Source organism: Episyrphus balteatus, chromosome 1, assembly GCF_945859705.1.
Source record: "Episyrphus balteatus chromosome 1, idEpiBalt1.1, whole genome shotgun sequence".
NCBI classification, from domain to species: Eukaryota; Metazoa; Arthropoda; class Insecta; order Diptera; family Syrphidae; genus Episyrphus; species Episyrphus balteatus.
Window position 1 is genome coordinate 96,841,549 of NC_079134.1, and position 72,089 is coordinate 96,913,637.

A 72,089-nucleotide genomic window follows, 5' to 3' on the forward strand; every position below is an offset into this window, starting at 1 on the left:
GCACAACAGTGTGTAGCCACCGCATGTGATTTTTCAATCGATTGAAAAATCACTGTGTAGCCAGGCACCAAGACAAATGCGAAAAAAAAAAACAAAATCTTTCTTGTGGGTAACTTCCACTGAATGTTAGTTCTGGGCTAGTGAAGATGTAAACAAACTTTTTTTGTATTATAAAATAGCATTTTTGTTGTAACTCGCATTGGAAATTTTCAAATATTTTCAAATATCTTGTAAATGAAAAACGTCACCTGAACGCATTGTCATAGTATACATTTATATTAAGTGCGTTCAATGTGAAAAAATCTGAATTTAGGTTCAGTTTTGGTGTGTTGAACTCTGCCATTCTCATTCGTGAGGTTTGTGTCCATGATTAACAAATGCTTTTTTTACGTTACGTCACGTTTGTTAAATTTTCTATTTTAGTTATTATTTAATAAACTATGATTCACCAAATTATGAAACTGATCAAATACGATTCACTAAATTGACACTGAATTATGGAGAAATTTTTTTTGAATTTCATGACCAAGTGCTGCTAACTTTACGCCTTACGTAAATTGTTAATAACTTTTAAACTATGATTCACCAAATTGTAAAATTGATTCACTAAATTTCACCTAATTCTCACCAAATTATTTGCATAAAAAATTTTGAAAATCCCCACTAAGTGCTGCTAAGTTGATGGCGGTCCGTTTTTGTTTGGTTATTTTTAGAACTACATTCGGAACTTTTCGATTCGAAATGCAAGACGCACAAATTTTAATGTTTAATAATTCAAAAAGCCCATTTTCAGGTTTATGCCTGCTATCAAAACTTTTGAAAAAAAAAAAAAATTGGCATGACCCCCCCCCCCAAGAAGCAAACCTGTATACGCCCCTGAAGTGAAGAAACTAAAAGCAGAAACCTAAGAATTAGAAGTAGGTACAGGAATGGGTGTTTGAAGAAACCAAACCAGTGCGGCATTTTTTTCATTTTTACAAAGTAGTGTTAGTTGCACAAACACATATGCATTGAACCAGGGACGCAGCAACATAAGTAAAGCTGATGTTTGACTTCATTCATAGTTGCACACTTATTAGGTTAACTTTCATGAAACATGTTTTTAGTTCAGAAAACACAAATAAGACCAAGAAATAACAAAATTTAACCTTTATAAAACAGAATTGCCGCAAATTTGTTGCAAATCAAGAGGGGAAATGCGGCTGTTCGGGTTACAATATTGTATAAGAATATGTTTCTGAAATTAATGGAAAACAATTAGATTGTTTAACTGGAGTTACATCTGCAAAATTAAAACCCATCTGTGCTATTCGGGAGTGCAGTAAGATGGTTGTTTTGCAAGGCACAACGTTTTATTTACGTAAAAGTTTATATTTTTTATGAAACACGTTATTTATGTTTTTTTTAAATAAAAAAACAAAATATTGGCATTTAAGCATTAGCAACATTGGCTTAAAAGTGTAAAAGTATAAAAGTGAAAATTTTCAAACGTATTTCTGGACGGAAAACTAAAAAAATGATGCAGAAAACTTACAGCCGTATTTATAAGATTTGCTTAAATCGGTTCTCAAAGGTTGTTTAGTTAAGCTTGCTTAAAAATTTAATTCGCCTTTAATCAACGTTGCTTAAATTTATATTTATAATCGAATTTCCACAGTTGATTAACTAGATGATAGTTGTTTCAAAAAATGAAGGGGAATTGACTAATCTAGTAGAAAAATCACGTGGTTTTTGACAACTTGAGGGTATGTATTTTTGTAAACAAAAATTCTTAACCTTGACTGCAAAAAAAAACATTAAGTCGTTCACGATGATTTAGCTTTCGTCGTTTTCCTCAATAAAATGCACAGAGCAAAGCCAGAGAGCATTGATTTTTTTATTTGTTTTAACCATGTTAATTTTTTTAACATTCTTAAATTCTTTAATTTTAATTTAAAATTAATTTACAAATAAAAAGATAAACAATATTCCAATATTCATTAATAATCAAGCTGTACCTTACGCCAATACGGCCAAATACCTTGGAATGACTTTGGATGCAAAGCTAAAGTGGAAAGAGCACATCAAAAAGAAAAGAGAAGAACTAAACTTGAAATATAGAAAAATGTACTGGTTACTTGGTAACAACTCTGATTTATCAACCCAAAACAAAATAATGCTGTATAATCAAGTACTAAAGCCTGTTTGGACCTATGGTATCCAATTATGAGGCTGTACAAAGAAAACAAATACCGAAATCATCCAAAAATTCCAAAACAAAGTCCTTCGTGGAAAAGTTAATGCACCCTGGTACATAAGAAATAGCGATCTACATCGTGACTTACAAATAGAAACGGTTACAGAAGTTGTTAAAAAATACGCTGTATCCCATAATCAGAGACTGCAATGTCATACCAATTCTGAAATGTTGTCCGCCTTGAATACAAGAAACCATGTTCGGAGATTAAGAAGAACCAAGCCTCTTGAGCTTATGGTCTAAAAAAACATGGGAAAGTATTAAAAGTTTAAACTTCCCCCAAAGTGATTTTACAAAGTTAAGAAAGAAAAATCTGATGTCGATCTCTCAAGATTGGTCCTGATAAAGAGGTGGTTTTAGTGGTTAAGAGTCCCACACTACTTGGTGTCGAATACTGCCAAGTGTCTTTTGAAGATTTCCTCCCGTCAAATAAAAAAAAAACAAAAAATTTAAAATTCAATCTCCTTTTCTTAGGGAATAATTTAATTTTAAATAGCGTCTTCACCCCACACCCTAGATTAATTAATACCATGATACTGAGCTCACGATCTTTGTAAAACTTCATATGTGTTCAAATCAATCTTAAAATGGCTCTTAGTAAGCTCTAAACGCGGTGAATGGCGTTTAAGTTAAGCAATCGCTAAGCAAAGTTGTTTAAATGTGTAATTTTTTTATAAATACACATTTTGTAATTAAAAGCTATTTAGATGTTGTCTAACTTTAAACAACCTTTAAGATTCTTTTATAAATATCGCTGTTAATTTTTTGGTCTAAAAAAAACAATTAATATTGTAATGTTTTATTCCGGGTTCACAATAAAACTTATTTAATTTCCACTTATATTTCCGTTCAAATAAGAACATGTAGGACAAGGTTTTTGTCCTTGATGTTTGTGGGTGTGACTACACACTATTGTGTAGTATCAGTTCTAAAATTATCTGTCACAAATCTAGAAATCGCAGCTTTGTTTATTTATTCTGAGGCGCTTATACTGTCCGAAGACCGCAGTAAACGTTGAACAGATTAGACATCCGAGGTTACATTAATTCCCAGCAAGCTGAAAAATGGTAGGATTGTTGGAAACACCATCATATATTAAATCTTAAAAGTCCTCATCGATCCGAGGCCTGGAAAAAAATTTACTGGGGGTCAAAGGTCTCGTCTAAGGGGAATATTTTTAAGAAAGTTGGCCACTTAGGTTTCTATAGATTTATTTTATACCACAGGTGTTTAAAATTTTTCATAAAATACTTTTTTTTACATTTTGTATCAAAAAACAGATTTTAAATTTTTTTTACGAAAATGTGCAATAGCTTGCAGTTTTTAAAGCGTTTATGTACTCATACAATTATTGTAGAAAATGATAAAAAAAAGAAATTAATAAAATTCGTTTATTCGTGGCTGTAGTGAACGAAAACATAAGATGATAAAATTTAAAATACACTGAACGAAAAAAAGCCAATATTTTATGACCTGGTTGCGATAGAACTTTTTTCTATCTGTTTTTAGAACAGTCATAAGTGTAGCTATTAGAGCTGTAGCAAATCGTATGTATTCGATACTAAAATGCGGGTATTTGCTTCAGTAACGAGTAACGAAACGTTACTTTCTAAACAGTATCGTTACTCGCATGTTTCGTTACTGGGTACTGAAGTAACGAAACCTACGAGATACGAAACATACGAGTAACGACCCCATTCCAATTTCAATACTAAATCATCCGATATATGAGATACGAAACGAAGTGATACACTCAATTTGGCGCATTTAGCATCTCGTATCGATATCGTTACCGTAGTCGGAATGCTAACTCCAGATAATTATCTGGAGATTACTTTTGTCTCGATAAAAAAAGTAGTTCCAAGGTATAGTTTAGTTATCGATAATAATTTATACAGAAATATCAAAAGACCCGTTTTAGTATTTTCTCTATGTGGCCGAAATACATATACCCATGCGCCATGCCGCAACCAATGTGTTTATGACCTTTTTGTTAATGGTCTTGAAATGTAGCTTAAGAATGTACAAAAGTGTTTTGGTTTTTGAAAAAATTTGTTAATTTTCAGTGCAAAATTTTCAACTGAAAAAAAAACCGAGAAAACGAGGTTTGAAAATCACTGTCAATAGAAAAAAAAAATTAAAAATTGTTCGACATGGTTGTATTGAAGTGTTAATATTCCGGGATCTGCGCGGTGTTCTTTTGAAATAAAGGTCTCTAAAGAATTGTGATAAGATTACTGAACGGATATAAACAAAAAATTACCAAAGTTTTGTCGAAAAAATCGAAAAAAATAAAAAAAAATTCCACGTATGATTAAAAAAAAATCGAAAAAAATCAGTATAGATACCTTCAAACTCTTATAACATGAGAACGCCGCATCTTAAATTAATGCTTATGGCTTTAAAATGTAGCTTAGATTATACAAATTGTTTTTGTTTTTTTTTTCAAACAAAATTTTTTTTCACTCTTATACCAACGTACGAAAGATAGGTAAAATACCAAACATACGAAACGTATCAAATACATGAAATATACGAGAAGTACGAAACGTACGAAGCATGAGAAAGTAACGAAAGTAACGAAACATACGAAACATGCGAAACATACGAAACATACGAAATATACGAAAAATACGAAGCATACGAAAGTAACGACTAACGATATTATTGATGCGGGTACTAGTATCAAAAGTAACGTATACATGCTATCAGCTATCAGCCGTTTTAGGGTTGTCCATTCTCTATTGCACACCCTGTATATATTCAGACATATTCTAAACAAAAATTCCCAGGGAAATGGTTTCGGGAGAAGGGCCCCAATCGGAAAAATGGTGAAAATTTCCATTTTTTTTTTGCTTTCCCATATTCTTAATCATTGAAGAACGAAATTCAAGTTTAAAAAATAATGACATTTCAGGAATTTTTCAGTTAGGAGTTTTTTCAGAATAGGCCTGATTATGAGGATTACAACTCAACTTCAACTTTTTGAATCGTTATACCTAAGAAACGGTGGGTCTAAGGAAAAAAAGTGTCATGACACTTTTTATATATAATAATCTGGTCTACAATTCTTGCATTGAAAATTGTTTGATAAGACTTACCGTTTTGCTGAAAATCGTGAAAAACCAGTTTTTGTGACCTTTGACCCCCCGTAAATTTTTTTTCCAGGCCTCGGATCGATGAGGAGACTTTTTAGATTTAATTTATGATGGTGTTTCCAACAATCCTACCAATTTTCAGCTTGCTGGGAATTAATGTAACCTCACCCCCTAATTTTAATCTAATTTGACCGGACTATTTTATTATTCGCTCAAACAAACACACTTTTAAATCACTTTATTTGCTACTAACAATTCGCAACACTTTATTTCACTTTGTACTGAGGGTCAATTCCCGATCTGTGAAGCTGTGAAGTGATAAATAAAATATCATTTCAGTTTTCACAGCAATTTATCATTTTATCACTTCACAATAAATAAAAAAGCGATTCCCAAACTCATTATGAGTCATGACTGCCTGTACTAAAAAGTACTAAATGAAAAATTCTGTCACTTTTGTTTCAGTTTTGACTTTTTAATTTTTGTTTTTTGTGAGTTTTTAATTATTTTTTAATTATCTGTCAATAAATTATTAAAAATAACAAGCGTTCTTGCAAAGAAAAGCTTTGTTTTGAAGCACAAAGGTCAAATAAAAGTTCTCAGAAACAAATAAAGAAAGTTGAGAAGGCGAGGCCATGAAGAAGGATACTAATCAAATCTTAGACTCCGGACGAACTTGGAGAAGAATTGTTATTCCTAAATTTTCCTTTTTATCAAAATTTAAATGGAAACAAATATTAAAAAATCTAAATAAAAAATTGGTTTACCAAAATAGTGCCTTTATTTCTTTCCTCATATCTTTTTCAACTTAAATCATCTCGCTAGTGTCAAGATCCTCTTGTTCCAAATATGAAGTTGTCAGTCAGCTAAGTATTTGACCATTGAAGAGCCTTTAGTCTGGATCAACTACTATGAATATGCTCCATAATTTGGCTCCGTTAATCAACCCAACTAATGCTATCATTACTGAACAAGGACTTAATGTGAAAAGTTCGTAAATTTCAACGCTTTGAGTTCTATTGAAAATGGTGAAGACTTAGTTATTGTAGATTCTTCAACTTTTCTCTGGCACTCAATTCAAAATTATCTCACGAGTGTCGAAACTTAAAACGCGTTTCTTTAGTTTCCAATTGTTGTACCTAAGCAAAGAGTCAGAACTTAACTTATAATAATTTAAAACTTTAAAAGCATTTAAGTCTGGGTCTTTGTCAGCGACATAGAGTACTTCGGTAACTAAAGACATTGTTCTCTCAAACTTTGCTTACAATACTGACTTATGAAATGAATTAGAAGTTGTTGGGGATGGTTCTTCAATTTCAATTCCTTGCATGTTATACATGGAACAAATAAGTAATTGGTATTTGGATGTATCATATATTCTTCTCATAATAAATAAAAAATTAAATTTCTAAAAAAAAATTAAAAAGCATCCAAATCATGGTGAAAGATTTTCTTGAAAGTTTTAAACATTGGTCATTTTCGTACAGATGCGCTTAAAGTACAATTGCGTCTCTACTTATTTGATGTGTATTATTTTCAATGCCTATATTCATTGAATAAAAACCTCTTCACAATAAAATTCGGTTGTGATAAATAATTTATCATGTGAAAAGATTTAGACATTTATTTTCATTTTTCACTAATCAAGAATCGAATTTATTGTGAAGCTGTGAGTTTATTTTTCATTTCAAAATATCACAAAACGGGAATCGACCCTCTGTACTCTTTCACTTTCAAGATTAAACTGTCTCCGGTCGGTGTCTACGCTGCCCTTTTATACCGGAATTTCGAGATTCGAGAATGTCTTCGAAGGTTCTCGTCTTTGCTTCTCGAAACTTTCTTTCCCGGAGGGGCGCTTCATACTTCCAGTCTAGTGGGATATTTTGGGATGTGTTCACTGGGATATTTTGGGATGTGTTCAGAGGGTAGTTTCTTAATTACTAAAGGTCCGTTCACATTTCTACCTTTGCAGTAGTAGGTAGTGTGTTCAGACTTTTATCTTAAAAGTAGTTCAGTAATTCATCGTTACATTGCCCCCCTCTTAGGATTGTTCGTCAGGAACAACTCCATTGCTTCTTTCACCATTATAACGATGTAAACGGTCACAATGAAATACCTTTAGTTTGCTTCTTACCCCTCTTTGTATACGGTAAACCACGTCGTTAATTCTGGTTATTACTGTGTAAGGGCCTTCCCAGTTTTGTTGTAGCTTCGGTGATAGCCCCTTTTGTCGGTGGGGATTGTAAAACCACACAAGTTCTCCTTCTTGAAACCCTGTTGCTGTCGCTCGTGCGTCATATCTTGTTTTCATCCTGTCACTAGACGCTTTTATATTTGTCCTTGTCCGTTGGTGAATGTCAGCCAGTGTTCCTTTCAGTTTATCTACGTACTCATCCATTTCATGTGGCTCGTTTGGAACACTTCCAAATTTTATCTCACTTGGCAGACGTATTGTTGAGCCAAATAGGACTTCCGATGGTGTATGTCCAGTAGAACTATGTGTTGCACTTCTATAAGCCATCAAGAATAATGGAATATGTCGGTCCCAGTCTCGTTGATTATCATTGACTACTTTTGACAGGTGTTCCTTAAGTGTCCTGTTAAATCGCTCAACCATCCCATCAGATTGTGGATGAAGCGGTGTTGTTCGCGTCTTCTTGATGCCAAGGAGTGAGCAAACCTCTTGAAAAATCTTAGATTCAAAGTTCCTTCCTTGGTCGGAATGAAGTTCCATGGGTACTCCGAACCTGCTCACCCAATGAAAGACAATCTTATCCACAACTGTTTTGGTTTCCTGGTTTGGAATGGCAAATGCCTCAGGCCATTTGCTGAAGTAGTCCATCACTACAAGGATGTATCGATTTCCGTTGTTAGTTTCGGGAAAAGGACCTGCTACGTCTATTGCAATTCTCTCAAAAGGTGCACCCACATTGTACTGCTGCATCTTGCTTTGGATTTTTCTAGCTGGTCCTTTGCTAGCGGCACAAGTATCACATTTTCGGCACCACTTTTCAACGTCTTCTCTCATACGTAACCAGTAGAATTGCTGTCGTAGCTTTTCCAGCGTCTTGTTGATGCCTAAATGGCCTCCAGAAGTTCCACCGTGCATCTCTCGGAGAACATCATTTACCTTTGACTGAGGTACGACTAGCTGCATTACATAGGATTTACCATCTGCGGATTCCCACTTACGCCTGAGTAGCCCTTCTTGCACATGAAGTGAGTCCCATTGTGCCCAATATGCTTTTAGAGTGGGGCTTCGGTCGGAGATGTCGGCCCATTCTGGTTTCTCTTGATGTTCCTTCCATGCAAGGATGGGTTCGATGTCCGAATCTTCCTGTTGGGCCATTCTGAGTTCTTCATTACTCCAGCCGCAAATGGGATCAGCTCTCGTTCTTCTAACAGCGACAACTTCCTTTTCTTCTAGTCGTGTGCAATGTTTGCAGTCTTGCTTGCACGGGCGTCGAGATAATGCGTCTGCATTTGAATGCAGTTTTCCTCTTCGATGTTGAATCTGACATTGATACGTCTGAAGTATCTCGATCCATCTTGCTACTTGACCCTCTGGATTTTTGAAGTTCAAAAGCCAATTTAGTGCACCATGATCTGTGCGAAGAAGGAACTTCTGTCCATAGATGTACTTATGGAAGTGCTTTGTTGCCAATACTAGAGCTAGAAGTTCCCTTCTGGTCACGCAATAGTTTCTTTCTTGTTTCGAGAGTACCTTGCTGAAATAGGCAACGACCTTTTCTTCTCCGTCATGAACTTGCGATAAAACAGCACCAACTCCAACATTACTTGCATCTGCGTCAATGATGAATTGTTTGCCTGGAGTCGGATAGGCCAGCACAGGAGCTTCACATAACCGCAGCTTCAGTTCCTGAAAGCTTTTCTCACACTCACCTGACCATTTAAAGGGTTTACCCTTCTCCGTAAGTTGGTGCAAGCTTTTGGCGATTCTTGCAAAATCCTTCACAAATCGTCGATAGTACGTTGCCAGACCGAGGAAACTCCGAAGTTGATGCTTGTCCTGAGGGGTTGGCCAGTTCTTCACAGTGTCAACTTTTTCAGGATCAGTCTTCACTCCTTGGGATGAGATGATATGCCCCAAATATTTAACCTCGGTCTTGAAAAGTGCACATTTCTTTGGATTCAACTTAAGATGTGCTTCTCTTAGCCTTTGGAATACAGCCTTTAGGTTTTCACAATGGTCATCAAATGTTTTCCCGTAAACGATGACATCATCCAAATAGACTAGGCAAGATTTCCAGGTTAATCCATTTAAAACGCACTCCATTAAGCGCTCAAAAGTAGCTGGGGCATTGCATAGCCCAAACGGCATGACATTAAACTGCCACAGACCATTTCCTGTGGAGAAAGCCGTCTTCTCCCGATCTTCTGGATGGATTTCCACCTGCCAGTAGCCACTCTTCAAATCCAAAGTCGAAAACCATTGTGCTCCTTCCATTGCATCTAGTGTATCACTGATTCTTGGCAGTGGGTAGCTGTCTTTCTTCGTCACATCATTCAGCCTGCGATAGTCGACACAAAATCGAGTGCTTCCATCCTTCTTTTTGACGAGAACTACCGGTGATGCCCAAGGGCTTTTGGAATTTTCGATTAGCCCGTCTTTCTTCATTGTTGTTATCATTTCTTCAACTTCACCTTGTTTGGCCAAGGGGAGACGTCTTGCTGGTTGACGAATCGGCCTAGCATCTCCTGTATCGATTCGATGCTGCACCAGTTGTGTTCGGCCGTATTGCCCGCTGGGTGAAGAGAAGATATCAGCATACTCATGAAGAAGCCTTCCCGCAACATTAAGCTGATGTTGACTCAGGTTGTCTGAATTGAGAATTTGTTTCTTTAGTTTCTCCGAGTTCATAGTCATCTGTGTATCCACCTCGTTGATCTTAGTTATTGCGGCCACAGATTCACATTGCCCAACAACTTCTCCTTTCTTAAGCTTGATTGGGTACGGTTTGATGTTAAGTATCCGTACAGGTACCATGTTGTTCTTTGGTGCCACAAGAGTCTTCCCGATGATGATGTTTTGGGAACTTTGCTCAACTTCTGGTTCAACCATGAGGTATCGATGGCTTCCAAAGTTCCCCTTTAACTTGGTCCACACAAAAACTTCTGAAGAAGGAGGCAGGCACATGTCTTCTTTGATGACAGTTCTAATTGTTGTCGAGTTTTCGTTGCCATAGACCATTGGAATCTCTACATTTCTGTATTTCAGGACTTGATTACCTATATCCAAAATGATTCCATGCTCCTTCATGAAGTCGATTCCAATGATGCACTCGTCACATATATCTGCCACCAAAAACACATGTGAAAACTCTAGTTCTGCCATACGGATCGTAAGACGAACTTCACCGTACACCCTTGCTGCTTCTCCTGTGGCTGTCTTCAGACGGTAGCTGTTGGTGTTATGTAGCCATGTCATCTTCACCAAGTCTCTTCGTACAATAGAGGCGGTGGCACCGGTGTCAATTGTAGCCACGTGTTGTTTGTTGTTTATGGTCGCCTCCACTGTCAGACTTTTGTTGTCTCGTTTAGTCTGTGAGACTTGAATTGTGGTTCTGGGGCCCGAATGGGAAACAAGATGAGCATGAGTGTTAGTTGTATCGCTTACCTCTTGTTGGGCAATATTCCTGTTTCCACAGTGTTCGCAAGCAGTTCTTCTTGGTGGCAATCTGCACTGCCGCTGGAGATGTCCTGTCTTGTTACAGTTCCAGCATCGAGCAGCTCCGTCTCGCTGGTTTCTTTGGAACGCGAGTTTTTGACAAGAGCATTCCTCCACTGCAACTTCTCTTACCCGATGAACGCCTTGAGAAGCCTGTTCTGCTGCTTCCATAGTCAGTGCAAACGCTAATGCTTCAGGAAGGGAACGTTTTCCAGCTGTTCGAATTGCTCGCTGAAGATTTATATCAGATACAGCACGTACAAAGGCTTCTGTCGCAAACTGATTGATAATGTCGTCTCCTGCTGTCGGATATGCCAGATGAGCCAACCTTTCAATATCTGCTTGAAGTTGTTGCAGAGTTTCTCCTCTTTTCTGGACTCTTGTATTGAGTTGGACGCGGAAGACTTCCTGCATATGGCCATCTCCAAAGCGTTTTTCAATGACCTGGACAAGAGCGTTAAAGTTACCATTCTTTTCTGGTGGTAACGTTTGTAACAACTCAGCAGCAGGACCTCTAAGAGCAAGAGTCAGCGCTATACATTTGTCTTCGTCATCCCAGCCATTTGTTGTGGCAGCTGCCTCAAACTGTTTCTTGTAGATCGACCAAGAACTTTGTCCATCAAAGGTTGGTGGATGCATTTCCTTCTTCTTTAAATACTCACCAGAACTTTCTCGCACCTTAATTTTTCGAACCTTGTCAAGTTCTTCGGTAAAACTTTGCATTTTCACTTCCATTCCTTTCAATTTGTCATCGAATTTTATTTCTACTTTTTCGAGTTTTTCTTCAACTTTCTCGAACTTTTCTTGAGATTGTTTTTCAACACCTTTGATGGAAGCATCAAGAGCAACGAACTTGTTCTCGATAGCATCAAGCTTACCTTCGATGAGGTTTTTCTGTTCATCTAGAAGGTTCTTCTGGGTTTCCAATTTTTCGAGAAGATTCTGTTGTTCACTCTTTTGCTCGGTACGTTGTGCCTCAATTTTTTCGAGAACACTACTCTGTTGTTTTTCTAATTGTTCTCTCTGTTCCTTGCGTTGTGTCTCAATTTGTTCAAGAAGATTTTTCTGTTCATCCTTCTGTTCATTACGTTGTGCTTCAATTTGTTCAAGAAGATTTTTCTCGAACTTAGCAAGGAGAACAGACATCACGGACGACATATCGGAAGCGGAACCAGTACTTACTTGTTCTTCTGGCATTTCAATTTCGAATTGAAATGTGTCCAAATTTTCGTTTATCTGGGTTAAGTGATCCTGCAGACGAATAATGAGGTCATTTTTCGATCCAGCAGTAGGAAGACCTCGCTTAGTTAATTCCGCCTTCAGCTCAGTCAAACTTAACTGATTTAATGTCTTACCCATTTTAACTTTTTAAAACGCGAGCACTTTTACTTATTTCAAAATGTTTTAAACTTTGTTTATTTTTAAAACACACGCGCACTTTTTACTTTATTCGCGAAATTATCTGATTCGCACAAATAAATAAGTTTTATTCCACTTTTCTGACACCAATGTAATGTTTTATTCCGAGTTCACAATAAAACTTATTTAATTTCCACTTATATTTCCGTTCAAATAAGAACACACTTTATTTCAACTCAATTTACTTTTATTATTCGCTCAAACAAACACACTTTTAAATCACTTTATTTACTACTAACAATTCGCAACACTTTATTTCACTTTGTACTGTACTCTTTCACTTTCAAGATTAAACTGTGTCCGGTCGGTGTCTACGCTGCCTTTTATACCGGAATCTCGAGACTCGAGAACGTCCTCGAAGGCTCTCGTCCCTGTCTCTCGAAACTTCCTTTCCAGGAAGGCTTCCAGTCTAGTGGGATATTTTGAGATGTGTTCAGTGTGGGATATTTTGAGATGTGTTCAGTGAGATATGTTCAGTGGGATATTTTTAGATGTGTTCAGTGAGATATTTTTCTTAATTACTAAAGGTCCGTTCACATTTCTACCTTTGCAGTAGTGGGTAGTGTGTTCAGACTTTTATCTTAAAAGTAGTTCAGTAATTCATCGTTACAATATTTTATTTTCTATAAAAATTCTTAATTTCGTTCATATACTTGTCGAGCTTTCTGGTTCCTGCCGAAAGTCTAGAAGAAGTACGTTTTGCTTTCATTTGTTGTGTTAGACATTAATCTATTATGTCTCACACTAACCATAACCCTCCACAATAATTTAATTCATAAATTCAAGGGCACCAAGAGTAATTCGCTTTGTAAACAAAACAAACGAATTACTCAAATTAATTGGGCCAATAATAATTGTAAACACCTGGCCAATGATTCAACTTCAATAATAAGTTGAAGCGACGGCAGGTCGACGATCCGGTGACAAAACATACTGGATCGTCACAATTAAAATAAACGAAAGAAAATTGCTGATGGGTCATATTGGTTATTGAGTGTTGATGGCTCAAATTGCGTCACCAAGAAATTGAGGGTGACGCAAAGTAAAGTAGAAGAAATTAAGTAGGTATAATTTTGAAATAGGTTAATAAACAATAAACAAAGAATTGCCCAAAATTGCATTGTATGCAATATTAAGTTTGTAACTGGGTAATTCTTTGTATGTCAATTTAATTAATAATAAAATAAAGTATTACCCAAGATTGCGATGTAAGCAATCTTAGTTTTGTAATTGGGTAATACTTTATATCGTAAACTTTAGTCTTATAAGTATTAGTGTGTAATGTTAAATTTAAGTAGTATAAATAATGTAGAATAAGTTAAGAAATAGTACAGTCAACCATATACACCAATAGAGGAACCTCTGGCCGACTACTAAAGGACTATAAACAAATATCGATACAAAAAATAAATGTAAGAACTAATTCAGACAAAGTAATTAATCTTTTTTATTATTCTTTTTCAGGAAGTGGGCCTTAGTTGCCTCGAACTTAACTGGCCACCAGTGTGCCAAAAAGCTGGACAGTAGGGAAGAATTAGGGAATTAGGGAAATTGTTGAATAAGGGAGAGGAACCCATTTGTCGGGTTCATATCCCCTGCCTTTACGGCAAACCTCTCAATTTTACCTTCGTTACGTATGAAAGATTACGTAACATGAAATGGCGCAGCCGGTAGGATGGTATGGCGTTTGGAGAATAAACAATTGCCTTAGAAACTGAAGCATCCTCCAGCTTCAGCATGCCATCCTACGAACCTACAAAAGAAAAATTTTAACTATAATTTCGTTTCCACTGACATGCTTTTATTTGAAGTCAAGTCACTTCAAACTTTTAATTTACTTCCTGATTTCAATATTTAAAAATAAAATAATAAAATAAAAATAAAAAAAAAAAAAAAAAAAATGAAATTTTATCCTGATAAAATTCAGAATCAAATAAAATCACTCTTTTTATAAGCAAACCAACATAAAAAATAAAAATGTCGTTAGGCTTTGAAAAACTTCTCAAGCTATCACACGGCGTTCCTGAATTTTCGGGAGGGAATGACCCAAGGATAGCACAAAAGTTACAAATTTTTTGGACATGCTTACGTCCTATTCAAAATCACATACCTAAAATAGATGAAAAACTATTCATAGAAATACTGACTACTCGATTACGAGAGGATGCTCTTGACCTTATATCAACTTCAAAGCCCTCTACATTTAAAGAGTTTGAAGAAATCCTAAACAGAGCATATTTACCAATTGAAGATTATAATGATCTGGTAAATAATTTAATCACCAGTCGCCAAAGTCCATTCGAGACTTTGAATACTTTTGTAAGTAGGCTTCGACATTCGTTAATACAATGTCGTGAGGCAGCGGACATTAAGTATGGTGATCAATCTGATGTTGTAAAAAACCAATTAGAAGATTTTGCTAAATCAGCCCTTGCTTCCGGGATCTCAAACAAACAATTAGGCCAATATCTGTTTACTTTAAGAAATCAATCTTTAGAAGAACTAATAAGAACCGCTTTTAGCATGGAAAAACACATGCAGAGAATGGAAACAATACCACTCTTACATACATCGTGCAACCACACTCAAGCGGCCGCGCCTAGTTGCAATGATCTAAATACTTTATTACAAGCGAAAGAAAATATAATATGTAGCTTCTGCAGCATAAAAGGTCACACAAACAGTGAATGCCTTGAACGACAAAACACTCCAATTTGTCAACTATGCAAAAATTACGGACATGAAGCAGAAACTTGCAGAAAAAGCTTCAACAACAGCAATCAGAACTACAACACGAGTAATCAACAAAATAACTATCACAATAATCAGAGAACTCAAGATCAAAATAGATCAAACCCTTTTAGAAATTTTTATCCAAACTCTCAAAACCGAATAGAAAATAACAATGAAAAACGAGTATTCCATATGGAAACCGTTTGTGATTTTTGTGGAAGAAAAAATCACACAATCAGTGAGTGTTCTTTTAGAAATAAGTGGGAGAATACCCAGTCGGGAAACTCCAACTAGTCGACCGAAAGTTTCCCCGTTCGACTTTAAATAGAATTAAGACAAATTTAGGGCAACCCCATTGGAAACACCAAGTTCCAAGGAAACCTGATCCTATACAGGACTCAGAATTATTAACAATAAATAAAAAGATAAATTTACCTTCAATAGAAATAGGAATAGGAGTCGGTAGAAACAAAACAACACGGTTATTGGTAGACACCGGCTCAGAGGTTAGTCTCCTTAAAAAAGCAGCATTAGGATATAAAACGTTCATAAACACTAAAAAGAAGTTAACCATTAACACACCTTGTGGTTCTGATCGAACATTAGGAGAATGTATAGGAAAAATTGAAATACCAACACTACCCAAATGTGAATTTCAAGTTATAGAAGATGACCTAGCCATCCCAGGTGATGGAATTCTAGGGTATAATTTTTTGGGAAAATACTGTAATGTAGATGGCCCAAACAAATTATTAACATTTTCACAAATACACGAAAGTATCACGGGAACACACGTTGGTGAAGTATTCAGTATCCCACTGCTAGAATCCGATGTAACTACAGAGAATGGGTTGCCCATTTCGCACAATGGAAGTTGTTTCACGAGAAATCACTCGCACGTGTATAACTCAAACGAAACACAGCAACAAACCCAAACAAGCCACAATCAAAAGGTGAGGGGAAAAGGTTCAAACACACTTAATTTGGAGAAAAAATTACTTGAAGAAAAATGTAGTTTGCGGCGCAACATTGCGACCGGCATAGACAAAGATTCTGAAAGTTTATTGACCAACAATTTAGGTTCCTTAAGCACAACCACTAGTTTGCAATCACGAAAGTCTCAATATCCGCCTCGCAAAGTGGAACAAAAAGACGATGGGCAAAAAGTTAGTGCAACTGGAGAAGAAGTAAAACTGCAGAAAGTATCATTGCGACGTGGCTCTGGTAAGCAGAAAAAACTATCTCTCAGAAAAAGGAATATCAGAACTAAAACACCTTCGTGTACCCCAAATAATGGTATTTCTTCAAAAATAGAAGAAGAAATTAGAAAAATGATGAATATAAATATTTCTGAAAATAAACATGTAAAAAATAATAAGAAAAGTCATAGAAACCAGAAGAAAATAGGTACTGCACACACAGACCACAATTTAGATAGAAAAATTAATACACTGCAAACAGCGGAAAAAGAAACAATAAATGGTTTTCACCAACAAACAAATAAAATTATAAAACAAGTAGAAGATGAAAATTTAGCTCAATTAATACAACCTCAAAGGTTAGGAAAAACAAATTTACAAGAAATATATAATTTAATAATAACATTATCATATACAATTTTACATACACTTATATTAATAAGCACACCTATCCAGACAAAGGTTATAACATTATTATATATCGTAGTAAATAGACTAATATTAGTAAACACATTTCTTCAGACTAGAATAGGTAAACAGAATTTACCACGTGAAAATGGCGACACATATAAAGAAAATATTAGTTTAACTTTGAAAAAGGAAATAAGAATTCCTCCACGATCAAAAAAGATAATAGAATTACCAATACAAAATGAAGAAGCAATGATTTGTTTAGGAAAAGAAATAGAAGATGGAGTATTTTTAGGAAATTGTTTAGTTAAACATAACAAAAATAGTATATTAGTTCCAATAATAAATACAAAACAACATAAAATTAAAATACATAATATTGATTTAGAGTTAGTTCCTTTAAAAAATTATAATATAATAAATCTTGATAGGAATTTTACAGATACAAACCACGTATCATGTTATTACACAAAAACGTCAACAATTAATGAACAAAAAAGAATAATAGAACTTAAACAGAGTTTAAATAAAGAAAAAACTTTAAATAATGAAGAAAAAAAGGCCATATTAGATCTTTGTGCACAGTACAATGACATATTCCATTTACCAGGAGACAGATTGACTCACACAAATACAATGACACATGAAATACCAATAAAACAAGATCAAGCCCCAATAAATACAAAAATGTATAGACTACCTGAAAAACAAAGAGGTATTATAAATGAACAACTTGCTGAAATGTTGGAAAACGATATAGTTCAACCAAGCAAAAGTCCTTGGAACTCACCACTTTTAGTAGTACCTAAAAAGGCGGGTCCAGACGGTGAAGCACGATGGAGAGTTGTTGTCGACTTTAGGAAACTTAACGATTGTACAATAGGGGACGCTTTCCCACTACCGCGAATAGAGGACATACTTGACCAACTAGGACATGCTAGATATTTCACTACACTGGATCTTGCAAGTGGTTATCACCAAGTACTTGTCCATCCAGAAGATAGGGAAAAAACTGCTTTCAGTACAGCGTATGGACACTATGAATTCAAACGAATGCCATTTGGACTCAAAGGAGCTCCGGCAACTTTTCAACGACTCATGAACTATATACTAACTGGACTACAAGGTTTAGAATGTTTTGTATACCTGGACGACATAGTCGTTTATGGCAAAAATATAGAAGATCACAATACAAAATTGAGACTAATTTTTGACAGGTTGCGGGAACACAATTTAAAACTTAATGTAGAAAAATGTCAATTCCTCCGTCGAGAAGTTGTATATTTGGGACATAAGTGTTCCGCAGAAGGGGCACAACCCGACCCCAGCAAAACAAGTTGTGTACAAAATTTCCCGGTACCCCGAACCGTTAGACAAACACAATCTTTCCTTGGTTTAGCCAACTACTACAGAAAATTCATTCCAGGTTTTTCAAAAATAGCACGACCACTTTCTAACTTAACGCGAAAAGATGTAAAATTTAAGTGGACAGACAAATGTCAGGAAGCCTTCCAAAAACTTAAAGACTTATTAGTATCACCCCCTCTCCTAATTTATCCCGATTTTGAAAAAGATTTTATTCTAACTACTGATGCTAGCGATGAAGCCATTGGAGCAATACTCTCACAAGGAGAAGTAGGGAAAGATAAGCCTATTGCATATGCTAGCCGAAGTTTAGACAAGACAGAACGAAAGTATTCAACTATAGAAAAGGAAATGCTTGCTATAGTTTGGGCAACGAAAAATTTTAGATGTTACCTGTTAGGTAGAAAATTCGTTGTGTATACAGACCATCAACCACTGACCGGTATTTTTAGGGTAAGGGACCCCACATCTAGACTTATTAGATTACACCACAAATTATTAGAATATAGTGAATGTACTTTAAAATATAAAGCAGGAAAAACTAACATTAATGCTGACGCACTCAGTAGAATACCAGCAAATACGTCTGACAATAAAGACACAATGGACGAGAAAACTTGTTTGGCAGTCACTAGAGCTCAGAAAGCTTTACAAAAGACAGATGCAGAAGATAAAAACAAGGACGGAACTGACTTCGATACTAACATAGACGACGATGCCAATTCTCAAAATGAGAAACAAATTATTCAATCAATCGAACCTAACAAAAATAAAGATATCAAAAATACCAGAGAAAAAATAGACAATCACGAAGAAAAAATGACAATACTTAGAGATTATCACGATTCCCCATTTGGCGGACATCAAGGCGTTATTAATACACATAATAGAATCCGAAAAAAGTACGTTTGGCCAAATATGTTCAAAGACATTTCAAGATACATTAAACGATGTCCAAAATGCCAGAAAATGAAAGTGAGCCCAGTGGCAAAAATGCCAATGGTAATAACTGATACTTGTCAAGTACCATTCGATAAGGTTTATTTAGACATAGTAGGACCCCTACAAGATTCACATTTAGGAAATAAGTATATATTAACTTTTCAAGACAACCTAACTAAATTCGTAGATTTTTATGCAATACCCAATCAAGAGGCAGAAACAATTGCCCATATATTTTATGAACAAATTATAACTAGATATAGGATACCAAAAAGATTAGTAACAGATCAAGGAACTAATTTTTTAAGTAAATTATTTAAACAAGTATGTAAACTTTTAAAGATAGAAAAACTACAAACAACAGCTTACCACCCTCAATCAAATGGTGCACTTGAAAGAGCTCATAGACCTCTTGTAGAATATTTAAGAACAATTTGTGATGAAAATCCAAGATCTTGGGACCAGTACCTAAGAACAGCAGCTTTTGTGTATAATAATAGTGTTCACGAAGGAACGAAATTTACTCCTATGGACTGTCTCTTTGGATTTACCGCTGACATACCATCTAATCTAAAGCGAGACCCAGAACCAGTTTATGACAATGAAAATTATTACTTCATTTTAAGACATAAACTCCAAAAAACATACGCAATTGCACGAAGAAACCTGATCAATAGTAAAAAGAACTCAAAAATTTATTATGACCAGGGTATAAAAATTAAAACATACCATATTGGAGACAAGGTATTAATAAAAAATGAAAACAGACAACACAAACTGTCTGAAATATGGAAAGGTCCATACACAATAGTAGAAATACCCAGCCCTACAAATAGTGTAATTCTTATTAAAAGGAAACGAGTGAATATACACAATAATCGTCTTAAACATTACTATGATTCCGAAGACGAAAAACTTAATTAAAAAAAAAAAAAAAAAAACAAAATATAAAATTAAATTAAATGAAAATATTAAAAGTTAAAAAAAAAAAAAAAAAAAAAAAAATATCAAAAGAAAAAACAATAATAATAAAAAAAAAAAAAAAAAAAAAAGAAAATACATACTTTAAAAAAAAATAATAATAAAAAAATATATATATATAAAAGATGGGAGAAAGATAGCCCCAAAAACAGAATTAAAAAAAAAAAAAAAATAAATAATAAAAAGAAAAAAAGATGGGAGAGAAAGAGCCCCAAACACAATTACAATATAAAAAAAAATTTAAATAAATAAATAAAAGATGGGAGATAGATAGCCCCAAATTCACACTAACACACATACACAAAAAACACCAACACTACACACAAATACACTAAAATTAAACAAACAAAATAGGCACCCCACACAGGACTAAAAACTGATGGAAGACAGAACTAACCCACCGGACCAATACTAGTGGAAGATAGGCTAAATCGAAACCATAGTAATGCAAGGACCAAGATGCTACTTGTTTTTTTGTTCTTGCTCAGAAATAAGAGTAAGTGGTGCAATGCTTACATCTAAATCTTGAGGTAGAACAGAAGAACTGATTTCGCTCAACAAAGAATTGGATGCAATTTCATATGCACTTTGGTTTCTGCACTCCTTCTGACAGACGTTTAAGTATGTCGGGTTAAAAGGGCGCTGTCGTCGTATAAGACAAGGAGACAAAGGACCAAATTTGAAAATTCCTTATACAGATGGGACTTCCTTTCCCCCAAAAAATATATAAAAAATGATAATGTAAGGTGACCATAAGCTGTTTTGTAATGTCATAATACGACTGCTCTAGGTTGGTGTTTAGTTTTTTGAAACAAATCTTTTTCGCTATTCGCGAACTAAATTGAACTAAGTTCACCAAGATGAACTAGTTCATTGAACTAGTTCGTTCGCGAACTACACAAGCCTACTGTGTAGCCAGGTACAAAGGAGAATACAATTTTAAATTTTATCTCAAACGTGATTGCCACATTAGTCAAATTTAACTAAAATATTTAAGCAGAAATACATACTGTTATGTTTTATTATGGGTTCACAATAAAACTTATTTCGTTTATTTAATTTCCACGTATCTTTCCGTTCAAATTAAAACACACTTTATTATAACTCAATTTACTTTTATTATTCGCTCAAACAAACGCACTTTTAAATCCCTTTATTTACTACTAACAATTTCCAACACTTTATTTCACTTTGTACTGTACTCTTTCACTTTCAAAATCAAACTCTATCCGGTCGGTGTCTACGCTGCCTTTTTATACCGGAATTTCGAGATTCGAGAATGTCTTCAAAGGTTCTCGTCTTGGCTTCTCAAAACATCCTTTCCAGGAGGGGGCGCTTCATACTTCCAGTCTAGTGGAATATTTTGGGATGTGTAGTTTCTTAATTATTAAAGGTGAGTTCACATTTCTACCTTTGGTGTAGTAGGTAGTGTGTTCAGACACTTATCTTAAAAGAAGTTTAGTAATTCATCGTTACAATACACTTAAATACAATCATCTTATGCATGTATTGACGAAATGTTTCGAGACCATGTTTGAAATTTAATGTTTCATTATTTTCTAAGAAGTTAAAAATGCTTCTCACTTATTAAAGAGAGATGATTCAAACAAATATTCTACAGAATTAACGTTTTGGTAATTTAGCTGTCAAAAAACTGAATCTGAATTCAGTGGTAAAATTGATTTTTAGCACTGGTTCTAGGTCCATATAGGTTGAAATAGATAAATCCATCCTTGAACCAAAGTTATCCACTGCTAATCCTCCGAAATCAGCGAATTAAATTCTTTATCCGAGGCTGAACCACGTTTGTACAACTGGCCCTAAATGTTTCTGGACATCATTATTCTGATGGGGGAATTTTATAACTCTGTGTTTTATGAAACTTAAATATTTTTGCGATTACTATTTATCATAAGACTTTTTATATTTGGTTTGGTAAAAAAAAATGTCTACTATGTATTTATTTCCAAATTTTTTAATTTATTTTAAAACAAAATAAGTTCTTGGAAATCTTTTCTGTTTAACTACATAAAAATAATAATTTTTACTTATGGGCAACCGTGGTTGTACGTTTTAAGTTTTTTTCAATTTTTAATAAACAATTACCATTTCTACTCATGCATCTTTTTATGTCTCTCTAAATAGTGACATTCCCCCCAAATTGAAAATTTAAATAATAAATAATTCCAATATTTAAATAATATTCCAATATTTCGGTGACTCCTTCGTTATCTGATTATTCTCGAACCAGACGGCGCTTCAGTCGATTGAATTCATGATAGTACCATTGTATATACATTCCTATAGTACTCTCATGAAGCAGAATTTTTTGATTTGCGTCGCCACCGCTGGGATCGCTAGTTTATTTTATATTTGAACCTTATGCAGAAAATTGAAATGCAGATCTACCAAAAGATGTCGCTAAAGTATTTTCTTCGATTGATAGTACTATAGAAATATTTATACAATTACCCCGTTTGTGCCTGGCTACACAGTGATTTTTCAATCGATTGAAAAATCACATGCGGTGGCTACACACTGTTGTGCCCAATCACGTTTCACTTTTACATTTTCTAGGAACAAACGTCAAAAAGAGGAACAATTTAGCAATGGAACTGTACTACCCTCAGAAAATTCAATTCCCTTCGTGAGCATCTTCCCCCTTCACTCCTCATCCCTCTTGCCTACAAACTCTCTGCTTAGGCGATTGAAAAATCACCGTGTAGCCAGGCACTTTGTTTGGTCGATTTAAAGATCGAATTGAATCTGAATTGAAATTTCGATCCAGATATATGACTATGACAGATCGAGGAATCGAATTGAAATAGAATCGAAACACACAATTTTTCTTTTAAATATATTTACAGTAAAATAGTAAAATGTAACCAAAAACAAAGTGCAAGTAAAACTAGATATCATAATACATACATACAGTGAATTTGCAAATAGGAAGACAATCCCACACAATTTCCAACATAAATTATATTCGTGGTTGTGTCTTTGTGAGTGCAGTGCAGGGTTTTGGTCGGCGCGTGAAACGAGGAATATAAGCGATAAGAGAGGAATAAAAGTACCTGAAGTAAGTTGGAGGTGGTCTTTGAAGGTCCAGCATCGCGGCATAGTGGAAGGAATACCTAGAGAGCCGACTCGTACCCCCCTTGCCTAAAACACCCGCAAATTTAATTTCAGATAATTGGTATACATCTCTCTTATTTTTCTCTTGTTTTCCTATCTGTGAATACGTGTGAAAGGTTTAACATTGTATATATATTCTTATAGTACTCTCATGAAGTAGAATTTTCTATTTTGCGTCGCCACCGCTGGGATCGCTAGTTTATTTTATGTTTGGACCTTATGCAGAAAATTGAAGTGCAGATCTACCAAAAGATGTCGCTAAAGTATTTTCATGGATTGATAGTACTATAGAAATATATATACAATGGGCATAGCCGTATTTAGGGGGGGGGGGGGGTTTGCCCCCCCGAAATTTTTTTCAGAAAATAAAAAGATACCTATATTATAAACATATACAAGTCTAATATGTGCAGCACTAATTATTTGTTTTTGTATTTTAGTGATTTGATTACCTATATGAAAATCTCCCTTAAAATCACTATCAATTTTGCATCGTTCAAGAAGCTGTCGATGAAGTTTGTAAAAAGGAAAACAAAAATTGTTTGTTCCATTACAAAGAGTTTTTATCTCTTTGACCATTTCCTTAAGCACTATGTTAACACCTTAAAATGCTCTTTTAAGAACCCTTTAAATACCACAAGTATTTATGCAGGGTTTTTTGTGCCGAGACTAAACTATGCTTTTTCAAAAGGTTTCGGTGGCCGAACTCGAATCCAAAGACGGACTTATTCGATCACATCTCGTTTTTGAAAAATTACCCTTAAATCTATTTAAATCTTTCAGACATCTTTTCTACTGTCCGAGATATCTTCAGTTGCTTATTACCCACTTTTGTTCTATGTTAACCTTAAATCCAGTATGTAAGCGAAAATAAATGTATCGATTTATTCAGAGACTGTAGTACCTACCAACGCTACCTCGAAAACTGGTAAAAGAGCGGGATTTTCGATTTTCTAACGGGAATATCTTAAAAACGCGATGTGATAGAATTTTTCTGAGTTCGGATTCAAGCTCAGCACATAAAAAACCTTTAGAAAAATATATCTTGGTTTCTGTAACAAAAACCATGTTGGCCATACTCAAAATAAAAAAAATGCGATTATACTTTTGCAATGGAAGAAAACTTGTTTTTATTTATAAAAATTATAAGAGAAAGTAACGGGACATTTTGTTCTTCTCAATATTCTTGTTTTTTGATCCCCTTTAATAAAAAAATAGTAGGGTGTCGCTGCAATACTCGGTTTTATATAAATAGCATTTTTATATGGTGCGATTATACTTTAGCAAAGCACTGTATTTACAACATTTCGTTATTCTTTTGTTTCAAATTATAAAATTAAACAATTTCAGTTTATTGTTAAATTTCAAAGTGATGTATAACACTGGTCAACAAAATTAAACTTCTTTTTTGTTACAGAAACCAGGGTATACTCTTCTATAGGTTTTTTGTGTGCTGAGCTCGAAACCGAAGTCAGAAAAATTCGATCACATCACGTTTTTGAGATATTCCCGTTAGAAAATCGAAAATGCCGCTTTTTCACAGTTTTCAGGGTTATTTTTTAGCGTTTACTAATTTTTTTTTAAATTGAATTTGTTACAGTTTCTAAAAGAATTAAGCTTTGTCGCTGTTACAAATTTAATTTAAAAAAAAAATAATTAAACGCTAAAAAATAACTTTGAAAACTGGTAAAAATCGGCATTTTCGATTTTCTAACGGGAATATCTCCAACACGTGATGTGATAGAATTTTTCCGACTTCGGATTCGAGCTCAGCCTATAGAAAAGTATACCCTGGTTTCTGTAACAAAAACCTTGTTGACCAGTGTAATTAGCTCATGTCAAACAACTTGGATTATTTAAAATTTTGGTTTTTAAGTACTGCTAATTTCATTTAGAACTCAATAGATAGAATGTACCTGTCAATTTTCTACTACAAAATTTCAGTGCAAGAAAAAGTCCATTTTTCAATGTTTTATATATTAAATTGTACGAAATAATTTTTTTTATAAAGCCTTAGAATGGTTAAAATTTGTTTCTTAAAAAAAATTTTCTTGTTCGCTAACGCTCGCAATTTATACCAACCAACTTATCACTCTTTGTACCTACAAAACTAGAGATGCCGCTGAATATTCGGCCATTTTTAAATTCGTTTACTGTAAGCAGGGCTTTTTTAAACTATTAACTACGAATTCCTCTCCTAAAAAATACTTAAAAAGGATATTGGCAAATGTTTCGCTTCAGTTCAAATGACTATTTGATTTAGCGGGATTTAGAATCGACTGCAGTTACATATAGTTGATACAAAGTATTGTGATTTCTAAAAAAAAATTTTGTTTGGTCTGAGCTAACCCCCCCCCCCGAAATGAAATCCTAGCTACGGCTATGACAATGGGTATAATGCGTTTAATACCTTTTTTTCACCAGTAGATACTTTGAATTTAAACATGATTTTGGTTTGTGTATGAACTTGAATAGCTCAAATAGCTCACTCCAGACACCCACCTCTCAATAAATATGTACAGAAATAAAAAAAGGTTCATGTTTTGAATTTATTATATTATTTTTTTATGAATTAATTCGTCTAATATGGGCACTTAAATTGTTTTTAATTGTTTTGAGCAAAACTCCACAGTTGAATGTGTTGGTGCCATTTAAAATGCACGGGAAAACTACCACATATAAGCACTGTGGAGTTTTTCCTCTCATTGCAGCTTGTAGGGTGGAAGAGAAAAACCAACCGAAGTCGCGTCTCTAGGTATTCCTTTCTCTATGCTTCAAAGAAAGATTTTTTTTAAGCGACATCTAGTGGTCACTTGGCTTAACATTTTATTTGCATGTATTAGTATTTTCAAAAAGTGGAAAATTTTCAAAAAGTGGAAGTTCAAACCATTTTAATTTTTAATTTTGTTTTTTTCTGAGATGGAAGATAGAATTTTGAATTGAGTTGGAAAAAGAGAGTAGATTTTTTTCACTTTTTCAATTTCATTGTAGTTATGGCTAAAATATCGAGATTTATTTTAAATCTACTTTGCTAAATCTCAGATTTGGGTTCAGCTGTCCTAAATCTAAGATTTTCACTTACTTTCAATCCGAGATTTAAAACTCGAGATGTATACTAAATCTCATTAGCTAAATCTCGGATTTAGGGTAGGTGGAAACGTAGTATTAAGGCTTAACTACATTCGCCACTTTTTGAAAAAAATTCAAAAACTGAAGGCTTAAGGCTTAACTACATTCAACTTCAAAAAGTACAAAAGTGGAAAAATGTTTTGTCCTGTACCAACACACTGCGAAATTCTATCTTTTATCTCAGAAAAACAAAAGTAAAAGCTAAAAAGGTTTTAACTTTCACTTTTTGAAAATTTTTCACTTTTTGAAAACACCAACACATTCAAAGACGGAGTTAAAAAAAATGATAGCTAGATGTCGCTTATAAAGAAAAATTTTGATGAACACGCCTTTTTTTTGACATTTGTTTTTTTTTTGTTTTATGGGTAGCAAAAAATATGGAAGCCGAATATATCAGCTCCAAAGCGCAAGTTTTTTGTTAATTATTTGTTTTATGGTATTTTAAACCTTTATATTTACAGATTATATAGTAAAAAATGGGTCACTGCAATGATAAAACAACTTCTTGTTATTAATGCCGAAAGCCAAGCCACTTCACCAGCCAGTTGCTCCGCGGGTAAGCTCTTCAAATCAGAATTTCCCTTCATGCATTTTAATTAGGTACAACTTTTAGTTTCCGCAGAGTATGAATTGTGAAACCCAACCCTGAACCAGAATATCCCGGTGCTTCCATTGGAATCCCGAAAATATCAATGCCAAAAGAAGCTGCATCTATTCCAGTCGGTGATTGACAAATTAATGTTACATGTTAATGCTTATGGAACGCGAAAAGAAAACCAATAAAAAGTGTTCGTGTGTGAAAATATTTTATTTATTACTATTTTGTATTTGTTTAGCTTTTGTGAAATGTTGGTTTTAGAATTGTTTATTTTTGTTTCTTTCTTTGTGTTTATTTTACATGATCTGTCCTTTTAATTTAATTAACATTACACGGATAATTCCTTATTTTTTAATTCTTTTGCTTGAAGAATTTGTTCCGTGTGTTGTTATTGTTTGTTTATTTTTTTTTTTACTGACAAATGTCACTTAAATTCATGAGTGTTACCAACTCCAAAAAAAAATGAATGAACTCTTTTTCGCGAGAAGATGTCGCTACGGTATTTGTGTAAAAGCTTTTCACTTTTTGTTGAGCTTTTCATTTTTTCACTTTTTGAAATTTTTTCAAAAAGTGGCCAATGTAGTTAAGCCTTTAACTACATTCACCACTTTTTGAAAAAGTACAAAAGTGAAAATATTTTTTTTCTCGCTAGCGGGATTTTTTTGTAAAAAAGAGTTTACAAATTGATTTTTGGACGGAAAAATAAGCATTCTGCATCATTTATTTTAATTTTCTAGCCCGAAAAACCATACAAAAATGCGTTTGAAAATTTTCACTTTTGTACTTTTTCACTTTTTGAGCCAATGTAGTTAAGGCTTCAAGGCAGTTAAAACATTCAACTTCAAAAAGTACAAAAGTGAAAAAATGTTTTGTCTTGTACCAACACACTGCGAAATTCTATCTTTTATCTCAGAAAAACAAAAGTAAAAGCTAAAAAGGTTTTAACTTTCACTTTTTGAAAATTTTTCATTTTTTGAAAACACTAACACATGCAAAAAAAAAGTTTATCAAAATGATAACTAGATGTCGCTAATAAAGAAAATTTATTTTCAATGAACACGCCTTTTTTTGACATTGTTTTTTTTTTTTTTTGATTGCAAAAAAAAATAATGAAGCCAAAAATATCAGCACCAAAGCGTAAGTTTTTTGTTAGTTATTTGTTTAATGGTAAATTAAACCCTTATTTTTACAGATTATATGAGAAAACAAGTCTTACAATAATGATGAAACCATTTCTTATTAATAATTGTCGAAACCGACTACAACTAAACACAATGTGACATCAAGCCACTTTACCTAGCGAGTTGCTCGGGTCTAAGCTCTTCAAATGAGTATTTCCCTCCATGCAATTTAATAAGGATCCTGCAGGAATACAAACACAAGATCAGAACGTTTTTATAAATATTTTTTTTTTTTTAATTTAATGAAAAGAAGAACAATAAAGTGTTTGTATGTGATTTTTTTTTATTATTTTGTATGTACTATTTGTTTTGGTAATTTTTTGGTTTAGTATTGGTTTTAGAGTTTGTTTATTTTTGTTTCTTTCTTTTATTTGTTTTTTTTAGCACTGCACGGAGAATTTTTTATTCTTTAATTCATTTAATTGTTCCTTTGCTCCAAGAATTTGTTTTGTCTCTTGTACGACTTTTTGTTATTTTTTTTTTTACTGACAAATGTCACTTAAACTCACAGGTGTTACCAACTGCAAAAAAATTAATTAACTCTTTTTCGCGAGAAGGTGTCGCTACTGTATGTAAAAGCTTTTCACTTTTTGTAGAGCTTTTCACTTTTTCACTTTTTGAAATTTTTTCAAAAAGTGGCCAATGTTGTTAAGCCTTTAGACCAAAAAATAAGCTATATGCATCATTTGTTTTAATTTTTCAGACCGAAAAACTATACAAAAATGCGTTTGAAAATTTTCACTTTTAGTTAAAGGCTTTAACCTCGCTATTCTGGCGAACCTCATAAGTGACTAAAACCTCACAAGGTGATCATAACTCGATTTTGTGAGGATTTAATTCTCATAAACCACTTTCTAGCAAAAATCCAACTTGTGAGTTGTGACCTCCTTCAGAGCAGATCACAAATTCGAAAGTTTTTGTGACGCGAACACCTCACAAAATAAAAATTCAGCTCCCCTTATGAGGTTCTCATAACTTGTGAGGATAGGGCCAGAATAGGGCTGTAAATCTACTTAGCTAAATCTCGGATTAAGCGTAGGTGGAAACATAGCATAAAGCCATAAACAATGCCCTTAAAAGTGAAAAAGTGGAAAAGTGAACAATTTCAAATTCATTTTGTGAAAGTTTTTTCCTCCACAATATCAAAACAAATGATGCAAAAAACCAAAAAATATGGTTAAAAAACAAATAGTGCTACAAAGAAATAAAATTATTTACTTATGTAAATTTCCCACTTTTTCACTTTTTAGGTCATTGTAGTTATGACTTAAGGCTTAACTACATTCACCACTTTTTGAAAAAGTACAAAAGTGAAAATATTTTTTTTCTCGCTAGAGAGATTTTTTTGTAAAAAAGAGTTTACAAATTGATTTTTGGTCGGAAAAATAAGCATTCTGCATCATTTATTTTAATTTTCTAGCCCGAAAAACCATACAAAAATGAGTTTGAAAATTTTCACTTTTGTACTTTTTCACTTTTTGAGCCAATGTAGTTAAGCCTTTAAGCCTTAACTACATTGGCTCAAAAGTGAAAAAGTACAAAAGTGAAAATTTTCAAACTCATATTTGTATAGTATTTTGGGCTGGAAAACTAAAACAAATGATACAGAAAGCTTATTTTTTGGTCTAAAAAACAATTTGTATACTCTTTTTCACAAAATAATTGCGCTAGCCAGAAAAAAATTATTTTCACTTTTGTACTTTTTCAAAAAGTGGTGTATATAGTTAAGGCTTTAAAGGCTTAACTACATTGGCTCAAAAAGTGAAAAAGTACAAAAGTGAAAATTTTCAAACGCATTTTTGTATAGTTTTTCGCGATGAAAAATTAAAAGAAATGATGCAGAAAGCTTATTTTTTGGTCTAAAAAACAATTTTTATACTCTTTATCACAAAACAATTGCGATAGCCAGAAAAAAAATCTTTTCACTTTTGTACTTTTTCAAAAAGTGGTGTATGTAGTTATGCCTTAAGGTATAACTACATTGGCTCAAAAAGTGAAAAAGTACAAAAGTGAAAATTTTCAAATGCATTTTTGTGTAGTTTTTCGGGCTGGAAAATTAAAACAAATGATGCAGAAAGCTTATTTTTTGGTCTAAAAATCAATTTGCATATACATACAAAAGTGAAAAGATTTTTTTTCTGGCTATCGCAATTGTTTTGTGATAAAGAGTGTACAAATTGTTTTTTAGACCAAAAAATAAGCTTTCTGCATCATTTGTTTTAATTTTCTAGCCCGAAAAACTATATAAAAATGCGTTTGAAAATTTTCACTTTTGTACTTTTTCACTTTTTGAGCCAATGTAGTTAAGGCTTTAAGCCTTTAGCTTTTAGCTTTTACTTTTTTTTCTGAGACAATAGATAGAATTTCGCAGTGTGTTGGTAAAGGACAAAACATTTTCCACTTTTGTACTTTTTGAAGTTGAATATATTTAAGAATTGACCTATTATATATTGACTGCTAGTAGATTCTCGTTTCCATACAAACTTTTTAAAAACGTGGTTCAATCATTACTAGCGCCTGTGGAAGAAAGTGGTAAATAGATGGCTTGAACTACCATTTTTGTACATAGAAACTATGGCCATCTACATATTTTTGTTATAAAAATGAGTAGCACCTGTCTTTTTTGAAGTCTACTTTTTGACGTTTTGGAAGAAAAGAATTCTTTCAGAAAAAAAAGTATTTTAAAATGTTTGTGCGAAATAAATTATGGAGGTAAAATAATTGAATCGTGTTGGAAAAAGGTTTTTATTGCAATTTATTAATATTCGAAAGTTATTAAAAATTAGAATTAAATCGTTAAAAAAAAATGAAATGTTCCTTTTTCAATAATTTTCATTTTGTTTTTTTTTTCAGATGCAATCGTGGAATCGTTTTGGATGGAAGGAGGTTCAAATGCCCCCTGCCGAACAGCCAAACTTATCGCATGGATTCGACCTGGATTGTTGGAAGTAAGGCCAAATGGTCGAGTAAATATTTGTTTATTCTCATCGATTTGATGTTCTTCAGTAATCCTTATACCTTTTCAGTCTACTATGCTTAATAGTGGAGTAGCTCTAAAGCCTTAACTACATTGGCTCAAAAAGTGAAAAAGTACAAAAGTGAAAATTTTCAAACTCATTTTTGAATAATTTTTCGGGCTCGGAAATAAAAACAAATGATGCAAAAGGCTTTTTTTTTCGTCCAAAAAACATTGTGTATACTCTTTTTTACAAAAAAATTGCGTTTGCGAGAAAAAAAATATTTTCACTTTTGTACTTTTTCAAAAAGTGGTGTATCCCTTCAAGCAAGAAAACGGAGTCCAGAAAAGACAGTCCGACCTCCGACCGCGAAAAGCGGGGTTGCACTCACACACTTGCAACTTTTTGTGTATGAACACAAAAGTCGAACGAGAATCGTGGTGAAAAATGAGAAAAGGAAAAGAAAGACAAGGCCAACAACAACAAGAGCCAAAGCGTCATTTTGTTATTTTTTGTTGAAGTGTTTGGTCGCGTCGTGTCTCGTGTCGTTGTTTGTATAATGTTAGATTATTAATTATAAACAATTATATTAAATTATAAACAATATGGAAAACAAAAAAGGTATGTTGTATATATCGCTCAAAGTGTTTGGATTAAAATGTTGTTTCTGCTTGTGTTGTAGATGTAATCTCTAATGATGAAGAAAAATCCAGAAGATGAAACATGCGATTGGGTATCTAAAAAAAAAACACCAACAACAGCAGCAGCATCAAATGAAATAAAATGTATTGTATTTTGTATTGTATTTATTGTGAAAATTTCGTTTGCCAAAATAAAATAAAAAATAAAACAGGTTTCAGTGAAAAAAAAAATAAATCTTGTTCTTTTTTTGGTCGCAAATGCGAAATGTCATCCCTTTCTTATTCCTCTTTCTGGTAGGTTTTCGCTGCTCCGGCTCAGGTCCGCCTTCGGCTCCGTTTTCTCGGAATGGAGATTTTCACCACACCAATACATATGCAATCGACTTCGCGGTGATTATAATTTCCATACTAATTTGAGCCGCCTTCGGACCAGTTTCTGATCCGAAGTCGGACTCAGCTCCGCCTCAGGCGGAGCGGATTCGGACCGAGGTCGGACCTGTTTGCTTGAAGGGATGTAGTTAAGCCTTAACTATAGTGCCTGGCTACACAGTGATTTTTCAATCGATTGAAAAATCACATGCGGTGGCTACACACTGTTGTGCTCAATCACGTTCCACTTTTACATTTTCTTGGAACAAACGTCAAAAAGAGGAAAAATTTAGAAATGGAACTGTACTACCCTCAGAAAATTCAGTTCGCTTCGTGAGCATCTTCCCCCTTCACTCCTCATCCCTCTTGCCTACAAACTCACTGGTTAGGCGATTGAAAAATCACCGTGTAGCCAGGCACATATTAAAGCCTAGTACGCTACTGATGCGAAACAAAAAAATTTTCAAGTCTTCAAAGTTGACAACGAAAATGCTAACGAAAATATATATTATCGAGTATTCTGTCAAAGTCAAAATAAAAAAATTCAAAATTAGTTTAAAATCAAGAAAAATCACCACAAAATAATTTTTAAAGCAAGAAATAAAAGAATTAAAAGAGAAAAAACCGTCAACACTGCTCTTGGAGTCAAGAAAAATGCACAGGACAGTAAAAAGTAAGTGACAAATGAGTGAAAACTCTCCAATTTTTCGGTAGAGCTGCGTACTGAAAAACGAAAAGCAAAACGAAATTTTTCGTTCAGGATTTCGTTAACGAAATTGTGTATAGAAAAATTCTTTCTTATTGTGAAAATTTCGTTTGCCAAAATAAAATAAAAAATAAAACAGGTTTCAGTGAAAAAAAAAATAAATCTTGTTCTTTTTTTGGTCGCAAATGCGAAATGTCATCCCTTTCTTATTCCTCTTTCTGGTAGGTTTTCGCTGCTCCGGCTCAGGTCCGCCTTCGGCTCCGTTTTCTCGGAATGGAGATTTTCACCACACCAATACATATGCAATCGACTTCGCGGTGATTATAATTTCCATACTAATTTGAGCCGCCTTCGGACCAGTTTCTGATCCGAAGTCGGACTCAGCTCCGCCTCAGGCGGAGCGGATTCGGACCGAGGTCGGACCTGTTTGCTTGAAGGGATGTAGTTAAGCCTTAACTGTAGTGCCTGGCTACACAGTGATTTTTCAATCGATTGAAAAATCACATGCGGTGGCTACACACTGTTGTGCTCAATCACGTTCCACTTTTACATTTTCTTGGAACAAACGTCAAAAAGAGGAAAAATTTAGAAATGGAACTGTACTACCCTCAGAAAATTCAGTTCGCTTCGTGAGCATCTTCCCCCTTCACTCCTCATCCCTCTTGCCTACAAACTCACTGCTTAGGCGATTGAAAAATCACCGTGTAGCCAGGCACATATTAAAGCCTAGTACGCTACTGATGCGAAACAAAAAAATTTTCAAGTCTTCAAAGTTGACAACGAAAATGCTAACGAAAATATATATTATCGAGTATTCTGTCAAAGTCAAAATAAAAAAATTCAAAATTAGTTTAAAATCAAGAAAAATCACCACAAAATAATTTTTAAAGCAAGAAATAAAAGAATTAAAAGAGAAAAAACCGTCAACACTGCTCTTGGAGTCAAGAAAAATGCACAGGACAGTAAAAAGTAAGTGACAAATGAGTGAAAACTCTCCAATTTTTCGGTAGAGCTGCGTACTGAAAAACGAAAAGCAAAACGAAATTTTTCGTTCAGGATTTCGTTAACGAAATTGTGTATAGAAAAATTCTTTCTTATTGTGAAAATTTCGTTTGCCAAAATAAAATAAAAAATAAAACAGGTTTCAGTGAAAAAAAAAATAAATCTTGTTCTTTTTTTGGTCGCAAATGCGAAATGTCATCCCTTTCTTATTCCTCTTTCTGGTAGGTTTTCGCTGCTCCGGCTCAGATCCGCCTTCGGCTCCGTTTTCTCGGAATGGAGATTTTCACCACACCAATACATATGCAATCGACTTCGCGGTGATTATAATTTCCATACTAATTTGAGCCGCCTTCGGACCAGTTTCTGATCCGAAGTCGGACTCAGCTCCGCCTCAGGCGGAGCGGATTCGGACCGAGGTCGGACCTGTTTGCTTGAAGGGATGTAGTTAAGCCTTAACTATAGTGCCTGGCTACACAGTGATTTTTCAATCGATTGAAAAATCACATGCGGTGGCTACACACTGTTGTGCTCAATCACGTTCCACTTTTACATTTTCTTGGAACAAACGTCAAAAAGAGGAAAAATTTAGAAATGGAACTGTACTACCCTCAGAAAATTCAGTTCGCTTCGTGAGCATCTTCCCCCTTCACTCCTCATCCCTCTTGCCTACAAACTCACTGCTTAGGCGATTGAAAAATCACCGTGTAGCCAGGCACATATTAAAGCCTAGTACGCTACTGATGCGAAACAAAAAAATTTTCAAGTCTTCAAAGTTGACAACGAAAATGCTAACGAAAATATATATTATCGAGTATTCTGTCAAAGTCAAAATAAAAAAATTCAAAATTAGTTTAAAATCAAGAAAAATCACCACAAAATAATTTTTAAAGCAAGAAATAAAAGAATTAAAAGAGAAAAAACCGTCAACACTGCTCTTGGAGTCAAGAAAAATGCACAGGACAGTAAAAAGTAAGTGACAAATGAGTGAAAACTCTCCAATTTTTCGGTAGAGCTGCGTACTGAAAAACGAAAAGCAAAACGAAATTTTTCGTTCAGGATTTCGTTAACGAAATTGTTAATACAGTAAAATAAGGAGAAAAAAGGGGTAAATCTCGGAATGAATGTTAGTAGAATTTTTTTTTGCTCAATATCTTCCTTTTGCCATTCTATAACATATCTCAAAAGTCTAGAAAAATCTCATGTCCGCTTGTCCCGATTTCAAGGTCAAATCGCGAAATGGAGATTTTCAAAATTAGCAAAAATAGGCTATGGTAGTATATACACATATGATACATGATTTCAAGATATTTTTTAATGCTGATTCCAAAAAATCTAAAATTAAGACAATCTGACGTCTCTGGAAAAAGTTATACCTGTTTTTCATCTGTCAACTCATATTATTATAACAGTTGCAAACTTACTGCCGAAAAACCCTTAAAAGTTATGGTAGATGAACCAAATTTTGCATGAAGATTTTAGAATCCATCATTATTAAAAATCAAAACAATCCCTTACAAAAAATATATATACCTACGAAATAATGGTATTTTTTGATGGAGGGGCAAATTTTAGGATATGCACTAAAGAAGATTCTTGTTCATCTTAGGAATAAGTGCAAATAGGCTAATTTTTACATTTTAATCTTTGTTTGGATATTTTTTAACTACCCTCAAAAATCTAAAAAAATCTCATGTCCGCAAGTCCTAATTTTCTTGGTTTGAAAATAAGGTGCAGATTTTAAAAAATTGGAAAACCACATTTCATATATTTGTGTCAGATCAACATGAATAAGGTGCATTACTTTTCAGGGATGGTCAGGTTGACTTGTTTGTGAGTTTTGTTGGAATTAGTGTTAAAAAATACCTTTAAATCATGTCGCTAATGTTGGTATACATATAAAAATTTAAACTTTTCTTATTAATTTTTTAAAATCTGCACCTTATTTTCAAACCAAGAAAATTAGGACTTGCGGACATGAGATTTTTGTAGATTTTTGAGGGTAGTTAGAGAATATCCAAACAAAGATTAAAATGTAAAAATTAGCCTATTTGCACTTATTCCTAAGATGAACAAGAATCTTCTTTAGTGCATATCCTAAAATTTGCCCCTCCATCAAAAAATACCATTATTTCGTAGGTATATATATTTTTTGTAAGGGATTGTTTTGATTTTTAATAATGATGGATTCTAAAATCTTCATGTAAAATTTGGTTCATCTACCATAACTTTTAAGGGTTTTTCGGCAGTAAGTTTGCAACAGTTATAATAATATGAGTTGACAGATGAAAAACAGGTATAACTTTTTCCAGAGACGTCAGATTGCCTTAATTTTAGATTTTTTGGAATCAGCATTAAAAAATACCTTGAAATCATGTATCATATGTGTATATACTACCATAGCCTTTTTTGCTAATTTTGAAAATCTCCATTTCGCGGTATGACCTTGAAATCGCGACAAGCGGACATGAGATTTTTCTAGACTTTTGAGATACGTTATAGAATGGCAAAAGGAAGATATTGAGCAAAAAAAATTTCTACTAACATTCATTCCGAGGTTAAACCCTTATTTAACTGGATTATGTGTATAGAAAAATTCTTTCGCTTCAGCAGCGTACCAGGCTTAAAGCTCAAAAAATGGCAATATTAGGGAACCCGGACGAACAGCTCTGATTTTGATGAACTCTCTTTTCAAATTTCGGTAGTCAAAAATAAAATATTTGAACACAACGGCAACACCTACAATTTTTTAACATACATTTTTAAAAAGCTATAGAAACCTATTCATATTTGTAATATTAGAATTAAGTAAATTGAGGAAAAGGTTTTTGAAAAAATGGTAATTAAACTCGGATTTTTGAAAAAAAAAATTATTGAAAACATTTTAACATGTCCTTTTTAAAACTTTTTCGTAATATAAAATGTATTTATTTTTCAAATTTTGCTGGCCACATTTATTATGATTTGAAATTATAAAAGGAAATGTTAATATGTATTACAGTTTATGAAAAAAATTAAAAAGTATTTCATTTTCTTAGAACTTTTTTTAATAGAAGTTTAGAAAAAAAACTAACTTATTTTTTTTTTAGTTCAACATTTAAACTTAAACTTATTTTTTCTTCATTCAATAGCCCTTATTATTGAAAGTTAAATAGCAATATTAGATTTTTGTCTACTTATACACTACATAACATTGTTCAAATTGTTGGAAATATGCTTTATTTAATAAAAATAATAATCACATTATTCGCGGTTAAGACAATCTACTCCTTTTTATAAGTTCGACAGCTATAAGACAACAATAAACAAGGCTTTTGATCACATTTTCCAAATTTAAACAGTTGTTTAAAGTTATACAAAGTTTATAAATAAGGGGGCAAACGTTTAAAGTTCTTATTTGCCAAAGTCTTTGAGTAAATCAATTATTTCAATGCAAAAATTCAGTTTTTATCATAAAATCCCATGAAATTTAATAAATTTTTAATTTTTTTTTTTAAACTGTAATTCATTCTGTAGTTCATTCTTAAAAAAAATGTAAATGTTATTTGAACTTCAGAGCGTATAAACGTCAGATTAATATGCGGGGATGCAACCCTCTTCAACCCCTTGTCCCCTTCCTAGGGCATATTATAGGGTTTGGGATAGAAGCAAGGTTGAGTGAATTCAATATTTCTTTTGGTTTCCCAGAAACTTTAAAATTTTGAAGAAAATATGCTCACACCCAACTTCACACGTACCTTGAATCGGTGCAGGGAACTAACTTAAAAATGTCATCTGTTGTGCGTAAAAATTCTACTTTTCCGTTATATTCCATCATTTATGGTGGATTTCCAGAATTTTGAAATACAGAATAATAGAAAAGCAGAATAATGGAAAACAGAATTATGTTCATACAGAATTTTTTATTAAAATACAGCATTTTGGTCATACAGAATTTTGGAATACAGAATTTTGGAATACAGAATAACGACCCGTTCCCGAATGAGGTCTTATTTCTATATTTTAACTGAAATAAGGCCCGTCAGGCATTATTTCGGTTTTTCCATGGAAATAAAGCCGCATTTCAAATGGGGCTTTATTTCGTAGGGCGTTATTTCACGTCACCGAAAATTGCATTTATCGCTTAAACGATAGAAGATTGTCTTTTACTAATAATATCTAAAACTAATAATAATAATAATAATTTGCTTTAGTTACTCCACTATAAGTTACCACCTTCAATTGAACGGGATGATTGGAATTCAGTCCTCACCCTTCAAGCAAGAAAAACCCGTTTCGTAGTCGAGGTCGGACTCACGTCGGAGCCGATTCGGACAGACCCTTCAAGTAAGAAAACTGAGTTCAGATAAGACACTCCGACCGCGGAAAACGGGGTTGCACTCACACACTTGCAACTTTTTGTGTATGAACACAAAGTCGAAGGAGAAATCGTGGTGAAAAAACCAATACTTATGAAATCGGCTCCGCGGTGATTATAATTTCCATACTAATTTGATCCGCCTGAGGCGGAGCGGATTCGGACCGAGGTCGGACTCGTTTGCTTGAAGGGGAGCCCTTCAAGCAAGAAAACGGAGTTCTGTTTGATATCTCCATTGGGACATTCAATTTTACTCACACATTTACAACTTTTTGTGTATGAACACAAAGTCGAAGGAGAAATCGTGGTGAAAATACCAATACATATGCAATCGGCTCCGCGGTGATTATAATTTCCATACTAATTTGAGTCGCCGTGGGACCCGTTTCGTAGTCGAGGTCGGACTCACTTCGGAGCCGATTTGGACCGAAGTCGGGCTCGTTTGCTTGAAGGTAGATTTTTTCTTTGTGGAACGCGCCTACTAATTTAAACAAGCGCCTTCAAATTCAAATGTCAGTTTCAGACATCAGACTCAGAATTCAGGAAAAGAAACGAAAGACATCTTTTTATTGCTTGTTTATAAACCGTGTAATTTTTTAAAGACTAGAATTTGTTTTTAACAGATGCTTTTATAATTATGAAGTTAATAAAATATAAAATAAATAAAAATTTATGAAACGAATAAATTATGTTAATAAGACAAACACAAGCTCAAAAAGTTAAAACAGAAATAGTTTTTCCTCAAATTCTAGAATGGATAATGGAAAGCCTTCATCATCCTTAAATTTACCATTAAATGCGGAAGCAACAAGCAGTACAGATAATAATGTATGTTCAATTTGTAAATGTGCTGATGGAAAAATTGCAGAAATTTCGGATGTAGATGAACTAAAAAGCATTAAAAATCAAATCATAGAGGTAAGTCATAGACTCAGTTAATAAAAAAAGTCAATATTAAAATAATCTAAAAATTAGAGAATTGTTTGCCTTCAGACTCTAAATTCAATGCATCCCTAAAATTGAAATATTGATGTCTATCGAATTTTATTATCGATTTCCCAAGTGTACTACATTCTTCTCTTTTGTTTTAGTCAGTTGCTTTAGAACGTGAAGGATTTTATAAAGAGCGTCTACATCTTAACCTCTTTATTTTATTTTTTAAGATATGTACATTATGAAAATTACAAAAATTAATTATAGGGCACGGTTAGAATTCGTGAAGAATTCGAACTCGAGATCAGACATAGATATTACTATACTATGATAGAGAATGCCAAATAAGTGGGTCCCGCAATTCTCGTCAGGGCTCAACTTTACTTTAGGGGCGAATTTTAATACGCGAATAATTAAATTTGAAAGATTAATGAATAAAAGTAATAAAAATAACAATTTTAATGTTAGGAAACGTGTATTTATTGTTTTAATTATTATTTTTTAAAGTTATTTTTTCATACAAAATGTATACAAATGACGAGTGCGAAGAACAATATTTTTTTTTTTAAGTTCTTTTTACATACCCAAACTTGTCCCCACCTCAAATCCTATAGTGAGCCCAAGCACTGTGGTTGAAGGGGGCGAATGCTTCCCCCCCATATCCATCTCACTTTTATACGCGTCAAACTTCAAATTCTTCCTGGTCGTCATTTGCATACATTTTGTATGAAAAATTTTATTTATTTTTTAATCACACTTAGGGGTGTTTTCTAAAATGTGTCAGCCTGTGTGAATCTTGCAGCACAACAGTACAGCCTAAATTACTGTAGCGATTTTCTTCAATCTTGGTTGTTACAAGTTTTGTGAGATTCCTTAGAGGCTATTTTTAAATAGGAATTTTATTTTGAAATTGATTAAGCAAGGTCGCATGAAAGAACCATAATAGTCTAGAATCAAGTTTTAAACTTTTAGGATTTATATTTTGGGATCAGAGTTATAAAATAATCAATGTTAAACAAGCATATTACTAAGCAAAAGTATTTGTAGAACACCTGCTTTTGTTCTGGTTCAAATAATGTTGAACGTTTACACTTTTTCCAATTGTGTTGCACTTCTCTTCTTATAAATCGTATGCATGATATTAACCAAACACCTCAAGAAAAAGTAACTCATTCGATAAAAAATGAATGGCACAAGTTGCTAAATATAACTCAACAAACAAACAAAATGAACTGAAACTTCGTTATTTGAAATTTTTGGATAACGGGTCCATCTCCTCCCGTTTAGGCTGGAGGGGCAATTTTCTAAAATATCACGTAAAATACAAAAAAATATTAAAAAACAACGGCAATACTTACAGTTATGAATGACACCTTTTTCAAAAGCCAGAATTGTACACTTGATTCTAATTTATAAACCAAATTCTTTCAATTAATTTTTCTCGAAATAATCAACTTCAAAGTCAAATTTTGGGGAAAAAAGTTAAAAAAAAATACATTAAATACTATTTTTACCAAAACTGTGATTTTAAATATGAAATTAATCAAAGAAATAAACTGCCTCAATCAATTTCTTATCAAATACTGAATACCATAATATGCTTCTATGCCTTATAATTTCCGAGAAAATGGAAAATAAGAAAATTACCTTATTATCAGATTTTCATTTTCTTGACTATTTTCGCCAATGCTGCCCTCCTGCAACCCCCCTGCCTGGGCAAACTATAGGATTTGGGGTAGGGTCAAGGTTGGGTATGTACAAAGTTTCTTTTGGATTCGAGGAAACTTTTAAATTTAGAAAGAAAACGAATTCTTAAAAAAGTAAATAAAAATGGTACAGGTATGAAGTTCAAGGCGTATCAAAGTGAGATGGGTAAAGGGGCCAGGCTGCCCCCCTGCAACCCCTCTGCCTGGGCAAACTATAGGATTTGGGGTAGGGTCAAGGTTGGGTATGTACAAAGTTTCTTTTGGATTCGAGGAAACTTTTAAATGTAGAAAGAAAACGAATTCTTAAAAAAGTAAATAAAAATGGTATAGGTATGAAGTTCAAGGCGTATCAAAGTGAGATGGGTAAAGGGGCCAGGCTGCCTCCCTGCAACCCCTCTGCTTGGGCACACTATAAGATTTGGGGTGAGGTCAAGGTTGGGTATGTACAAAGTTTCTTTTGAATTCGAAAAAAACTTAAATTCTGAAGAAAATTTGCCTACACCCAAACTCGCACCAACCCCAAATTCTATAATAGTGAGCCCAAGCAGAGGAGGAGCAAACTGCTTGCATGCATTATGTTTATGTAAACACGAAAACAGCGAAAAAATACAATTGTGATAAAAAAGTAGTTTCTTAATTTTCAATTTTTCTCAAAAACTAAAAGGCATAGCATCATATGGTTTTCAGAATTTGATAAGAAATTAATTGAAGCAATTTATTGCATCGATTAATTTCATATTTAAATTCAGTCTTGGTAAAAATAGTATTTAATGTATTTTTTTTAACTTTCTTCCCAAATTTTGACTTTGAAGTTGATTATTTCGAGAACAATTAATTGAATGAATTTGGTTTATAAATTAGAATCAAGTGTACAATTCTGGCTTTTGAAAAAGGTGTCACTCATAACTGTAAGTATTGCCGTTGTTTTTTAATATTTTTTGTATTTTACGTGATATTTTAGAAAATTGCCCCTCCAGCCTAAACGGGGGGAGATGGACCCGTTATCCATTCTTGTCGCCTAAGTTTTCGTAACCATTTATTTTAGTAAAAAAAATCATTTCAAGAAGTGATTTTTGAATTTAAAACTTTGCAACTGATATAGACAACTGTCAATCTTGTTAAATACGAAGTTGAACTTTTCTGTTCCTTCTTATTCTGACAGTATTTACAAACTTGTGCTGCTCTGGTATGTTCTATCCTAGATTTTTTTCATTAAACAGACCTAATGTATCTGTGGTGTTTTTCAATTGAAGCTTTCAAATGTTTATCAAAATGTTGTTGAACAGCTTTTTAAAGTTATGTGCATACAAATAATTACATTCACCTCTAGACGTACTTTCAGTTTGTATGTTTAAAAATAATAAAATAAAAAAAAATGACTTTTTGGCTGAATATAGTTAAAAAAAACAACGATTAACGATATTTTTATTGAACAGTAGTTATTATGTATATACAATTTGCTTAGATCTAGTTATCTCAAAAATGTAAATTGGAAGGGATGAGGCTTTCAGCCACGATAGTGAGCTGACCCAGGATAAGCGTAGAAGGGATGTTTTCTTCGTCGTTGGTTGATATCAAATCCTCATCCAAAAGTTCCTCAGCTTCTAAGTACCACTGGGTAGGATGTCTTGGCTGGTTTATGACTCTTCCTATTATTGGGTTTGGGTGGTTGGTCAGGTTCTGTAGACATCTTCTGCTTGATTGGATAAGATATTTGTCGAGTTTTATAATTTGCGTATCCTGTCGTTGTGCATGTCTTTACAGATCCTTTTTTTTTTTTATTATTATAGATTTTGTGTTTCATGAAAAAATCTCGCCCCAACTTGTTCTACAATCTGTCATTTTATGTTCCATGAAGTTTTTCAGCACAGAAAAGTTCTGCACCTACTTTTGGGGTAGAGCAAGTGAGTGAAAAGTGTCTATTGTCATCTATTTGTATGATTGTAATAAAAATAAGAGAAAATAAGATTTTAAAAAGTGAATTTCTTAAGAATTTTTGATTTATAACAAAATACTCCAGTCAAAGCGTGGGAAAAAAGGGCCTCACCTTGCGCAGAGAGGCACTGTCAGTTTTTATTTCATGGATCGATAGGGGTATATTTAAAAGGCTTAAACCCAAGTTCTCACCACCTGATCATTCTTTTTAGCGGAGTTATTCACAAAAATGCATTTTTTGGGATATTTTACTTCTAAGCTAATATCTTTGCTCCAGATTGTCGTAGACCAAAAAATAAACAAACATTCTCTTCCTTATAATATTTTCTATCGTTGTATGTAATTTCATTGTATTTGAGTGAGTAAATACAAAATGGCAGCCATTTAAAGTCAAATTCTTGTTGTTAAAAAACACATTTTTGTCATTATTTCGAAAAAAGCTTATATCATGATTGACATTTTTCTAATCTATTTTGTAGCCCTATTCATGTCCTGCATTTTACAGAAAAAATCAGCTCTTTATCACCAAAGATGGCCGAGCAATTGATAAATGAACGCATGCAAAACCGGTGCGAAAACACCCAAAAATATCGTTTTTTGGGAATAACTCAGCTTCAGAGTGTCCTACGACTAAAAATAAAGCTATTAATTGTTCGTTACAACATTTTCTATCGATTTGGTGCTCATTATTTTTGTTGAAACAAATAAAAAATAAGTAATATTAAGTCAAAGACGTTTTTTTGTTTAGCAAACTCTTGCCTTATTATTTTGTAAACGGTGCAATTATTGGCTAAAGAAATAAATTACTGTTGTAGTCCTTTAAATTATCTACAATTTAGAAAAAAAAATTTTGCATGCGTTCATTTATCAATTGCTCGGCCATCTTTGGTGATAAAGAGCTGATTTTTTCTGTAAAATGCAGGACATGAATAGGGCTACAAAATAGATTAGAAAAATGTCAATCATGATATAAGCTTTTTTCGAAATAATGACAAAAATGTGTTTTTTAACAACAAGAATTTGACTTTAAATGGCTGCCATTTTGTATTTACTCACTCAAATACAATGAAATTACATACAGTTGTGTTCAAAATAATAGTAGTGCCTGCAACAAAATAACATTTGTTATATTTACGGTGCTTCTATGGTTAAAAATTTAATTTCTTTGATGTCAAAGTTTGTAACGCTCAATTACTAATAAATGTATCATAATTTTAAAATGAAAAAGAAGGTGCCAAATAATTTTTCATTGATTTTTGGTTGTTCTTTCGAATTTGACCTGTTCAAAATAATAGTAGTTAAAGTTATTTTTTAAGAATTTAAAAGCGGTTTATAACTTAGAATATTTATTTTTGGTTTAAAAGTAAGTACTCATATAATTTGAATAATTTTTCAACAAAAAACGATTTGTTTCGGTTTTAATCTATTTAAAGTTCGATGAGCAAAACACTGCAGTTTGGATAACGGAAACTTATACGAAATCTTCTTGAAGAAGGGAAAACCTACTTGGAAATTCAAGTTTATATTAGGATGCTCCCCTACAATGTTAGCCAATGCAATAAAGTCAACGAAAGACCAGAAACGCGCTGTAGAAAAAGAAAAAAGACCGCCGTAGATGACAGGCGTATTGTCCAGACGAGCAAAGTTGAGCCTTCTGCATCGTTGTTTCACATCCAGAAGGCTTAAAGCCTGGATTGCAGTGCAGTGAACATTCGGAGGCGAATGTTAGACACTAGTTTGTACGCTTGAAGTCCCCGAAAAGTAAATATAACAAATGTTATTTTGTTGCAGGCACTACTATTATTTTGAACACAGCTGTACAACGATAGAAAATATTATAAGGAAGAGAATGTATGTTTATTTTTTGGTCTACGACAATCTGGAGCAAAGATATTAGCTTAGAAGTAAAATATCCCAAGAAATGCATTTTTGCGATCTCACCACCTGAATGATCAGGTGGTGAGAAATTGGGTTTAAGCCTTTTAAATATACCCCTATCGATCCATGAAATAAAAACTGACAGTGCCTCTCTGCGCAAGGTCAAATGACGCTTTGACTGGAGTAAAAAAACTTACGACAATATTAAAAGTGCGGCAAGAGGACGATAACTTAGGCGAAAAGAATTGATAACGGTATTTTGTAGAGGAGTTCAATACAATCATTTTTTACATTTTTTACTATGGGAGGGGGAGTCTATCACCCCCCGTTTAGGCGGGAGGGGCAATTTTTTAAAATATGACCTAAAATACAAAAAAAAAATATTAAAAAACAAAGGTAACACTTACAGTTCTGAATGGTACCAAAATTGTACACTTGATTCTAGTTTTTGACTCAAACTATTTCAATTAATTTTTCTCGAAATAATCAACTTCAAAGTCAAATTTTGGGGAAAAAAGTTTAAAAAAAAGTACATTAAATACTATTTTTACCAAGACTGTGATTTTAAATATGAAATTAATCAAAGAAATAAACTGCCTCAATCAATTTCTTATCAAATACTGAATACAATAATATGCTTCTATGCCTTATAATTTCCGAGAAAATGGAAAATAAGAAAATTACCTTATTATCAGATTTTCGTTTTCTTGACTATTTTCGCCAATGCTGCCCTCCTGCAACCCCCCTGCCTGGGCACACTATAGGATTTGGGGTAGGATCAAGGTTGGGTATGTACAAAGTTTCTTTTGGATTCGAGGAAACTTTTAAATTTAGAAAGAAAACGAATTCTTAAAAAAGTAAATAAAAATGGTACAGGTATGAAGTTCAAGGCGTATCAAAGTGAGATGGGTAAAGGGGCCAGGCTGCCCCCCTGCAACCCCTCTGCCTGGGCAAACTATAGGATTTGGGGTAGGGTCAAGGTTGGGTATGTACAAAGTTTCTTTTGGATTCGAGGAAACTTTTAAATTTAGAAAGAAAACGAATTCTTAAAAAAGTAAATAAAAATGGTATAGGTATGAAGTTCAAGGCGTATCAAAGTGAGATGGGTAAAGGGGCCAGGCTGCCCCCCTGCAACCCGTCTGCTTGGGCACACTATAAGATTTGGGGTGAGGTCAAGGTTAAGTATGTACAATGTTTCTTTTGAATTCGAAAAAAACTTTTAAATTCTGAAGAAAATTTGCCTACACCCAAACTCGCACCAACCCCAAATTCTATAATAGTGAGCCCAAGCAGAGGGGGAGCAAACTGCTTGCATGCATTATGTTTATGTAAACACGAAAACAGCGAAAAAATACAATTTTCGAAAACGGGACATTGTATTTTTTTGAAATTTTGTTTTTAAATGTGGATTAGTGATTTCTACAAAATGGCATACCAATTTTAATTTAAACTTTTTTTTTTAAAGAAAATCTGTTTTTGGCCGATGATTCCGAAACACCCTGTGAAATAATTTTATTGAAATTCATTGGTATAACAGCCCTAGAAATGTCCTTCAAATAAAAAAAAAATTGTACCGCTAACTCAATCCGTTCAAAAGTTATGATTTTTGCAACGAGATAAGTCATTTTGGACAACCGTGCACCGGTTCATCGATTTTAAAGCCGCGTATGACAGATCGATAGAGATGAACTGTATAGAGCCATGTCTAGTTCTGGCATCCCTGCAAAGCTCGTCAGGCTGTGCAGAATGACGATGGAGAAAGCACGCTTCGGTAAAGACCTAACCGAAGCATTTGATGTCGAAAAAGGTTTTATACAAGGCGACGCACTGTCATGCGACTTCTTTATTTTTTTTTTTTGCATTTCGTAGCTTTTTTAACACATAATGCTGTCTCATTTGTTCTCACGTATTTCACTTATTAGAAAGAAAAAAACAATTTATTTTTCCATGGATGTGAGGAGAACTCGATTTTAACAAAAAATTCTCTAAAATTTCCCTTTTATAGATTGGTGAAACCAACAATATTTAAGAGTCTGATAAAATTTAAGAAGATTTTTGATAAAAGTGGTTTTAGTGTTTGTTTATGAAATAGGACATGAGTTTCTTAGGAAACCTTTTTATTTTATGACCAACAAACAATTTCTTAATTCAATAATCATAATAATATCCATTACCTCCATTTTATTTTCAGCACTCGAGTATAATAAAGAAAGTAACACATGCTTGCTTGAAATGCCTATACAAATTATACACGTTCATTGAGCAAAATCGAATCGAAGATTATAAAAAATCTCGAAACCAACAACTTTTTGCTGTTGGTGATTTGATTGTTGAAACAGGGGGAATTCGACCTTCAATCTCATTATCATCAAATTCATCCTCCTCTTCGAATATTTCAATAATTCCTGATGATAAAATATTCGAAAGAGAGTTTTTTGGAGGAAAAAATATAGAATATGAAAATGATAGTGATGAAAACAATATAGGTAACGAAGAGGCTGAGCCGGAAAACGTTGTTGAAGGAGCATGCATTGAAGATCATCACTATCCCAGAATCAATTTTGATCATTCATCTCAGTTAGCCATCTTGTTTGAGCGTTCTGAGTCAGCCTTAGTATCTGAATCAGGTGGAAACCCCGATCAGTACAAACCGCGACCGCAAAGATGTTTATACTGTCCAAAAACCTTTGTTAGGCCAAAAATGTTCAATAGACACCTTCGTTCACACGAAAGTAAGCTTCGGAGTCGCAGTCGAAGTTCTTCTAAGTTTCGCGCTACTCCAACAAACATTGTTTTCAAATGTGACGATTGTCCCACTACATTTTCTAGTTCTCAACTGCTAAGGAAGCATTCGAAAATTCATCTCAAGCAACATAGTTGCAATTATTGTCATCTTTATTTTTTCACTACTTGTGAACGTGATATCCATCAAGCCGAATGTTTTGGAAAAGAAATGGCAAAGACGTCTATCACGAGACATTCAACTCGATCCGTTACTCGAAGTTTGGCCGCGCGATCACAGTATTCGCAGTCCGATAAAAATCAAGAATCAAAAAGTCAGTCTCGATCTATATCTAGGATTTATTCTACAAGAAATCCCATTCAATCTCTTGGTTATGACGATGAAGATAATGATGATGACGAAGTATCGGTATCATGCTCTGATCATTTTAGCCTCGTTCAAAGTTGGGTAAATAAGACATGCAAAATGCTTAGCTCTGAAATTGTTGGTGAGCCACCAGTTGTTTTATCTCAAAAGGAATATGGTAATTTTCTTTTATTCTAAATTTTATATAAGTATTCTTGTAAACATAAAATTCACTTCTACTTATTACAGACATAGTCATGCTGGAAAGACTTATAGAGCAGTCTGAAATTTATCAGTACACCTGCACTTTTATTGGATGTGATTATATAACAAGCAGCTTAAGAGATATGTCCTTCCATGAAGTAAAAACTCATAAATCCAAAACATACTACAACTGCCCAAAATGTAAAGGACGTTTCACTTCAAAGTAACGATTTTGAGAATTTGACACAAGACACATTAAATTTTTTTAATACCTTTATAGATTGTTCCTCGATTATCATTTGTATATGCAAAACTATGGCGAATATCATTGCAATAAATGTACAATGACTTTCATTTATGAGTATAAACTTCAACATCATTTACTACAGCACCAACAACATGAATCTTTTCCTTGTTTGTATTGTGATTCGAGTTATATGTCAGAAACAGAGTTACGAATACACGCAATTGAAACTGGACATAATACAAAAAAGAGAAAAAAGACCATATCAATTGATCGATCAATGACAATTGCAAATGAAACCGCTCCTACACCTCTCCCACCAAAAAGAATGTACCAGTGCAAGGAAAAACTGTTGTATTTGCCAAAAACGGAAACGAAACGGCCTATGCAAATAATTTGGCCAAAATACACCAAAATATTCTTAGGAGATTTGGACTTTGAATATGAGCCAGGCAGAAATTGTGCCAGAACTAATTAAATATAAGTATGTTTATAATATTATTTTCTTTCCTATTCTTTTTATACATACATTTAGTATACCCTTTTTTCTGCAGTGATGAATGTAGATTTCGATTTTAAAGTGTTTGTATGTCATTTTGCTTGATAAAAAAAACCAACAAAATAACCAACAAATCCTTAATGTTAAAAAAACGTAAGTGTGCGTGTACGCAAAAAGGTTAGATCTTCTATCTTAAAATCTAGAGTAAATCTGGACTAGTACTAAAGTAACTACGGAGTACAAACCCTTTACCCTTTTGAATTGAATTGAATTTTATTTAGCTTCAAAAACCATTTAGATATAATTTTAACATTTTATCACTCAAAGCTAAACAAATTAGAGTTTTTTTCTTATTTGTATAATTTTTTAAATTAAAAAGTAAAAGTTAATAATATGTAATGAAAAATAAATTAATAAATACTTGTATTTTGTATATATTCATTCAATATTCGTTTGAAAAAATTGAAATTTCTTATGTTTCTTATTGCATTTGGTAAATTTAAATTATTTTATTTGGAATCCACTATATAATATAGTTCGCTGGCCTCTTACAGTTCTTGATATACCGATTCCTGAGTCATTACTGTTTCTTAAATTATAATCAACAACTTCATTTACAAGTATAACATTTTCACATAAATTAACATTGAATATATTGGTTTCCATTTGAACAAAAATATCATACATAAAGTCTCTGGTTTACATTTAGCCATTTTAAAGTGTAAAAAATGTTTTGTATGGATGTATAATAGGGTGGGTCAAAAAAATTGAAATTCTTTTTTTTTTTTTTTGATTTTGCACACCGAAAAATAGATTGCTAGACACCTCTAGCATATACACACCAAATATGAGCTCTTTATATTAATGGGAGGGTCCTCCGCTTCGCAATTTTTCATTTTTACATCAAGTTTCTAATAGAAAAAAATCATTTTTTTAATAAATTGACTTTTTAGCAAATTTCTTAACATAATCTTGTAGGAAATCGAACGCTCTACAAAAAAGGCCTTAAGCACTTTTTTCGTTTATCTAACCTTTTAATAGATATTTGAGGTCCGAAATCGGGAAAATCTTTAAAAATTCGTTTTTTGTTCTTAATTTTGTAACAAATTGAAAAATTACAATAATCAAACGCGCAAGACATATTCTTGTAGTAAATAGATTGTTCCACAAAATGGTCTTCTTAACTTTTTTTCATTAATCTAACCATTCAAAAGATATTCGAGGTCAAATCTTAAAAAAAATATGAAAACATTTTCTACTTTTCAAAATTTTCGAATTCACCGAAAATTCATTTTTTTTTCAAATATGCAAGATGTATTCTTGTAGGGGCTTAAACGTTCTACAAAGAAGTCATTGGCATCAAATTAATTGCTTTACCCGATTAGAAGATATTCGTATCCGAACCAATGCCCACTGATTTCAATAGTTTTCTTTTGACACGTATGCATTGTGATTTGGATACGAACATCTTCTAAACAGTTAAAGCAATCAATTTGATGCCAAGGAATTTTTTGTAGAACGTTTAAGCTCCTACAAGAATGCAACTTGCTAATTAAAAAAAAATTTCAGTGAACTGGAAAATTTTTGAAAGTAAATAATGTTTTTATAATTTTTTTAACTTTGACCTCGAATGGTTAGATTAATGAAAAAAGCTTACCTTTTTTGTGGAGTGATCTGTTTCCTACAAGAATATGTCTTGCGCGTTTGATGATTATAATTTTTCAAACTATTACAAAATTAAGAACAAAAAACGAATTTTTAAAGATTTTCTCGATTTTTGGACCTCAAATATCTATTACGGCCAATTTCTTCACATAAGTCCTAAGTCAGCTTAGTACCCGGTCTAGCTAGACCTGGTACTCGGTCCTAACGAAAAGTTAGTACCTGAGCATTTCTTCACATTTATAGGACCTGATCTAATTTCACAACGAGGTCCTAAGAATTAATACGTATAAAACTGGTCTAACTGTCATTTTGAGAATTTATTGAAGTTTGAAATATTTTTTTTTACATTTGATCAAATTTAACAAATAAAAAATTTAATAAAAATAGAAAACAAGAAGCAAATTATTAAAATAAATATTGAAAAAATTTTATGGAGATTAAAAACGCTACAAGCAATAAAAATTCATACATTTTATGAAGAAAAAAATTCAAGAATGAAGACAAGAATAAGAATGCAGAATCAATCAGCCAGAAATGGCGAGGAATCATTCAATAATATGAATGTAGCCACGAAAGCCTGCCAAAAAGGCTGAAGGACCACCATAAACCATAATTGTTTAACGAATAAAAAATATTTTTTATAGATGTACATTGTACATATGTATGTTCATTGTGTTAATAAAAGAAAAGCTTTTCAAAACGCAGTGTTTTGTGATTTGGTATTATTATTATGTATGTTTTTATTCAATAATTGACCCCCATCGGAGTTAAAATTTTTGAAGTTTATAGTACGAAAATTCCCACAGATATTTTAATTTGTGATACGATCCTCCAAATTAGCCGAGCCGGAGGTGATGTCTATTCATTGGTTGTACAGCCTCGTTGCCAAAAGCGAGTGTCTTGCAATTCGCCTCTACTGCAAGACTTCTATACATATCATAAGCACAATTTAAAAATACAGCCGAAATCTTCTGTGGGCTTTGTTCAGAAGTCCAATTCTCGTGTTTCTTGGTAAATTAAAAAAAAAACTTTCAAAATCAAAATGCAGGGGGCAATGGAGTGGTGGATGTAGTGTTTGACTGCTAACCTGGGAGGTGTGGGTTTGAGTCCTACCTCAGGTAGCATTCTTTTATTTATCCCCCAGCTTGGACGCCACCCGCGTATTCTAAATTTACTGTACCAACAGAAATTCTTTTCTATTCCTTCTTACTAGTACCGTGCAATATGCATTTAAAAGACCTAAGGTCTTACAGGCATATAGAATTATATTAATTATTATCACTAAAAACGCGCTTATATATCGATACAACACCCAAGTAATTAAAAAAATCTGTAATATGGACAACAGGTCATTTAAATTTTCAAATGGAATTAAAATTCACAAAGTCCACTAAATTTGAACAAAAAATAATGAAAATTATTCTTTTTTAACGTTTTTTCTTCTTTATTAAACTGCAATATCACTTCAAAAATATGAAATCCATTTATTTTATTCAAGTCCTAACCGCTAGACTACTGATTTTGAGGTCCTAACTTCTACCGAGTCCTAACTAATACTCGGTACCAATTTGACAGTTCTAGGGCTTAGTACTTTTGTGAAGAAATCACTTGGTACCGATTTGAGTACTAACGATTGGTATAATAACCAGGTCCTAGCTGATTTTGAGGAGCTAGCTAGTACCGAGTCCTAACTAGTACTCGGTCCTAAATTGACAGTTCTAAGGCTTAGTACCTGAGTCAAGAAATGAGTTGGTACCGATTTGAGTACTAACTTTAGGACTAGGACCGGTACTAGCGCTAGGACTCTGTGAAGAAATCGGCCGTTAAACGGTTAGATAAACGAAAAAAATGTATGAGGCCTTTTTTATAGAGCGTTCAATTTCCTACAAGAATATGTAAAGAAAATTTGCAGCAAAAAGTCGATTTAAAAAAAAAATTATTTTTTTTTTAGTAGAAACTTGATGTAAAATTTGAAAATTGCGAAACGGATGACCTTCCCATTAATATAAGGAGCTCATATTTGGTGTGTATATTCTAGTGGTGTCTAGCAATCTATTTTTCGGAGTACAAAATCAAAAAAAAAATTTCGATTTTTTGAGCCACCCTAATGTATAATCTTTTACATTTCAAAATTATTCTCATTATTTTATTTTGTTGTATTTGAGGTCTATTTGTATGGCTTTGTAGACACATGTACCATATGCTGGCACAGTAATTAAAATGGCATTTAATCAACACATTACAATCATAAGTTAACAGGCATTTTTTTACAAATATAGTTTATGTGTTCGCTGATGTTAAGTTGTTTATCTAAGATAATACCAAGATATTTCATCTGTTTTACTTGCCCAATTGGCTCATTACACTGAGTTCCAAAAAGAAGGTTTCAAAATATACGCGAGCGGAGACCTATCACGTTTTGTAGAGCTAGTCGCACTGATTACGAAACGGTATTTAGAAAGTCCCTAACACTCACAAAATCCGGAGTTAGGGGCAAAAAACGTTTTTTTGAACCTTCACCAATTGAAAAACTTCTAGCTTCGTCAAATTTGTACCCATTTTTGATTTATATTTTCTAATAGAATATAATTATACCTTTTTAACAATGTATAAAACATGTGATATAAAATAGGTATCTTTTGGTATGATCGATCATCTCTGTAAGTTTTAGCAAGTTCAGTTGAGACGCCGAAGAGTTACGGTAAATTTTGTGATTGTTATCGTTCATGTGAAAAGTCAGTTGTATTTTAAACACTGAAATCAAAATTTTTAACTTTTTTTTATAATAGAAAGTGAATATTCAAAAGTAGGGTGTTTCGATAATCTGCGTTAGTACAATCGTTTTTCTGCAGAATGTTTGTAGGCCTGCGTTAGTACAATTTTCAGCAGTCACTGGAGTGTTCATAAACGTCAGGAAAAAAAAATATAAAAATGACCACAAAAAGAGTTTTGTTTGATAAGCAAAAAATATTTCCTTTTTCAATTCCCGAAAACATTGTTTTAAATAACACCCTTGTAAATAAAAACTATAGTACTACACCCACCGAAATAATTATAAAGGCAGTTGATTTAATTCGTTTTTAAATAAGATAAAGGATTTTTAATTTTAAACTTTCATATTCGCGGTTTATACACATGTCATCTCGTGACCACGATAAGTGCAACCTTATCGATATTTTATATGATTAAAAAGTTTAATTGTCGCGGTAAGTCCGAAAAATACTTTATTAAAAAAGATAAAGGATATTAAATTTTTACTGTTTGCACAAATAATAAGACAAGTATATGCTAAATTGTTTGCCACCTTTTATTTTTATTTAATTCGTGCGAAATAATTATAAAGGCACAGCTGATTTTCACATTAAAAATGTGGTTTAACGAGATCAAATGTAATCAAAAGTAAGGAAAACAATTGAAAAATGAATTTAAACCCATTATTTTCATTTCATAAGTAAAATTTATTAGTTATTTATAAAAGGGGAGTGGAAAATCCTTCACAAAGACAAAAATGGGCATTAGTTTTGCCTTTTGGCTTATCACGAAGAGGGCTTGTCTAGCTGGGAAATATCTAGAGGACTAGAAAGGTCCGATTGTGTAATTGATAATTTAATTTACAAAGGTGAAAAGTATGGTTACTTAGAACGATTAGGAAGGAAGCCTTTGGTCGAAGAGAGAGCCAAAAGTGATAAAAAATTAAGTAATTTTCGTGAGAATTTTACAACAAGGGAAGTTTTCGAGAAAATGAACTTGGTAGTGGGAGCACGATAAGTGCAGCAAATAATTAAGGTGGACTTAAGCCATTCCTACGAAAGAAAATGTGGAAAACCGGTGCTCTTGCCGAGACATAAACTTTTACCTGCCTTCACCTTGGTGAAATGCCTGATTCAATATTTTCTAAACAGTTTATATGAGACGATGAGAAACATGCCATATTTGACAGTAATTTAAACAATTTGGGAACTATTTGTTTATTTTTATAAAAAAAAAATTGCCATCGTTTCATATTTGCATTTGAAAATACCTGTCAAGTTGTTGCGTGAAAACATATTGGGGGTTATCATGAATAAAAATTTCCCTCGAAATGTTTCCCCCTTGGAATTTATTGGTATCGGCAATCAGTTTTCCAGGGGAATTTAGACATTTCATACGATTTTTTGTTCCCTGGAAATAAATTCCAAGGGAGATTCAGGATCGCACAAAAAATTCCGAGGGAAACAAAATTCCCCTGGAAATTCACGCATTAAAATCTAAAGTCAAAAGAAAAAAAGACATGAAATTGTTTACATTTACCCACATTGACCCTATACAAAAATGCGTTTGAAAATTTTCACTTTTTGAGCCAATGTAGTTAAGGCTTCAGTTTAATCTCATCACCCATAGTTATAAAATAGCACCACATTTTCTACAAAACCGTAAAAAGTAAATGTAATAATAAAAATAACAAAAGGGGTTTTTCCTTTTTAGTTCTGAACAGAGTCTGAACTTTCAAAATAAAAAATCGTAATTCTTTTTTGTTCAGAGCTTCAAAATGTGTGTTTTTATATCAGAAATCGTTCAGAGCTTGTTCAGAGCACGAACTACGAGCTCGCAAAAAAAGACCGAACATATGTTCTGAGTAAAACCTGAACGCTTGACGTCAATGAAAAAAATATATATGCACAATCAGAATCAAAATGGCTGCTGAAGCTGTCGGTTCTGGTGCAGTTGGTAAGTTTTAATAATAGGTGTGTTTTTTATTACCACCGGTCTTAACTGGACAAAAAAAACGCCTCGGGGCTTAACCTGAAATCTTGGCAGCACTGTATATTGAATGTTCCGAAAACAGCAGACAACAAAAATTTAGAATTGTCATATTTTTCGCTTTCGTCATTTTTTTGTATTTTTCATGTATGTTTTACAAAGAGATACAAAAATGTATGCTAGCAAAACTATTTTAATACATTTTGTCCTTCCAAACGTGAGTTTTCACGTTTTTAAACAAATTCTAAACAATTCATGAAAAATTAGTTTGGTAGCACAGATTTAAAACTCTTCAAAAAGTTAAGCCCAGAGAAATCTCCGGGCTAAACAACTAAGCCCAAGGGGCTAAGGTGTTGTTGTATTTAACATGTAAATTGCTTAGCCCAGACTGCGTTTTTTTTTGTCTAGCTAAGACCGGTTGTAATAAAAAAACACACCTAATAGCTGCGTTCCTTTGGGAACTGTTATCTACTGCTTAGTACTTTGAACTACTTTTGCTATACTGAAAAAGTAGTTCAAAGCAACTTTAAGTACTAAGCAGTAGATAAATATTCCCAAAGGAACGCAGCTAATAAATCACTTCAAATTATTTTATTTTCAATTATTAGAATATAATTTGTTGGATTTAACAACTATGAATTGACAAAATGTCATTTGGTGACAATTTATTCTCTTAGAGTCGTTTGTGGTAGTGTGCGCACTAGAGTGACCGCAACTCCCATAGAAAAAATTTTTTGTCGAATTTTTTTCGGGGGAACCCCATAAAATGTTCCGCCTTTGCAGATTTTTAGATAGCCAAAATTTCAGCTCGATTGGATAACTCTAAATGGTGCCGACACTCGCTCAAAGTATCAAAAATCTCTGTTTTTTCACTGTTTTTCCAAGAAAATTAGCTCTAGCTCCCAAACAAATCGGGTTATTTTCACTTTTTATATATTAAATTAAAGGTAGTGTTGTTAAACATAATTCAGATGCTAAATTTGTTTAGTTTTACTAAAAACGAAAAATATTGTCATCAATTTAAATTTTCAGTACTTACCTCAAAAAGAGCTGAAGTGCAAACTCGATTTAAAATTAAACTTTTTTTTAACTGTTTTATTCTGCGGATTGGGATAGAATGGATGTTTCTCTATCTCTGGGCCCTCGGGTAGCAAAAGTATGAGGTATAGTCGTGGGGTGAAAGAGCTATTAACAATGAAACTTTCTATGTTATTGGATCGATGTAAGGCATCTGATAGAAATGCTTCTCGCATAATTATAGCTACAATAGAAGCACTAGGGCAAAATCCAATTGACTTTGTAGTTTCAAAATCAAACTTACATTCAACAAGAAAAAACTTTTGCTTGGTTTAATGCCCCAAGAGCTTATCTGGCTCCTAAACAAGATCTTGATCTTTTGCGTAATTGCATTGAATACCGCAAGATAGACAAAGATATTTCAGAGAAAGCTCTTGCTAAATTCTCAAACCATTTATGGTATTTGAGTTCAGAGCAGGCAGGTCTGGCGTTCTTTGACCTAACTTTACCAGATGGCGAAAAATTAGAAACGGCCAACATAATTTTGAAAACCAGTGAAACGGAAACCAACAGAATAGTAAATCCAAAGCTACAGACACATGAAGATGAACAATTTGTCACAGCGGGGTTAAAAAATATTGTGAACAAAGAAACATTGAACTTTTTCAGCCGATTGAAAATAGACACAAGTTTTCTCAAAGAACCTCCAAATCTTTGGCCTTACTTAAAGTCGTAAATGACATGACAGAAAGAGGAGTCAAATTAATAACGGATTTTAATAACCTTTTAACTAAAGATGAGGAACAAAAACAATCTGTACTTCAAGTAGTCAGTGAGTGCCGAAAATTATATCCTGATGCTTCCAAAACTACTTTGTAAATCTCTTGATTAAATTTTTTTAGTATTTACTTCATTAATTATGTATAAGAAATGTAACACGATGTTATTTTTTTTTGTTTTTTAGGCCGTGTGTGAATTGCGTAAAATAGTTCACATAGTGTAAAATATTTGACACTGTTGAGGTGAGTAAAAAATTTTCAGCTGTTAAAAATTTATTGGGCTCTGGGACCTGGTTAAATTTGAGTTAAATTTTTTTTGCAGATGGTTTTGCAGAAAAGAGGCAGGGAAAAATATTAAACAATAAGCCATACAGCTGAAATTTTTTTGTTCACCTCAATAGTGTCAAAAATTTTACACGGTGTTAACTATTTAACGCAATTCACACACAGCCTTAGAATTCTGTTAAATGTTTCGTTTTTTTTTAATAAAACAGTTTAAAAAAAAGTTTCATTTTAAATCGAGTTTGCACTTCAGCTCTTTTTGAGGTAAGTACTGAAAATTTAAATTGATGACAAAATTTTTCTTTTTTAGTAAAACTAAACAAATTTAGCATCTGAATTATGTGTAGCAACAGTACCTTTAATTAAATATATAAAAAGTGAAAATAACCCGATCTGTTTGGGAGCTAGAGCTAATTTTCTTGGAAAAACAGTGAAAAAACAGAGATTTTTGATACTTTGAGCGAGTGTCGGCACCATTTAGAGTTATCCAATCGAGCTGAAATTTTGGCTATCTAAAAATCTGCAAAGGCGGAACATTTTATGGGGTTCCCCCGACCAAATTTCGAAAATCGATTTCTTGCGGTCACTCTAGTGCGCACTTTTGACTTTGAAGAAGTATTACAAGCAAAATATAGGATGTACATGTACATAAAAAAAGTAAATTGATTATTACAGATACATGTTTTGACTTCTTAAATTCAATTAAAATATAACTAATATTTATAAAATTATTTATGATTTTCTAAGAAAACCAAAACAGGTCATATTGCGCACACTTGCCCCTTCGAAGGGGTAAGTATGCGCAGTAGAGTGACCGCAAGAAATCGATTTTCGAAATTTGGTCGGGGGAACCCCATAAAATGTTCCGCCTTTGCAGATTTTTAGATAGCCAAAATTTCAGCTCGATCGGATAAGTCTAAATGGTGCCGAAACTCACTCAAAGTATCAAAAATCTCTGTTTTTACACTTTTTTTCGCAGTAAATTAGCTCTAGCTTCCAAACAGAGGGGGTTATTTTCACTTTTTGTATATTAAATTAAAGGTACCTAGTGTTGTTACACATAACTCAGATGCTAAATTTGTTTAGTTTTACTAAAAAAAAACAAAATATTGTCATCAATTTAAATTTTCAGTACTTACCTCAAAAAGAGCTGAAGGGCAAACTCGATTTAAAATTAAACTTTTTTTTAACTGTTTTAACAAAAAAGTGAAACATTTAATAGTTTTCTAAAAAAAAAACAAAATACTTGATATCGTCTTATGCCTACTTTTCACGAGTCGATTTAGCACGATATGTCGTTCGACTAGGATTTTTCTATAGGGATTGTCACTTTAGTCGCCTGCGAATTACGTTCACACGAGTCGAAAATCTTCACCGCTCGGAAAAAATCGACTCGTGAAAGTCCCCATTACATTTCTAATACATAACTAATGAAGTAATTACTAAAAAAAATGTGTCAAGAGATTTACTTAAAGTAGTTTTGGAAGCATCAGGATACAATTTTCGGCACTCACTGACTACTTGAAGTACATATTGTTTTTGTTCCTCATCTTTAGTTAAAAGGTTATTAAAATTGGTTATTAATTTGACTCCTCTTTCTGTCATGTCATTTACGACTTTAAGTGATTGCACTTTTTTAAAGCCTTCTTAAAAATGCTGGTTTAATATCAAAACAAAAACGCAACAGAATTAAAAAACATAGCAGGTTCAACCCCCAATGGGTGACCTTTTTGTTTTTTGTCAGTCAATTTTACTCTGTGCCTCTATTGTTGATAAAATTACTTTATATTACTATATATTATTATTGTTGATAAAATTATTATATATTATTATTATTATATATTATACGAGAAGCATTTCGATTAGATACCTTTCTATAACATAGAAAGTTTCATTTTAAATTGAGTTTGCACTTCATCTCTTTTTGAGGTAAGTACTGAAAATTTAAATTGATGATAATTTTTTTTTTATTAGTAAAACTAAACAAGTTTAGCATCTGAGTTATGTGTAACAACACTACCTTTAATTTAATATATAAAATGTGAAAATAACCCCCTCTGTTTGGAAGCTAGAGCTAATTTAGACTTATCCAATAGAGCTGAAATTTTGGCTATCTAAAAATCAGCAAAGGCGGAACATTTTATGGGGTTCCCCCGAAAAAAATTCGACAACATTTTTTTTCTATGGGAGTTGCGGTCACTCTAGTGCGCAGGGTGTTCGGTAAGTCTGCGCAGGTACTTTTGCTCAGTAATCTAAATGAATATCTATTGTTCATTTTTTCAATTTTTAAGGACATATAAAAACCAAACGAGGGGGAGGGGTCTTAGACCCCCGCTCCAATATGATTTTCTCATTTTCCCCTAAAGTAAACTTAATTTCTTTGTAGAGAATTAAGACTGGGTGCCCCCGAATGACGAACTCAGACTTCATGTAAATGAGCTTGAGGGTATTAGTGTTTAATGACCTTTTTGCGCCATACATCTCTCACGTTCAACGTCATCTCAATTCAGTTCTCTCTCGGTGTCTTCATTTGCATTCTCTTTCCCATTCTATAGAACCAAAGCCATAAAATTGTAGGTGGCTAAAAAAAAAAAAACAGTATCAAGGAAATACCCCTCAAGAAAGAAAATGGAGTTCTGTTTGTTTTCTCCATTTGGACACGCCGTTTTACTCACACATTTACAACTTTTTGTGTATGAACACAGAGTCAAAGAAGAAATCGTGGTGAAAAGTGCAAAAAGGAGAAATAACGAAGGAAAGACAAAGGCAACAAAATGACATTGCCATTTTGTTATTTGTTGCATTGTATAGCGTGTCGTTCAGAGATACCCAAAGGAGATGGGAAACTTTCGTACGTTTCACCCCCCAAAACCCATTTGTTTATTTCGTGTTGTTGTAATTTCTTTTGCAATCGTGAATAAATGTGAAAAACACACACAGTGTAACCACAGTGTTTTCACGCATACTTAGCCAAAAGTGTACGATTTTTCTCGCATGCCATAAATTCACCTTCATATTTTAATCTGGGGTCAAATCGTCGCATACGTTAACGAGTAACTCGTTAACGAAATCTGTTCATTTGGCATTATGTCATACGTACAGCAAACGACTTCGTATTCAACTGAACGGAATGTCATTCGTTTGGTTTGAAGATTTCGAACAAGTTGTTAATGGGTTCAAAAAGTAATTTTTTTTTTTTTTTTGACGGGAGGAAATCTTCAAAACACACTTGACAGTATTCGACACCAAGTAGTGTGGGACTCTTAACCACTAAAACCACCTCTTTATCAATATTATATATTGGAGTTTAATGAAGGCTTTCAAAGGTATTTCTTTCATAACCTGGGCAGTAATTAGATCGTAACCTGGTGATTTTTTATTTGATAGTTGATGTAAACACATACTTTTTATTTCATTTAATCTTACAATTGGTATTTCACTTTCATCTATCTTATCAACAAACTATAAGATATTTTCAGCCGCGTTTGTTGGGTATGGCTTAAAAACATTCGCAAGATGCTCCGCGAAAAGGTTAGCTTTGTCTTTTGGGTTACCGATCCATTTCCCATCTTGAGTTTTCAAGGGCGAGTTTTGTAACTGCGGTCTTTTCATGCGCTTGGCTGCTTTCCATAGCGAAAAATCGGTTGAAGCATCAGTCGTTAAATTCTTCAGGAATGTACTGAGTGAATTATTTTTGAATTTATAAATTTGTTTTTTAAGATTGTTGCTTATACGGTTAAACGTTGTTTTATCATCTGGAAATCTAGTATTTTGCCATTTTCTTCGAGCACTTCTTTTCTCTATTATCAACTCTCTTATCTCTAAAGGATATTTTATTTCATTTTGTCATCTATTAGAAAATGTTGGAGTACTTTCTTCAGCGGCCTGTTGCACATCAGCAATAAATTGTTCCACTTCATGGTCAATTTGCTCGATTGTATCCATGGGACATCTTAAATTTATAAAACTTAAAAGCCTTTCTCTAAAATCACTCCAGTTTGTTTTCTTATTTACAAGCTTTGGATTACTTTTTTCTATTACTTCCGATCAGGGTTCTCAGGTTGAGGGGAAAATCACCATTTTGTGCCGATTTTTTTAAACGAAAGGGACAAAATAGGGGACGGGGATAAAAAAGGGGAAAAATCTAAGCTTACAAAAACAATAGAATCTATAGCATCCGCACTATTATTTAACCTTAACACAAATTATTTAACCTTTTCACAAATATATTTCACCTTTTAGCAAATATATTTCACCTTTAAGCAAATATAATTAAACTAAAAGCAAATCAATTAAACCGAAAAGCAAATATAATTAATCAAAAGTAAACTATTTAAACTTTTAGCAAATCTATTTAAACTAATCGCAAACTGATTTAACCTTTTCTAGAAAAAGCGTTTGGTTTCGAGCTATGAAGAAGGGGTGAGGATTTTGAAGCTGTCCGTAGACCTAAAATCAACGATACACCCCAAAAACTACAATAAGACCCTATAAACAAAATGCGCATTTCAATTTATAGGGAAAAATCTAACAAAAAAAGAAACTTCACCTAGGATTTGATGCAGTTCTTAAGAGGGGTTTATTTTCAGTATAAATCTCAGTTTACGTAATTTTTTGTTGGGTGGGACATCCGCTATTTAAAAAACCGCGTTACTCTCAATATCTCGAAAACGACTTGTTGCACAGAAAATTTGCTGATTTTTTCGGTTTGAAAATAGAATTATCTTTCTTTCTTCCATATCTCATTTCCTCATTCGATACTTTCTGAGTTACATCACCGTAAAACCTAAAAAGTAAAAGCTACACTAAGGTGCAAAACTGTCCCAAGCAATAGGTATTTTGCTTTGACATTTTATATTATTTTTGTGTAAGCGTTTTGGGAATTAAGACTTTTATAATCTTAAAGGTCACCAAAAAGACAATTACTAATAACAAACAGCTAACCGTTATCTGCAAAGTTCGATGAAAAAAGACAGGATTTCATTGGGACAGTTTTGCAACGACTGAGAAAAGACGAATGTTTTGGTTTACTACTGCTTACTACTTCACTAAAACTGGTTGCTCACCATCAGATTTAGTTTATATTTACTCTACGTAAACTAAACAAAACCATACTATATAAATTAAAAGAAAGAGATTTCGCTAGAAAAATTGCACGAATATTACAGTAAAGCAAGAGCTCTGTGCTGAGAATAAGATAGACATTTTAAAATGAGCTGAAAAAGAATATTGGAGGAAGACTTAGGGTATTGAGCTCTGCAGATACTCGACGATTTATCAGATAACTTGGTACAGAGTATGCAACTTTGGTTTCAAATGCATCAGGACTAGTTCGCAGAGACACTGGCGAGACATTAAGCAAGTAGACAGTTCAATGAGCCCACATTCTGCTGATTTTAGAGTCTTGGAGAAAAGAAAAGGCCTTTGCTTTCGAAGAAAACTCGCGGTTGCAGTATTTTTGGGTATGACTAAAAGCTTGGCAACGTTTGCACTGCGGAACAACTTTAGATTTTCGGAGTGGTTCAATTTTAACAGCTATGCCCAAGATTGATCTTACTTTATAAATCTCCTCGACACTTTGTTTACTATCAAAAGTTAGCATGAATAAAGGTAATAACCTTTTACTTGACGTGGATTCTCCAGAGGAGTTTTTAATTGTCTCATTTTTAAATATGCATCAAGGGCTTGAAAGCCTTTTTGTACAAGATCTTCCACTACTTCCTCGGGAGAGCACGAGGAATGAAGACCTCTGGCTACTACTTTTATTGGCCTTGTAGCTTTGTTCTCATATGAGTGCCATTGAATTTGGTGTTTGCTCAGTTCTTCAGTGACAGATCTATACTCGTCGGCTTTTTCGACTGTGACTTTCAAGTTGTCTTTGTTGTACGATGTGTATTTGCAAGCTTTTTTAGTACAATTTTCTATTATTTTCTTAAGATCTCCAAAAGTTGGAAATCCTGAGATCATAATTGGTGGTGGTGTAATTTTTTTGTTGCCTTTAGCGTGAGAATTTGATTTAACAACAGCTACCACATTATTCGTTTCATTAGTTTCTGTTAACAATTCTTTATTGTTTTCGATTTTAGAGCTTTTCTGATTTCTTAAACAAATCTCAGGACTCCCGTTTGGTTTACGTTTCTTTGTGGAACTCTGTTGATCTGTAATGTCGATCTCTTTTCTTTTTCTTAGTCCCTTTTTCGCTGATGTGTTTGTGCCTGGCTACACAGTGATTTTTCAATCGATTGAAAAATCACATGCGGTGGCTACACACTGTTGTGCCCAATCACGTTCCACTTTTACATTTTCTAGGAACAAACGTCAAAAAGAGGAAAAATTTAGAAATGGAACTGTACTACCCTCAGAAAATTCAGTTCGCTTCGTGAGCATCTTCCCCCTTCACTCCTCATCCCTCTCGCCTACAAACTCACTGCTTAGGCGATTGAAAAATCACCGTGTAGCCAGGCACTTTAACATCAATAGTGTTGTTTGGGGTTGTCGGTGATGTAACCCCTGAAGTAAATTTGTTTGGGGGAGTTCTTTGCATCTTTGAACTCCGTCTCTCAATATTTATAAGCAATAATTGGTCCGCTCAGAATTCATAGGACCGACCTCTAAAGAGATTGGATTTACCAGTTTAACTGGATTGCCACCTGGGGTATTTAATCTAGTCGTTTTGTTTATTGCCATAATTTTTTTAACTTTGTTTTCGTACCATAAATAGGTCAGTTACTTCTATCCATAGTTTATATCTAGCCGCCCCACAGGGTACAGACGCTGACCAGTGTGCCGCACAATACGTGTCAGACGTTCTTGGATTTAATTGTGAGCTGGTGCATTCAGAGCGATATTTCTGTTCTTTTGCTCCTAGTTCCTGAAAAGATAACTCAGGTGACTCAGCTCGTGGATCGAATGGATCCAACGCTCGTCATTAGTTGGATATCCAGCGGGCACCGCGAGGAGGTGACGATGCGATTTTGCCACGCCTAAAAGTAATGAAAATATAAGAATATCTTATTTTAAAAATAATCAAACTGTTTGAAATCACGAAAACATACATTAGGGCATATATTAACAAAATAAAATTTCACCAAAAGAGTTCAAAGCAACAGCACCAACCCCCAAAAATAATTCCTCAAATTAGAATTATATGGAAAAAAAAATTTGATTTTGAAACTAAAACGACGTGATTAGCCAAAAAAATAATAAAACTCTTAAAAAAAATAAAAAAAAAATTCTTGTCAAAAGTGGGATTCGAACCTATGTCATTTACGCTCCCATATCATTAGAAGGCAACATTGTTTTTTGAGTCAGGCGCCTCAGACCACTCGGCCATCCTCGCATAGGGGTCGACGAAGTCAAATTTATCACCAATTATGTTTTGGCCTATGCAGTTGTACATTCTACCAAAAATTTCGTTCTGGTTTCTAACGTATGCCGTCATCCCAATCGCTGTGCTCGTTTAATGTATCACGAAATTATCTTTCGTACGTTTGAGGTTTCGTCAACGGATGCGACGATTTGTCCCCTGGTTTCTATTAGTTGTACAATTTGTGCGCTGTTAAAATATTCCCAAAATTTTATTAAATTTATTAATTTATAAACAATTTAGAATTTGACTATATACTTTTCATTGTCCTTTTCCTCCAAATCGAGAAAATTCTTGATGCTTTTTTGTTTGATATTTGCAATAATGAACGATTGACATTTTAAGTGATGCTATTTATTTGCGTTATTGAACGTGCCACAGGAATGATCGCAAACCACGTCTGCAGTGATGCGTTTGTGAATTTATACTAATATTTATCCTGTTAATTGTTAACAAATTGGAATATTTCAACCAACAATAAAGGTAGGGGAGAGTGGGGCAGTTTTGAACACGGGGTACATTTGAACACTGCATATAAAATTTAAGTAGGTATATCAATCTTTTTTTAGAAGTATTTCGATATTTGAACCCGTCAACACGATATCCATAAATTTCAATGACTTTCCATCGTTATCTCGGCTGACTTTCAGATTTATAGGTGGAAGGTGATTTTTATAGTGGTTTTGCATTATTTCAGTTTTTTAGTTGTAAGAGTTTAAAAAAAAATGGTAAGTGATTTCAAAACGCAATACAATTTTTGTAAATGGTTAATGAATTTTAAACTAATTGACGGTGAATTTTTGAATGAATATATTAATGTTAAATATTTATTCAACATTTTATGTCGTTGACACAGTTGGGGCAGTTTTGAACAAGTGTGGTGGGGCACTTTTGAACATGTTCAAAACCACCCCGAGCAGTTTGTATAAGACATTTTAAGGACACTTGAATGTGTTTTATTTAATAAATCGTAATGTTCTTATAAAAAAAATAAAGAAACTAGCATTTGTGGGCAAAATTAAAGGAAAAATGGGAATATGTACAACATAATTGAGGATTTAAAAAAATGCCTGAATTCTTCAAATTCTGCTAGACTGTTCTCGATGAGAACTCGATTATATACCGCTTAAGCGTTAAAGAAATTAAAGTCAAGCTACCTACACCAAGTATTGCTCCTGGTACATGAAGAACATCCGCTTTGTTAACATTTGGATTTAATGTCTAGAAATATATCTATATATATAAAATAAATCTATTTTACTCTGAGAAGCATAAATGGTATGAATACCATTTTTCTAAGATATATTTTAAATGAATTTTTCTTGGTTTTTGTTTTTCTTTTGAACTTATAAATGTGATAAACTGATAACTATAGTTTAAATTTAAATGTTATTTTTTCTGAGTTTTTATTATTTGTTGGTTAATTGAATATGATATAATAATCAATTTGGAGTTTTTGTATGTTCTTATTAAAAAACTAATAAAAAGATAAGTATTATTTACTTATTACAACGAAACTAATACTGCTGTTCAAAAGTGCCCCTTCCATGTTCAAAACTGCCCCATACACATGGGGCACTTTTGAACATAAGAGCCTATATTTTTAAAACATCAAAATTCAATATAAATAATTTGTTTAACTAACCAAATGTTCTTTGAAATCGAAGTTCAATGTTACTGTTCAATGTTAGTAAACTCTACAGATCAAGAAAACAATGTTAGTAAACTCTACAGATCAAGAAAACGAACATACCCTGCAAACCAAACCTCAGTAGTTTAGGGGAAATTACAACCACCAACAAAGTCTTTACTTTGTAGATGTATGTGTTTCCTTATTTACCAAAATCTCTCCCCTCAAAATATTGAAGTTTTGTTTCTCCTGAAAAAAATAAACTCTTTGGTAAATGGGAGAAAAAGAGTGCGATGTATGCAATGCACAAGGTCTTGTCTCTTTTAAAATGGCGGCTCGCATTTCCTGCATTTCTAGTGAAACCTTGATAGCCACCATTGTATATATATTTCCATAGTACTATCATGAAGTGAAACGATCTTAGGAACTCTAGTGGTGACTTGGAAAAGCAGAATTTGTATGAAAAAAACACACTGAGCGCCACCTCAAAAAAGTGGCGACATGAACTAATACTAAATTCGACTTCATGATAGTACTATAGAAATATATATACAATGATAGCCACAGCAACATAAGTTAGGCAAAAAAAAATTTCTGTGCTCCATTTGCAGAATTAAAAAAAAATAAAATAATTTAATTTGAAAAAATAAATAATCGTTTTAATCAGTGTTAAGGCTTAACTACATTCACCACTTTTTGAAAAAGTACAAAAGTGAAAATATTTTTTTTGTAAAAAAGAGTTTACAAATTGATTTTTGGACGGAAAAATAAGCATTCTGCATCATTTATTTTAATTTTCTAGCCCGAAAAACCATACAAAAATGCGTTTGAAAATTTTCACTTTTGTACTTTTTCACTTTTTGAGCCAATGTAGTTAAGGCTTTATTTGTGAAAATTATTTTCAATAAACAATGTGTAGTAGCACAAATTCTTCGGCACGCCACAAAAATTCCACCACCATTTCTTTCCACCATCAAAATGCACAATCTCAACCTTGTGCATTTAGAAAAATTAAAATAAAAAAAAATTATACAACCACCACCACTAATGGATTTGGAAAATATAGGTATGCTAATTTTAAAATTAATAAATTATAAAGTTGTTGATTTTTCTGTCTTTTAGTGGCGATCAATTCCAGACATCATTGACTGAGTTTACAGCAGCTTCAGCCTTGAGCATTTAGAAAAAAAAATCAATACAAGATACAAAAACTACCACCAAAGTGCAGACTGCAGAGTATTTTTTTCTTTTTCATTTTTCTCAACTGGCCAGGCCACAGTCGCGTGCCCAAGGATCTTTTTTTTATGTATTTTGTTTTCAAAAAAAAAAACTATTTTGTGTTTTTCCAATAAAATATTAAATAATAGTTGTTTAAAAGAATTGTTTGTTTGTTTTGAAGATTTTTTTATTTTCAGATGAAATTAAAATATGGATTTTAGCAATACGGATATAAACCCATGAAAGTGCTCCAAATAAGTACTTTAAAAGTACAAGTTTCAGTGCTTTTTCGGTAGGTAAAAAAGTACTGGAAAATGTACATCAGAACCACTTCCAGAAGTGCTTCGCTGATGCACTTTTGAAGTACATTATTTGTCTGTACTATTAATGGAGGGGAAATTTATTTCATCTTGCATGCAAGAAAGAGATAGCTGCTTCACGTATTCTTATATACAGCCTATATAAATGAATTTTTTCCCGAGCTCCTATCTTTTTTAAGTGGAAAAGAAGTACTTCTTTTACGTACATATTTCAACGGTTTTTTCTGTAGTTCTGCGTTTGCTGGGAAGCGTCATTCCTTTTTTCGATTCCTTGTGTGGTAGGTTTCTCTGCTCCGACTCGGGCACGAATTCGGCTCCGTTTTTTAGGAATGGAGATTTTCACCACACCAATACAAATGCATCAATCGGCTCCGCGGTGATTATAATTTCCATACTAATTTGACGGGCAAAGACGGGCAGACATTTTTTTTGTTTTTGCTTTTTGACATCTTCTTTAATATGATAACAAAAATGTCACCGAATATCACCGAATGATATAATATAATATAATATTATATAATAATATATATATAATAAAAGGTCCATTGAAAAAGTAGAAATAGAAAAAAACTGTCTTTTTACATACATTTAAAATAAATTAATTTAACAGTAAATTAAAGCTTCAAGTACAATAAAAATATTTTTTAAATAAAGTACACATCTGCAGCTGAAACTTCCATAACAAAAATTTTATATAAAACAATAGAAACAAAAAAAAATTAATTATTCCCGATGTAATTTTTCACACAAAACAACAGAACCACATTAAAAGATTACAATCAATGACTTTCAGCTGATGATGTGGCTTAGTGCATACATAAAAACAGAAAATTACGGGACATTATTCTTGGGTATTTAAGAATAGCCAAAAAAAAAATCACTTCTCAACTCCAAATTTTGCAAAAAAAAAGTTAAATGAGCGGGTTTTGTAGGTGAATACCCCTATGTGTGCCGTGGAGCCGAATGCGAGGTCCAGCTCGCACTCACTTCGGAGCCGATTCGGATCGAGTTCGGACTCCTTTGCTTGAAGGGAAGGGTTGGTACTGACAGCTGAGCTGCGTTCTTTTTCTAACAATAGTCAGCTATAGTTGTTATGTCAAAAATATTGTTGATATGTCATTAGGTGTGGTTTTTATTACCACCGGTCTTAATTGGACAAAAAAAACGCAGTCGGGGCTAAGCAATTTACATGTTAAATACAACAACACTTTAGCCCCTTGGGCTTAGTGTTTAGCCCAGAAAATTCTCTGGTCTTAACTTTTTCAACAGATTTAAATCTGTGCTACCAAATCAAATTGTTCGTAAATTGTTTAGAATTTGTTTGAAAACATCAAAACTAATGATTGAAATGACAATTATTGTTTTAAATATTTATTTAATAGTTAGTTAAACTTTTTTTTTCAAAAACACACAAGAACACCCAAAAGCGAAAAATATAACAACTTTATATTTTGTTTGTGTCAGCTGATTTCGGAACATTTAATATGCAGTGCTGCCAATTTTTATCGCTAAGCCCCGAGGCGTTTTTTTTGTCCAGTTAAGCCCGTTGGTAATAAAAAACACACCTATTGTTAGAAATTGTTGGGTTTTATTACAAATCATTAACCCTTCAAGCAAACAAGTCCGACCTCGGTCCGAATCCGCTCCGCCTCAGGCGGAGCTGAGTCGGACTTCGGCTTAGAAACAGGTCCGAAGGCGGCTCAAATTAGTATGGAAATTATAATCACCGCGAAGTCGATTGCATATGTATTGGTGTGGTGAAAATTTCCATTCCGAGAAAATGGATCCGAAGACGGACCGGAGGCGGAGCAGCCAAAAACCTACCAGAAAGAAGAATAAAAAAGGGATGACGTTTCGCATTTGCGACCAAAAAAAAAAACAAGTTTTATTTTTTTTTACTGAAACTGTTTTATTTTTTATTTTATTTTGGCAAACGAAATTTTCAAAATAAATACAATATAAGATACAATACATTTTTTTCATTTTATTTTATTTGTTGCTGCTGCTGTTGTTGGTGTTTCTTTAGATGCCCAATCACATGTTTCACCTTCTGCCTTTTCCTTCATCATTTTCATTAGAGATTACATCTACAACACAAGCAGAAACACATCACTTTAATCCAAACATTTTGAGCGATATACAGGGTGTCCCACAGTCACCGCTCCAAACGAAAACCATGGATTCCTGAGGTCATTTTAAGTCGAAAAACTTAAGAGGTAATTTTCTCGTTTTCGTCCGTTTTCGAATTACCACGGTTTTTATGATTTTTGTTCTCTTTTCCCTTATCTGGCTTTATCTTTGCCAAACTACGTTTGATTTGAAAAATTTTAAAAAATTAAATAAAAAAATAATTTTTAAATAAAAAATTAATTTAAATGAATTAAAAACTTTTTCTGAGCTATTGTGGTTAAGAAAAGAACAAATAAATAAAACTCAGAAAAAGTTTTAATTCATTTAAATAAATTTTGTATTTAAAAATTATTTTTTTTTTTAATTCACTCAGTTTGTTTATTTTTTTTAATTAACTTCAGTAGCCTTTTTTATGAAATAAAACTTATTTTTTTTTTTATGAAAATAAACTGGGCTTTAATAAAAAGCACAAAAAATTAATACTCATTTACGTGTTTTTTTGACTTAAATGATATGAAAGTGTAAAAAACAACTTAAAAAACGAAGAAAATTGTGTTTGATGCAAAATTGTGGAGAAACGGTTGTCCGCAGAAAAAAAAGTTTTGAAACAAACTAAAACTGTAATAAATTCTTGATTGGTTGTAAAAAAAATTTTTCAAATCAAACGTAGTTTGGCAAAGATAAAGCCAGATAAGGGAAAAGAGAACAAAAATCATAAAAACCGTGGAAACTCGAAAACGGGCCGAAAACGAGAAAATTACCTCTTAAGTTTTTCGACTTAAAATGACCTCAGGAATCCATGGTTTTCGTTTGGGGCGGTGACTGTGGGACACCCTGTATACAACATACCTTTTTTTGTTTCCATATTGTTTATAATTTGATATAATTATTTATAATTATACTAATATGTATTATGGTAACAACGACACGAGACACGACGCGACTATACACTTCAACAAAAAATAACAAAATGACGCTTTTGCTCTTGTTGGCTATGTCTGTCTTTATTTTTTTTTTCTTTTCTCAATTTTCACCACGATTCTCGTTCGACTTTGTGTTCATACACAAAAAGTTGCAAGTGTGTGAGTGCAACCCCGATTTTCGCGTTCTGAGGTCGGAGTGTCTTTGTTGAACTCAGTTTTCTTGCTTGAAGGGAAGGAACGATTTATTGTTAGATATTGTTAAACTGTCAAACCATACCTACAAAAAATTGTTTTGAGAATACTTTTATTTGTTTATTTATTACCTATATGAAAGAGGCGTTGAAAATGTTCATACTCAATAAAAAATTAATAAGTTCAACACAAAAACAAATAAAAAATATACTTTTATTTGCATAACTGTACCAAGAAATCATGTTTTTTTTTATCAAAATAAATTCTCTCGCATCATAAAATTACAAAATTTCCTTTTTATTTTCATTTTTTCAGCTTATTTCAAAACGAAAAAGATTTGTGTTCGTTTTGTAAACAAAACATCCACTTTGACACATCAACAATCTCATGAGTGTTCAATAACTCATATCATGGAGGTGAGTTGGAAATTGGCGATTGGTAAAGTTGCAATGCGCTACCGGTGTTCAAAACACAAACTAAAATTAACAGGACGGAAGGAGCTAGCATCCGACATATTACTTTTTTTTTGCTAGGACTTTGACATGGACGCCATTTTTAGAAATACAAAATGTAAACATCCGTCTTGTTAAAATTAGTTCAAAAGTTGAAACTGCGGCGCTAGTAGTATGTGCTCCAATCGCCAATAGTTACGATTTGTAACTATTGACACTTCAAAACGAGATTAGGAATGATGTTAATTTCTGTCAAATAGTTACAAATCGTAACTATTTTGTTGTTTAAGCCTAGTCTACAGTTCTTTTCGATAAAAAAAAATGAGTGGTGAAGAAAAAAAATTTTTTCTTGAACAAAAAAAAAATATCTGTGCTGAACAGATGACAATTCTAAGTTTTTTTCCGCAAAAACAATGAGCTGCGAAAACAAAAATCGTGGTGAGTAAATTTTTTTTTTCGATTTTAGTGAACAGCTGTGGTTGAGTTAAAAAATATTTTTTTTTCGGAAAAAATCTAAAAAAATCGCTCCTATAAGAAATTCATTGTTAGGAAGAACTGTATACTAGGCTTTAGGAATGACAAAAGTTAAAACGATAGTTAACAATATTTAAGGCCCAACTATTACACTGGTTAACAAAATTAAACTTTTTTTTGTTGCCGGAACAAAAATACACGTTTCTGAAGGTTTTCGGTGTGCTGAACTCGAATCCGTAGTCAGAAAAAGTTAATCAGCTCCCGTATTT

General features: G+C 33.1%; 1 protein-coding gene and 2 long non-coding RNA genes across 4 annotated transcripts; all 3 read left to right on the forward strand.

Moving 5' to 3' along the window:
* The first annotated feature begins 26,798 nt into the window (after window positions 1-26,798).
* Window positions 26,799-27,140, forward strand: LOC129907737 (uncharacterized). Of its 2 annotated transcripts, none has more exons than XR_008771143.1 (2): window positions 26,799-26,893; window positions 26,951-27,140. It is a non-coding gene; the product is annotated as an uncharacterized LOC129907737 (long non-coding RNA). The 2 variants fall into 2 exon arrangements; XR_008771142.1 differs by having other exon boundaries at window positions 26,805-26,893; window positions 26,938-27,140.
* An 878-nt stretch (window positions 27,141-28,018) lies between these two features.
* LOC129907736 (uncharacterized) lies at window positions 28,019-28,402 on the forward strand. Its single transcript, XR_008771141.1, has 2 exons — window positions 28,019-28,072; window positions 28,128-28,402. It is a non-coding gene; the product is annotated as an uncharacterized LOC129907736 (long non-coding RNA).
* A 10,365-nt stretch (window positions 28,403-38,767) lies between these two features.
* Window positions 38,768-49,100, forward strand: LOC129913705 (zinc finger protein 624). The gene is made up of 5 exons (XM_055992510.1): window positions 38,768-38,787; window positions 38,898-39,063; window positions 46,789-47,863; window positions 47,935-48,112; window positions 48,170-49,100. The coding sequence occupies exons 1-5, from the start codon at window positions 38,783-38,785 to the stop codon at window positions 48,609-48,611; spliced, it is 1,866 nt and encodes a 621-aa protein (XP_055848485.1). The 5' UTR covers window positions 38,768-38,782; the 3' UTR covers window positions 48,612-49,100.
* Window positions 49,101-72,089: the final 22,989 nt, after the last annotated feature.

Bases quoted from the DNA above. Each gene is read 5' to 3' on its own strand.
- LOC129913705 (XM_055992510.1), top strand. The intron at 39,064-46,788 runs GTAAGTCATAGA...TTTTATTTTCAG, and splicing joins TTAAAAATCAAATCATAGAG to CACTCGAGTATAATAAAGAA. The intron at 48,113-48,169 runs GTAACGATTTTG...ATACCTTTATAG, and splicing joins AAAGGACGTTTCACTTCAAA to ATTGTTCCTCGATTATCATT.